Source organism: Eretmochelys imbricata, chromosome 1, assembly GCF_965152235.1.
Source record: "Eretmochelys imbricata isolate rEreImb1 chromosome 1, rEreImb1.hap1, whole genome shotgun sequence".
Lineage (NCBI taxonomy): Eukaryota > Metazoa > Chordata > Testudines > Cheloniidae > Eretmochelys > Eretmochelys imbricata.
This window is the reverse complement of record NC_135572.1, coordinates 215512764-215583876: the sequence shown is the minus strand read 5'-3', so window position 1 is coordinate 215583876 and position 71113 is coordinate 215512764. Positions and strand designations below refer to the sequence as shown.

At 45.4% G+C, this 71113-nt stretch overlaps 1 protein-coding gene across 18 annotated transcripts; it reads right to left on the bottom strand.

The window, feature by feature from the left end:
• Positions 1–12287: 12287 nt before the first annotated feature.
• Positions 12288–58843, bottom strand: KEL (Kell metallo-endopeptidase (Kell blood group)). Of its 18 annotated transcripts, none has more exons than XR_013346809.1 (20): positions 58583–58840; positions 49760–49949; positions 47921–48124; positions 46943–47067; positions 45859–46005; positions 43418–43483; positions 40818–41006; positions 40014–40159; positions 39443–39569; positions 38537–38647; positions 35853–35951; positions 35235–35312; positions 34631–34734; positions 33870–33980; positions 31686–31753; positions 31144–31310; positions 29911–30006; positions 28415–28587; positions 14117–14408; positions 12504–12642 (listed from the first exon to the last, which is right to left on the bottom strand). XR_013346809.1 is itself a non-coding variant. In XM_077823665.1 (19 exons), exons 1-19 carry the CDS (start codon positions 58607–58609, stop codon positions 12489–12491), a joined length of 2268 nt encoding a protein of 755 aa, XP_077679791.1. In that variant the 5' UTR covers positions 58610–58843; the 3' UTR covers positions 12288–12488. The 18 variants fall into 18 exon arrangements, 14 of the variants coding, with proteins under 14 accessions (XP_077679791.1, XP_077679755.1, XP_077679800.1 ...); XR_013346810.1 differs by having other exon boundaries at positions 12534–12637; XM_077823665.1 differs by lacking the exon at positions 14117–14408 and having other exon boundaries at positions 12288–12642; positions 40818–40892; positions 58583–58843.
• Positions 58844–71113: the final 12270 nt, after the last annotated feature.

Sequence of the window (71113 nt, the reverse complement as noted above, 5' to 3'; positions counted from 1 at the left end):
CAGGTTTCCTTGGCACCCAGAGCCTAACATTCTACTGCCCTCATTCATCCTACCCTAATTGCAGCCTGGAAGAAGATTGCAACAGTGATTCGCATGTTTTAGCAAATGAAAAGTTAAATCATGTGCTCTACTTTGGAACAGGGAAATGAAGACAGAATCCAGCAGAACTGCGCATTCATAAAGAAAACATGTCAAAAAAATGTCAGTGATTCTGTGCCCGGGGAGGAATGAACGCAGTGGCCTGCCAGTGCACTCAGTGACTCTGTGCAGCAGCTCTACGCCAACCTCCTACCATTGCTTTCGGTAAGCACATTCACTGAGGCATGGCACCCCAGACCCAAGGTAGCCCAAGTAGATAGCCTGCACTCCCTTTCCAGTGGCCCCCATATCAATAATAGTAATTACGACTGTTAGAAATAAGAACACCTAGCCCTGATGTGGTGCTTTTATCCATATATTTCAGAGCACGTTACAAAGGAGGAGAAGCAGCATTATGCCCACATCTCACAGAGGGTGAACCCAAGGTACATAGGGTAGCAGTGATATACACAGATTCCACAGCAAGACAGGTAGGTATAGAACCCTGGCCTTACTGCCCATGTCACGCCCCCCTCCCTGTTCCCCGCCATTGCAACAGACCCCAAATCAAGGCCTTGCATGCCTATTGCAATGAACTCACTGTGGCCCTGTAGCCTTGCTCCCAAACAGATGCTCTGGATGAAGGTCCTGCAATCCCAAGGACCCTCCATTAAGGTCTTGTGCTCATGGATTCCCTAATTGAAGCCCTGTGCTGCTGTTCTGGCCTCCATCCTGAGACCCTTAGCCCCTCTGCTTAGATGCTTGTGTTGGGTATGACATAAAATTGAAGTCCTCGGCACTCATATTCATTAAATTAAAGATCCCACAGAACTTTGTACAGCAATGAGGAAGTTACCCCAGGTTTCTTGGCCAAACACCAATTTGGGTAACTGTACTGTGCCTCCCTACATAGCTACATACTATACTGACCTATCATATAGGGAGATTGAACACTCAAATGGATAAAGAGATCTAGAAGTGAAAAGACTTATCATTAGTGGAATATGTCTGCTGGGTCCCACTGTGGAAATGGTTTTATTTCAGTGCTGCATGTGAGAGATCCTTAAATAGCTTGTATATTGGTTTGCAAAGTATTTCGGGATAGGTGAAGTGCAAGGTATTATCTAGACCCTCACTCTTTGTCTATAAATGTCTCACTTTAGGGCAGGAGTGTAAGAGTGTTTGGATGGGTCCCCAAACACAATTCAGAGAGCCCCACTGTCAGCAGTATGGCCAAATGAGCCAGTGAGGCTGCCTGATACACTGCCCTGCCTGATTGGCTGAGCAAGCCAGAACGCTGGTTCTTAAGCCCAGCAACAGCAGGAGCTTGCTGGTTGCTCAATGCCCATGCCTGCAGATTCTCTGCCTCCTGGTGCTCATCTTGCTTCTAGCCCTGATCCTCCCTAGATCATGACCTGCATACAACCTTGCTCCAGCCTAGACCCTGCCCTGCACCCAGCCTTGTTCCAGTCCTGTCCCAACCAGTTCCTGCCTCCTCTGGCTCCATGTACTTCTGACCCTCGGCTCTGATCCCTGGCTCTGACTCTGCCTTGTCTCTGGGCTCTTGCATTAAAACTCTGACCATAGTTCTGGCCCTCACTCTGCCAAACTCCTGCTCCATCCACTAGGCCAAACTGCCCATGACCCAATCTCCTGACACCCTCCCAACCCTACATAACCTGGAAGTTTACATGCTCATCATGTACTCCAGCATCCCCAATCCCTAATGGATCTTGATGTTGCCAGTTCTCATTATTTCATCTTAAATCTTGCCATTTGAGTACATTAGAATCTCAGCTTTTCTTTAAAAGAAAAAAGTATCAAATTTCTAGCCCTCCTGGTTGTGCAGACAAACATCTGAAAACGTGGACCCTAAGGCTGAAAAACAGAAGGCAAGCAAAACTAGCTCAACTTTTTTTAAAAAAAAAATCCCATTATTTTAAAGACAATCTCGTGATTTTTTGAGAGTCTTACAAATGATTTTTGAATGCTTGGGGTCTCTGCTCACCCCCTATTGTCTCATCTTACTTACCCCATCTTCTGGTACATGACATAAGTGCCACTACTGACTGTTACTTTCCTGGCTGCTTTCCCAAATTTATTTCTCCCTTTGGGTTGAGGGAGGGAGAGCTCAGTTGTTTGAGCATTGCCCTGCTAAACCCAAGGTTGTCAGCTCAATCCTTGAGGGGGCCATTTATGGATCTGGGCCAAAAATTGGGGATTGGTCCTGCTTTGAGCAGAGGGTTGGACTAGATGACCTCCTGAGGGCCCTTCCAACCCTGATATTCTATGACGTGGGAAGGAGTTGCAACAGACAGATTGTGTGAGCAGCTTCAGACAGAAGAGACTTTCCCCTGCTCCATGCAGTGGAGACAGAGTTAGCCGTATTCCCAGGAAAGTGGGCAAGTAGGGTTCTTTCCAATTTTTGGTTGAGTGACTCATCCAAGGAGGTCTGTGGCAGAGCCTGACAATGAGAGGCACAACTCAGAACTCACAGTTCAGGTGCACAGAGCTAAGGTGTCTTTAATCCACTTCAGTGCTTCTCACACTTTGGGCAGCCCTGGGGGACAGGAGGTCTCTAAGATATAGTAAATTTTCAGGCTGCCCTATGAGCAGTAGCACTGCTGGTAATGTCATAAAACTGTGCTATGGACATGCTCCTTTCTCCATCTCACTCTCAGCTCCCTCCACCCTTGGCATGCCCACTACCTGGGCTTGTGCAGTGTCCTTCAGAGAACTACCTTGGGTGCTTTATGCAGTACCTGTGATGAGGGAATTCTCTCTTTTTCCCTACCAGCTACAGAGTGTTACTTGGGTTTTAATGTTGGTACAGGGGCCGGGCCATGCTGGGCTGGGCTGGGGGAGAAGAATCCTTCCCTAGTTCTGTGCTTGAGCCACTCAGTCAAGTTGCCTCATGTTCAATAGAAAGAAGATACATTTTAGTGGAGATCTGAAAAGGGATGGCAAGCTAATGAGGTGGAAAATAGATAGAGGCTGTCTTCTGCAGAGGCTTCCACTCTGAGAGTAGCAATAATGTGTCAGGAGACAGAGGAGGGATTGTTACCAGACAAACAAAGGGAGCAAGGGAAGAGAGTAGAAAGAAACAAGAGATGTTGCCCAGTCTTGTGATTTTAGCATGCATTTCACACTATTTGGTGTTTTTCTTCACACTCCAGATCCTGGAGTCAAGTGATTACACAAAAATCTTTGCTTTCTTTTATTTTAAAAAATAAGTTGCTAGCCAGAGAAAAACCTGAACCAAGTGTACTCAGAAACCAGAACGACCCAGAATGTATTATTTAAAAAATCTCAGGCTTTTAAAGCCAGTGTCTTTATTTTCTGGGACCTGCCTCATAATTCTAATGTCAGTGAACTGGGAACCACAGGGGCCAGTTTTGTTCAACATCTTTATTAATGATGATGTGATTAGTTGCACCCTCAGCAAGTTCACAGATGACAATAAGCTGTGGGGAGTGGTAGATACGTTGAAGGGTAGAGATAGGGTCCAGAGTGACCTAGAGAAATTGGAGGTTTGGGCCAAAAGAAATCTGATGAAGTTCAGCATGGACAAGTGCAGAGCTTTGCACTTAGGAAGGAAGAATGCCATGCACCACTACAGACTGGGGGGCCGACTGGCTAAGCAGCAGCTCTGCAGAAAAGGCCCTGGGGATTTCAGTGGATGAGAAGCAGACGAGAAGTGGACGAGAACCTTTTTGCCAAGAAGGCCAATGGCATATTGGGCTGTATTAGTAGGAGCATTGCCAGGAGATCGAGGGAAGTGATTATTCCCCTCTATTCGGCACTGGTGAGGCCACACCTGGAGTATTGCATCCAGTTTTGGTCCCCCCACTACAGAAGGGATGTGGACAAATTGGAGAGAGTCCAGCAGAGGGCAATGAAAATTATTAGGGGGCTGGGGCACATGGCTTACGAGGAGAGGCTGAGGGAACTGGGTGAGAAGAGTCAGAAGAGTGAGTGGGGGTTTGATAGCAGCCTTCAATTACCAGAAGGGGGATTCCAAAGAGGATGGAGCTCGGCTGTTCTCAGTGGTGGCAGAAGACAGAACAAGAACCAATGGTCTCAAGTTGCAGTGGGGGAGATCTAGGTAGGATATTAGGAAACACTATTTCACTAGGAGTGTGGTGAAGCACTGGAATGGGTTACCTAGGGAGGTGGTGAAATCACCGTTCTTAGAGGTTTTTAAGGCCCGGCTTGACAAAGCCTTGGATGGGATGATTTAGTTGGTGTTGGTCCTGCTTTGAGCAGAGGGTTGGACTAGATGACCTCCTGAGGTCTCTTCCAACCCTAATCTTCTATGATTCTAAAGGAGCTGCAGTAATCACAGCTGCAACTTGAGACCTGGCCTCTCCCCTCATACCATACTGCCACAGTTATGATTCGCAGAGGCTGCCCCTCCATTTAAGAGATGGGGCTGGCAGTAGAGTGTTCTCTGTTAGAGGCCCTCTGCTCTGGCACAGACTTCCACCAATCCAAATTCATTTCCCTTCCACTGTAGGGGGCTCGGGCACTGGTGGGTCTTGGTCACTCCTATTTTCTGCTTCTGGCACATACTAGTGTAGTTTAGTCTACGGAAGAGAAGAATGAGGGGGGATTTGATAGCTGCTTTCAGCTACCTGAAAGGGGGTTCCAAAGAGGATGGCTCTAGACTGTTCTCAGTGGTAGCAGATGACAGAACAAGGAGTAATGGTCTCAAGTTGCAGTGGGGGAGATTTAGGTTGGATATTAGGAAAAACTTTTTCACTAGGAGGGTGGTGAAACACTGGAATGCATTACCTAGGGAGGTGGTAGAATCTCCTTCCTGAGAAGTTTTTAAGGTCAGGCTTGACAAAGCCCTGGCTGGGATGATTTAATTGGGGATCGGTCCTGCTTTGAGCAGGGGGTTGGACTAGATGACCTCCTGAGGTCCTTTCCAACCCTGATATTCTATGATTCTATGATTCTAGTCTCCTGGGGCTGTAATACTTTGGTCTCTTTTTGGTTGTTGGGTTAAGTGTGCAGATGTTGGTGGCCTGTGATGTACTGAAGGTCAGACTGAATGATCTGGTGGGCCCCTGTGGCCTTAAACAATATGACTTGATAACTTGGAACTCTGGAACTTAAGTTCCATTGACTTTCAATTAGATTAAGGTTCCTAAGTCCCTACGTCACTTTTAAAAATGGGACTTAGGCTCCTGTATCACTTAGGTGCTTTTGAAAATGTTACTGCTAGTCTCCTGATCCTCAGAGCATGCTGTAAGTCCCATCTATTCACATGGACTGCTGAGGAGGGCAGCCTTTGTGAGAAATCAGCTGTGTGAAGAGAGGGGAGTTTGGTGTTCTGTGGGGAATCTAGTTTTGTTTGGTAATTTATGGCAGGTAGCCCCTATAGGTTTTTTATTATATTTTAAAAACTGTTGTAATGCTAATTAAGGCAAGAGGAGAAGATGGAAGCCCGGATGAGAGAGGCAGAGGGCAAGGTAAGGAAGTGGCATTCATGCACAATGCTGAGGAGGAAGATAAGTTTGCAGAGGAAACATATGTCTGACACAGTCTGTGCAAAGCTTCTAAAATGACTTTCTTATAGCTCACAAATCACCATAACTTCCATCTTATTGCTACAGGCAGCTAAGGAGAGAGAAGCAAGCCATACACTGGGGTAACAGGGTCTCAGGCTTGTTATTTGTCAACTGCTGGCACCTGCAGTAAGAGAAGCAGCAGGATGTTTTCTCTGTGTCAGAGCTGGAAAGGGGTTATTTGCTGAACCCCCATGTCAGGTTTCTGTACTACTTTGCCCTTTCCCCCAAGTCCCCCTTACAGGCCATGAATGCTTCATGAGAAAACAAAGAGCTAAGAGGGCATGCCTAGAGGTGGAATGCATATGAGAAGCATGAAAAACAGATTCTGGCAGAACTGCTTAACACCCTTATAATAAGCAGGACAGAGAGCTGTAATGGATTATCTGTCCCAGGGGGAATGGCCACTCAGACCTTGCAGTGTACTCACTGACTCCCAGCACAGATACCATGCTGTTCCTATCACAGTCTGTAATCACTGTGCCAGTCTTACTGTGGGCTCTGGACTGAGGCACTTCATTGACAATTCCCCTGGAGCCTGGTACAAACTCCTTCACCTCCATCCCAATAGGTTTACATTCTGATCTGCAGCACCCACTTCTATTCCAGCCCTGGCCACTTTCCCCCACAGCTCTGCCAATGTCACTTAGTCCATACCAGTAACATTCCCTACTAGTCCAGTTGTGGGGCTTCCATAGAGCTTTCCTAATGTACCTGTCTCTGACCTGCAGCACCCCCTAGTACTCCTAGTGCAGTACTCCCAACACACCTGTGCCAATGCACTGCTTTGCTGACCTGCAGTTCAGTCTGCCTGACTTCCTGTCCCTGTGTAACTTCACAAATGCACCTCAATCCAAATTAAATGCACTCCTTGCTGATCCAGTCCTCCACCCCTTCCCTCCTTCCCCCACAGTCCTGCCCTGCAACCTCCATTCTATTCCAGCTCTGGGCCCCCATAGTCCCCTAGTTCTGCCAGTGTCCCAGCCTGCTGCACCTGGTGCTCACAGACAGGTTGTGGGAGTCTTTGTGTAATTTAACTCTCTCCTGTCCTTTGAGGAGCAGCACCTGGGGGGAGGATGCAGAAACCTCACTGATATGATCTCTTAATCCATTTCTTTTCTTCCCTCCACTGGCTGCTTTTTGCCTCGAGGCTTTCACTCCCACATCTTGGGAATGACTTTACAGCCTCTCCACCTCCCCCCTGCAAACGTATTGGAGTTCGGCCTCAAAAGAGGAGAGTCATCAGATGTGGAGAGTAATAATCCCCCTGGTGTGGCTGATGGCTCTGTGCTCCACTGGACCGTAGAGCTGCTTGACTGGATTTCATGTGCCAGCTCACTCACCTTGGCGGGGAAGAGGATACATTAACCCTTCTGTCCTAGCCCTCTCCCACTGCTGATCCATGTGCAGTGGCTGGACCTGCCTCTGTTGGAGAGTGGCTGGGAAATATGGCCTTTGTTTCTCCCTCCCTTTAGATCATGTCAGAGAGCACTTGCTAGGTAGAGCCCTGAAAGATGTAGTCACCTGCAAACCCCCTGAATGCCCTTGTCCTGGGCTTCCTCCTACTTCATTGCTACATTCCTACATTGCTACTTCATTGCTTCATTCCTCCTTTCTCTTCTAAGCAGCTTATCCCAGAATCCATTTAGGGGGCACAGGAATCCAGTTAGGGTTGCCAAATTTCTAATCACACAAAACTAAACTCCCCTTCCTCCCATCTTCCCCGCGGCCCCAATCCCACTTGCTCCATCCCCCATCCCCCCGTCGCTCGCTCTGTCCCACCCTCACTCACTTTCACTGGGCTGGGGCAGCGGGTTGGAATGTGGGGGGGATTCAGAGTGCGGGGTCCCAATGGTGCTTACTGCAGCTCCCAGGAAGCGGCTGCCAGGTCCCTGAAGTGCGGTCCCTAGGTGCATGGGCAGCCAGGGAGGCTCCGCACACTGCCCTCGCACCCACAGGCACCACCCCCGCAGCGCCCATTGGTCGTGGTTCCTGGCCAATGGGAGCTGCAGAGCCTTCCCAAGGGGTGGGGGCAGTGCACGGAGTCTCCATGGTTGCCCATACATTTAGGGGCTGCAGGGACCTGGAAGCTACTTCTGGGAGCTGTGTGGAACTAGGGCAGGCAGGGAGCCTGCCTTAGCCCCAGGCCCCTGCTGCATCGCCAACTGGACTTTTAATGGCCCAGTTGGTGGTACCAACGAGAGCCACAGGGTCCCTTTTCGACTGGATGTTCCGGTGGAAAACTGGATGACTGGCAACCCTAGATCCAGTCAGGCTATTCTCTCGCACCTGGGGCTGCCTTCTGCAAGGGCTATAGGAGCTGCACCTAGACTCCATTGCAAGGGGCACAGAAATTCAGTTGTTTCTGGCTTTGGATGGTGAAGAGCGGGGGTGGGCCGGGGTTGGTAGCTTGTAGGAGTCAGGGTTGATATTAGCAGAATGGGGGTATTGCCACAGCAGGAGGGGGAAGAGTGCGGTGAGGTTTCCAGGGGCACGGGGGAAGCCGACCTAGTTCAGAAATGGTAAGTGGTGTTTAATCTGCCTTGCAATCTGTAAGAGCACAGGCTGGGGGAGTCCAAGCGTGAGGAGATTCTGAGTACAAAGAACAATTAGCTCAGACAGGGAAGCCAGCAATGCAGAATGGCCATTCATACTGCAATGTCAGAGCCAGGGGGCTTTCACCCCCTCCCTCCCCACTCCAACACACACCTGCTAACCTCTCTCTCTTTACTTAAGAACATAAGAACGGCCATACTGGGGCAAATAAATGGTGCATCTAGCCCAGTATCCTGTCCTCTGAGTGTGGCCCATGCCAGATGCTTCAGAGGGAATGAACAGAACCGGGCAATTATTGAGTGATCCATCCTCTGTCATTCAGTCCCTGTTTCTGGCAGTCAAAGGGTTAGGAACACTCAGAGCATGGGGTTGCATCCCTGACCATCTTGGCTAATTGCCATTGATGGACCTGTTCTCCAGGAACTTATCTAATTCTTTTTTGAACCCAGTTTTACTTTTGTCCCTCACAACATCCCATGGCATCAAGTTCCACAGGTTGACTGTGTTGTGTGAATAAATACTTGCTTTTGTTCGGTTTAAACCTGCTCCCTATTAATTTCATTGGGTGATCCCTGGTTCTTGTGTTATGTGAAGGGGTAAATAACACTTCCGTATTCACTTTCTCCACATCTTGTCTCTCCTGCCCCCCACTCCTTTCTCTCCTGCCCCCCCCCCGATTCACACCCTCTCCCTGTCTCCTGGTCTCATTCTCTTAGGCCTGGACTACACTTAAAAGTGTTATTGGTATAATTAGTTTGATTAAAGGGGTGATTTTTTTAAACCAAACTAGTTGTATAAATAAAAGCCCCTAGTGTGGACACAGTTATTTCAGTAAGAAGGGGCCTTATACTGGTACAAGTTATTCCCCTAACTGAACCAGAATAAGGACAACTCTAGACTACAGACTTCTGCTGACTCAGCTCGGTTGCTCAGGGAGTGTGAAGAGGTGTGATCCCTGACCAACTGAGCTGTGCTGGCAAAAGTTATAGCAGCAGATCTGCACTTTTATAGGTATAGCTTATTTCACGTGGGAGGGGGGTGGGGGCGGGTGGTAGAAGCTATGTTAACAAATGTGCAGCTTTTCTGACATAAGCTGCGTCCCTACTAGGAACACTTGGCTAGTATAGTGCACTGGTATTCTTATACTGGTAAAGCCTTCCTAGTGCATACATGGTCTCAGCTATACTAGTATAAGCACCTTTAGACCAATATAACTATATCTATACTTAGGGGTGAGGTGGAGTGGATTTCATTATACTGGCACAGCTAAAGTGGTAAAACTTCCTAGTGTAGTCAAGCCCCCACTCTCACTCTTCCCTTTTCCCCTTTTTACTCTGGCTATGCCTACACTAGAGAGTTTACAGTGGCACAGCTGTACTGATGCAGCCGTGCTGCTTGGTGATCTCTCGTGTAGCCGTTCTATGCCAGTGGGAGACAGCTCTCCCATCGACATAATTAATCCATCCCCAACAAGCGTCAGTAGCTATGTCGGTGGGAAAAGCGCTCCCGCTGACATAGCGCTGTGCACACTGGTGCTTAGGCCAGCGTAACTTATGTCACTCGGGAAGGTGGAATATTCACACCCCTGAACAACATAAATTTTGCCAACTTAAGTGGTATTGTGTACATCGCTAAAGTCTCTCTGATACTTATTTTCATTAGGGTTTCATTCAGGACTACAAACCAAAATCCCACCTCTGAACAACCTGCTGTTCAATCCAGATCCCAACATCCCAGCTGACCCATATCCCTTTCACTGAAAAAAATATATATAAAAGTTTAAACATTCAGTTGGCCTGGTGCTATACACAGAAAAGTAGTGGAACCATCTACAGTGTGTTGTCTGTACAGGAGAAAATACAAGGTCAGAGTTAAAGTTGTGCATCTGAGCACATGGTTGGACCTGAACTATTGCTGCAGATCTCTGGAGGATGTTACAGGCGGGAGGGATAACTTAACCCTCCACAGCAGGGGGCTTGGCTGGTGAACTTGCTAAAGCCTTCCAGGCAGGGGCCCTATGATGAACCAAGGGAGATTTGCTAAAGGAGAATGCTGTTCATCACAGCATGTAGGAAAGACTATGAAGAATCATATTGCTAAGATTGACACCAGCATTTCCCAAACATGGGGGTGGGGATGGGCATGAATGACTAGCTGACCAGAGCAGAAGCTGGGCAGGCCTTTAGCAACAGACCATGATTGGGGTCATTTTCCTGAAGGGGGAGGTGGGGGAAGTCAGCTTTCAAAATGTGGGAAAACACTGGATTGCACCATACTAGTTGCTTGGGAGCCTTATGAAATTACCAGGCTCCTCCCCTGTGTGTATTGCCTCACTCATAATTTCGCTGTGCTGAGTGTTTTATTAGCTTGATGGCCTAGGCAAAAACATCCCACTGCCCCAATGCCTCCCAGTTCTTTACAGACCCTGAGCTTCCTCCGACGAGAGTACCTGCCTGTATCTGGGGATGGGAGCATAGAGTCAGAGCAATATACACTCAAGTGCTGGAAGGGTGGTGCCTGAGCACCTCTTTCTGATGCGGCTGCTAAGGCAACTTGCCTCTTCCTCACCAATCGGTGCCCCCCAGTTCCACCCTGCACAGAGTCTCTATTTTTAGGACTTTTACTTCCTGATTTTTTTGCTCAGTCAAGAACTGTTTTTAAGTAGTGCTGGCATTAGCCCAAAGTCCTATCACTCTCTACAGCACCTCTGTATGGGTTAGTGCTATCTCAGTTACGTGTCTGCTCTGCTGCCAGATTCATTTTTCTGTGGGTTAAGCGAAAGCAGAGTGGCCAGACCTTTGTGTAATCAGGGGAAGATAATACAATCATCCTGTTCCCGTTTCATGGGCTGTCAGGATTCCTTCCCCACTCTGAACTCTAGGGTACAGATGTGGGGACCCGCATGGAAGACCCCCTAAGCTTATTCTTACCAGCTTAGGTTAAAAACTTCCCCAAGGTATAAACTTTGCCTTGTCCTTGAACAGTATGCTGCCACCACCAAGCGTTTTAAACAAAGAATCAGGGAAAGAGACCACTTGGAGATGTCGTCCCCCAAAATATCCCCCCAAGCCCTACACACCCCCTTTCCTGGGGAGGCTTGAGAATAATATCCTAACCAATTGGTTACAAAATCATCAAAGACCCAAACCCCTGGATCTTGGAACAATGGAAAAATCAGTCAGGTTCTTAAAAGAAGGATTTTATTTAAAAAAAAAAAAGGTAAAAATCATCTCTGTAAAATCAGGATGGAAAATACTTTACAGGGTATTCAGATTCAAAACACAGAGGATCCTTCTCTGGGCAAAACCTTAAAGTTACAGAAAACAGGAATAAACCTCCCTCTTAACAAAGAGAAAATTCACATAAAACAAAAGATAAACTAATCCGCCTTGCCTGGCTTACCTTTACTGGTTGCAATATTAGAGACTTGGATTAGGATGGGTTGGAGAAGATGGATTTCTGTCTGACCTCTCTCAGTCACAAGAGAGAACAACCATGTAAACAAAGAGCACAAACAAAAGCCTTCCCCCCACCACCCCAAGATTTGAAAGTATCTTCTCCCCGTATTGGTTCTTTGGGTCAGGTGCCAGTCAAGTTAGCTGAGCTTCTTAACCCTTTACAGGTAACAGGATGTTGCCTCTGGCCTGGAGGGATTTTATAGCACTGTATACAGAAAGGTGGTTACCCTTCCCTTTACATTTATGACATGGGGCCATGAGTTTCTAACCTAGGACTCAGCTCCCTAGGTACTGCACCTCCTTTAAACAATAAATATGTCCCCATAGGGATACACCACTGGGATACACACTACACCATCCTTAAATTGGGAACAGGGTCCAGTTGGTCCCCTGGGGTCTCTGTAGGGAACATGCTCCTGGGAGTTACCTTTCCAGCGACTGCACCCATTTTAAACAGGGACAAGTTGATTGCAAGTAGTGATCAAGAAATGAAAAACTCCATAGCCCAATCTCATTCCCCTTGAGCCATCCGGTGTGCACTGCCTATATCTGGGGATCATATGGAACCTGTGGTGTCTTGTGTACTAGAGTATCCTTGAATCAAGGCACTGAGACTTGATAGTGGTATTCATAAACAGTGATCTTTATTGATCTCACCTGCACGGCAGGACATATATACAGCACTCACTAAAGGCCAGATATTCAAGGGAGCTCAGCACACTGCGGGTCCTATTGTGGCACTAATGGCCCTCACTGTGCTGAGCCTTTGTGAACATTTGGCCACAAACTCCTGAAGTCTTGTCCCAGCCAGCATGGCCTGGGCTCATGGTAGAAACAGGGAAAGATTACCTGGGGCAAGTCTCTTTTTGGATTGTTTCAAAGTCCCAGTCAGGAATCTGGAGATGGCCGCAGAACATCCCAGGATGTAGAAAGTCATATTCCATCCAGCCCATTCAGTCTTCTGATAAATTCCTAGGCTTGAAAGAAATGGTATCCTGAGCATAAGGCTAAAAATCCCAGGCACCCAGGAAAGAAGCAAATACCTGAGAGTAGAAGCAGCATCCCCGAAGAAAGAGTGTAAGATTACTTTGGGTTTGACACAGATAAGTTTGTTAACTGACTACTGCCCAACAGTTATATCCAGGAAAGAGTAAATAGCCCAGGAGCCTGTCCCATAGTAATAGATGAAAGGTAGAAAATGTGAAACAAATAGGAGGAATAAGAAAATGTGCAGGGGCGGGAGGGCAAAGGGCAGAGGAACAGCCTATAAATGATGGTGCAAAACTTTCTGCTTAAAATTCCACAAACTTTGTCAGCATCTCCTAACGGCAAATGGAGTTGTGGTTACACCGTGAGTTTGAAAATGATTAGAGAAAATTGCTTCCCAAGCCACACGCTGTAAACCCCATCACTTGAGACATATAACTGTGGTCCAGACAAAGACCTGAACGCTAAACTGTAGTGGACAATCCACTAGAGGCTGGGGGAAAGAGAAGTGACGGACAAGACATGACCTAAAATAACTTTTTCATCTATAATATAAAACTACTCAATAACAGCAGCTGTGTCTCTTCACTGATGATGCTAGAGCACCATCTGGAGGCTGTTTTAGGGCATATGATTCTATTTAAAGCATCTTGAAATCTAGTCATCTCTTTCTTAAGTAGAATGTAGTTTCAGATCCCACCTCTGCCCCGAGTCCCTTTCACATTTTTTATGGTTTTACAAGCACATTTTCCTATTTTTAAAAATGTGATTCTCTCCACTAAAAGAAAAGGAGTACTTGTGGCACCTTAGAGACTAACCAATTTATTTGAGCATAAGCTTTCCTGAGCTACAGCTTCACTTCAATGCAGCTCACGAAAGCTTATGCTCAAATAAATTGGTTAGTCTCTAAGGTGCCACAAGTCCTCCTTTTCTTTTTGCGAATACACACTAACACAGCTGTTACTCTGAATTCTCTCCACTGGCGCTGTGTGAAAGATCTGTACAAACAACAGGGATTCTAGCTAACTGGTAATACAGGGAAACTACTACACAATCCCTTCCCCCTGGCACAAAAACAGAGACAAATATGATTTGTGAAGTCTGTTTCTGTTATAATGTATGAAGTAAAACTTGTAACAATCATAGGTACAACATGTTCAGAGTGAAGTGTGATTTTCAGATCAGTGGTCTCCCTTTAATTATGGTCTTAGAGTTTACTAGCCCAATTTCCTTAGCCTCCCTTTTAGTTTTGTACAGTCTTTGCTGTAAGTAAATCATGATCCGACAGATTCCCAAAGTGCTTTCCCACTCTCTCCACATTCTAGGTTCTTGTTAGCAGTGAGTCCTTGCTCCATTCTGAAGGGGACTCTTCCTCCCCCCCCCCACCCCCAGTTCACAGGGCAGATGCACAACAGAGTATGACATCACAGTATGTCACAAGGGCCTAGTGATGTCATAGCCCACCCTGAGCTGGAGTCAGTCTGCCAGGAGGATCCTGAGTCCTTCATTAATTCAAGGGGCAATGAGTACAGGCATCTCCTGCTGGACGGGAGAGGTGGAGGAGGGGTGATCCAATCCTGATGGTTTCCCTGGGGTACACCATCCATCTGTTGGCCGCACTCCTGGCCACCCACTTCTTGGTGTTCTCTGATGCCTTCATACCATCAAAAAGCCAGACCATGCTCCATGGAGTCAAGGACAGGAAGCTTGAGGGAAGGAGCTCACCACCAGGTTAGAGAGGCTGTCTCTGGCTTTCCTATGTGGAGAGACAATGAGGAGAGAGGATGGACTGAGAAGATGGCAGAGTGGGAAGGAAGAAAGGATGTGGTGAAGGAGGGGTTACAGTGTGAGGATTTAAAAAAAAGGGAGGGTTCAAGGGGACAGCTAGAGATGGAGAAAGAGGGAGGGGAATGGATAGAAAAGCGGGAATGGGGTTGGCAAAGAGGAATGAGAGGGAAAAAGGAATGGGACGGGGAGGGAAGAAAGGTGATAAGAAGTGACAGCATAAGGGAAGGGTACATATAAAGAGAGGCGATTTCAGAGGAGCTTGTTTTTTAGTTATCTATAGGTGCAATGCCTCAACTCAATAAGGCCCTACTCTGGACCAGGGCCTCTGAGTGGTACTATGATATGTAAATGATGCATACCCAGTCTGGCACTCTGTCCTTCTCTAGGGATGGCTAGGCCAACTAGAAATTGGTAAGCCTGCTGCAACTGTTGCTGAAAATTCTGTCTTTTAGCTCAGGCAGCAGAGGCTCCTGCATTAAGATCCAGAGGTCTCAGGTTTGCTCCCTGCTGCTGATGACCCATCCAGGAGTGTCGGTGTTACAAACATAATTACTAAATGATACAGTCCTGCCATTTTCTCACTCATGCCAGCTGAAATGCCACTCATAGGCAGGGAGCAAGGTTTCCCCTTCATCCGCTCAGCTCCCCTTCCCAGCAGGGCTTGCTCTCAGAGCTTCTCTGAACAGGCATCCAAGGCTTCCTCCCCTTGCCCCACCCTCACTTGGCCCCACTGCTTTCTACCTCACTTGGGGAGAGAGAAGTGAGCAGGCTGTGAGCTTGTGCACATTCCACCTCCAGCAGCCTTCTGTGCAATGAGGGAGATGGGACCAGAGTTCACAAGTTCAGGGAGAGCAAAGGCTCTGGGAGAGGGGCACTGGATCCCTGTGGGAAGAGGGAAGGCAGAAAAGGGGAGGTGAAAGGGATGGGAGAGACCAAAGAGAGAGAGAGGGCCAACCATGAAGAAATAAAGGTAGGAGGGACTAGATGAGAGATTGTTGTTGAGAAAGGGAAAGGGAGGAGGGAAAATGCTGTAGGGTCATGTGGCTCATGCACAGGCCTGGAACTCCTGAGTTCCATTGCCAGATCTGCCACTGACTTGCGGTAGGACCTTGGGCAAGTCTCATCCCTCTTCTTTGCCTCGGTTTCCCCATCTATAATGATCTTGGGTCACAGGTGGGTGAGAGCACCTTCATAGCCTCGGATGACAGTGTAGCATTCATTTACTAGCATTAGCTTTCATTTATTAGCATTAGATGATTTTGCTGGTGTAGAAAAAGTTCATTCACTTCACACAAATCCATAAGCATGTCACACAAGGAGCTACATAGAATTTGGCAGCTATGACAACAATATGGTGAGGGATGGGCTAAGGGGACATGTCTAGGGAGAGGAAGGATAGTGAGGGGAGGGAGTTCGGAAGAGAGAAAAGGGAACAGGAGGGGAAGCAGTTAGGGAGCTGGAGGGGACTGAGTACAGAAGGGAGTGAAGGAGTGAGAGCATGGAGATGGGGTGAGGAGGAATTGAGGGAGAGAATGGAGAAAGGAGTGGGAGGAGAGGAGAGACAGACATAGAAGCAGTAAGAGACCAAAAAGAATGAGAGAACAGACAGGATGGACAGTGAAAGAGGCAGAGAGGACTGAGAGAGGCAGAGAGGAGAGCTTATTCCCCCTCTCGGGTTGCAGGCTGGGAGCAAATGGAAGAAACCTTTGTGGCCTCGTCAACAGGGGAAGGCATGGAGGTGATTGACATGGTGCAGAACGAGGATGCACAAAGACTGAGGAACGCAGTGGTGAAGGATTTGCTGTTGGATCTGGCCATCTCCTTGAACACAGGCAGCATCATGCTCTTTTTTTTATGCGTGACATAGAACCAGAAATCATTGCCATGCTCATGGATGAAGACAACCTGAATGTCTACCTGCGTTTCATGATTGCCTACTAGGCAGCAGTGCTTTTCCACACTACCCACACCCCAGGGAACCTGTGAGACCAAGTGACAACAACAGGCACCTTCCCCATCACCCAGACCTGGCTCATCTCCCAACTCCCTTGAGAACAGCAATAAACCCTCAATCCAAAGCTTGTGGAATCTCTTATAAACCAGACTTCCCCATCTCAGGATCTCCATCCTCTGTCTCCCATCTGCTTTTTATGGCAGAGCAGAGCACTCCTCAGTGAGCTGGGCCAGGGGGCTCTAAAGGGGCTTATGCGCTGCATTGCTATGTTGGTGACCTACCTATGGGTCACAGTCTTAATTCCTTTCTCACCTGGTGCTGCTAAGGTGACAGAGACCCAGTTTCTACAGTGTGGCAGCCAAAATACCTAACGGTCCACCAGCGCAGTGACTCACCCTGTAGGTACTTAATGGTTAATAGTTAAACCAATGACATGGATTGTTCACATGAGAATGAGTGAAAGGAACTTGCTACACAAAGGGCAGCAGCTGGTCCCTCTGGTCTGGTATTCTGTCTCCAACAGGGGCCATTACCAGATGCTTCACATGAAGCTGCAAAGTCCACCATAACTATACAAACATGTGCTTACAGGGGAAGGTATTTCTTAATGCAAGCAGTTAGTGTTTGTTTGATCCATAAACTAGTAGGTCTGATATTCTTTATAAGAGCTGATCCTATCCAATGTCCCTGCAGATATTTTCTTACTCAGATACATCTCAGCCTGCTTTGAATCCCACTTTACTCTGCATCTCCATAATATGTTGAGACAATGAGTTCCACAGGCCAACTATGCCCTGTGTAATAAAGTCAGACACTGTAATGGCCAAAAATGTCCCATATTTAAAGATGTTTCTGTCTTTGAAAGAGCAGCAGTGTAGAGGGCTTACACAATTATGTTACATACATTGCTGGAAAAGAAACTACTGAATGACAAACATTTTTCTCAACTACATTCCAGAGAAAATGTTTTTTTCTTGATTAACAAGGAGTAAAAAAGTCAAAACAGAGCCCAATGTAGATTACTGTAAGAATCAGTTTAAATAATAAAGAATAGGTTTGTTGGAGACATAACACAATCTTTTTTTGATGATGGAAATTATGAGTAAAATAACTAAATACACTTTGAGATACCAATTATAAAAAAAATCACCAAAATAGCCAATAGAAAGCATATGAGAAATATTAAAATTGACCTGCAAAGGATTTTTAAAAATTGGGCTTGTGCCAACTTTTGCTGGCCTGGGAAGGATTTATTAATTTATTTTCCTTCTTTTTTTTTTTTATATTTGAAATTCAGGTCTTGTCCATCCTAAAAGACTTTACAGAAATTGGATAAGTAGGGAAAAGATGACATTACTAGAGTCAACAGAGACTGAAGTCTGAGCAATTGTGATGGGAAAGGTTTATAGATAGTTCAGAACTCTTTGTTTTTATTAAAATCCAATGAATCAACAGTTTGGACAAAGGATGTCTACCCCTTCAGCTGAGCTATGGAAGCTCACAATACAGGTATTCGCAAAAAGAAAAGGAGTTCTTGTGGCACCTTAGAGACTAACCAATTTATTTGAGCATGAGCTTTCGTGAGCTACAGCTCACTTCATCGGATGCATACCGTGTGCTGGAAATGGCCCACCTTGATTATCATACACATTTTAAAGAGAGTGGTCACTTTGGATGGGCTGTTACCAGCAGGAGAGTGAGTTTGTGTGTGTGGGGGGGGGGGAGGGAGGGTGAGAAAACCTGGATTTGTGCTGGAAATGGCCCAACTTGATGATCACTTTAGATAAGCTATTACCAGCAGGACAGTGGGGTGGGAGGAGGTATTGTTTCATATTCTCTGTGTGTATATAAAGTCTGCTGCAGTTTCCACGGTATGCATCCGATGAAGTGAGCTGTAGCTCACGAAAGCTCATGCTCAAATAAATTGGTTAGTCTCTAAGGTGCCACAAGTCCTCCTTTTCTTTTTGCGAATACAGACTAACACGGCTGTTACTCTGAATACAGGTATTATGACACCCCACAAGAAGTCCTCTGGAAAAACCATGAAAGATCAGGCTGATCTTTCTAAAGCAAACACCAACCAGAAAAGAAAGCCTTCTTTTTTGTAAAGGTTTTCTTTATAAAGCCTTCTTGTAAAGAAGCAAAGGAGGAGACATGCAACCCAAGTACAATGGAGTGAGTCAAAATGAGCTGAATCATTCTCAGTATATATTGCTCATAATTCATTAGGTCAGGCTGTAGTATCTGAAGGAAATAAATGCAAAGGAAAGAGGAGTATTTTTCAGGGAGTCTTGCTTGAGGTGACTGAACTAGGAATTAGTGGAACAAAATTGAACACAGAGGAAAAGTTCCGGTGTGGGAATCAGTAAACACTTTAAGAGTGATCTGCAAAGGATAGCAACATTTGGCTTGTGCTCTTCTTTGTGAGGGACAAAAAAGGCCTAACAGGATTTGTTAAGGTGGCACCCCAGTCATGAACCTGGACTCTATTGCTAGGCACTGTACAGATACAGAACAAAAAGGGAGCCCTACCTAAAGAGTTTACAATCCAAGTAAGGGTGTGTCAACACATGGAGTTATTCAATAATAGCTGTCCCTGAATAACTCCATGAGTAGTTAAGCTGTAAGGTATTCACCACCTTCTTTTTTTTTTTAACCTTAGAAATAAAAGGAAAATAAATCTTGTTTTTCCTGTTTTGCTAGAGGTCTTTCTTGGAAGACATGGATATGTAGATTCTCAGATCTCACAGCCCATACTGGAAGGGCAAGGTATGCCCTATTTACAAGAGCTTTGCTTCACACTGATTATTCAGGTATTTGAATTTGTTAAACAGATGTTTAAAAAACAAAAGCATCACCACCAACAACCAAACAAATGGTTTTAAACAGTTAGAGTAGAAAAAAATCTCTTTCCATCTCAATGAATCAGGTTTCATTTGCATGATTTCTCTGATGTCATAAAGATCCTAGCTCTCTGGTAGTCCAAGAGGCTTCCAAGAACAGCATGGCTCACAAGACCTGAATTTCCAATGTAAAAAAAAAAGAAAAAATATTGGCGGAGGGGGGGAATGCCAACACATTCAGGAAGCAAACAAATAAAAGAAAAGAAAAACCCTAGAAATCCACATTTGTTTCTCATTGGAAGTAATCTTAAATATGTAATATTAGGTTGGTTTTTTTAAAGGGAGTCAGTGTGATTCAGTGGATAATGCATAGGGGTAAGAGTTGGAAGGCCTGGGGTGAAATCCAGCCGTATTAATATCATAAGGGAGTTTTGTCACTGACTTCAAGGTAGCCAGGATTTCACCTATGGTTTATTCTCTCATCTCTGTCACTGACCTGCTGTGCGATAATGGTTAAGTCATTAGTGTCTCTGTGCCTCAGTTTCCCTATCTGTAAAATAAAGATAATGATATCTAACCCTCTTTGTATAGTGCTTTGAGATCTATGTATGAAAATCACCAGCATATGTGCTATTACTTATATCAAACTGTGAGTTTGATATACACCATTTTCTCAAGACTAGTAGAAATGTTTCTATGATTTTCTTTGTTCACTCCAAGGAATACAGATTTTTGTTTGGATTTAAAAATTCTCCTGCAGCATTTGTAACTCTGATATTACAGCAATGACCTAGTGCTTGAGAGCTGGAAAATAAAACTGACAGAAAAAAAGTGAAATTCAGCAGTCTATTTTCATTCTCTCATACTGAGTGAAATTCAAAAATGAATCAATCAGCATTAATAGTAAATAGTACATTTAATATTTTAAAATTATTTCAATTATAATTTTTCAGTCAAAAGTGTTACTAATAACAACACAGGTAAGGAACCTTTTATTCATGTACATTCTCTTTGGCTTTAATCAGTGAGAACAGAACAGTGGAATAGTCTTTCAAAAGAAGTGCTGCTGAAGAATATACTGTGTTGGCCTACGCTGGCTGGCACTGGATTCATAGATTCCAAGGCCAGAAGGGATGATAGTGGTAATCTAGTCTGACCTCCTGTATAAACAGGCCATAGAACTTCCCCCAATAATTCCTGTTTTTTTAGAAAGAAAAGGAGTACTTGTGGCACCTTAGAGACTAACCAATTTATTTGAGCATGAGCTTTTGTGAGCTACAGCTCACTTCATCAGATGCATACCGTGGAAACTGCAGCAGACTTTATATATACACAGAGAATATGAAACAATACCTCCTCCCACCCCACTGTCCTGCTGGTAATAGCTTATCTAAAGTAATCGTCAGGTTAGGCCATTTCCAGCACAAATCCAGGTTTTCTCACCCTCCACCCCCCCACACAAATTCACTCTCCTGCTGATGATAGCCCATCCAAAGTGACAACTCTTTACACAATGTGCATGATAATGAAGTTAGGCCATTTCCTGCACAAATCCAGGTTCTCTCACTCCCTCACCCCCCTCCAAAAACCCACCCCCATACACACACAGACTCACTCTCCTGCTGGTAATAGCTCGTCCAAACTGACCACTCTCCAAGTTTAAATCCAAGTTAAACCAGAACATCTGGGGGGGGGGGAGTGTAGGAAAAAACAAGAGGAAATAGGCTACCTTGCATAATGACTTAGCCACTCCCAGTCTCTATTTAAGCCTAAATTAATAGTATCCAATTTGCAAATGAATTCCAATTCAGCAGTTTCTCGCTGGAGTCTGGATTTGAAGTTTTTTTGTTTTAAGATAGCGACCTTCATGTCTGTGATTGCGTGACCAGAGAGATTGAAGTGTTCTCCGACTGGTTTATGAATGTTATAATTCTTGACATCTGATTTGTGTCCATTTATTCTTTTACGTAGAGACTGTCCAGTTTGACCGATGTACATGGCAGAGGGGCATTGCTGGCACATGATGCATAAATCACATTGGTGGATGCGCAGGTGAACGAGCCTCTGATAGTGTGGCTGATGTTATTAGGCCCTGTGATGGTGTCCCCTGAATAGATATGTGGGCACAATTGGCAACGGGCTTTGTTGCAAGGATAAGCTCACGAAAGCTCATGCTCAAATAAATTGGTTAGTCTCTAAGGTGCCACAAGTACTCCTTTTCTTTTTGCGAATACAGACTAACACAGCTGTTACTCTGAAACCTGTCATTATGCAAGGCACTGCATTTAGCCGTATGGAGTGGAAATCTATCAACTGCATGAAAAAACTTGCACAGATACAGACAGACATCATCTTCCTTTCCAAATGCAAACAGATGGACATCGTACCAAAAGGACTGAAGGTAAAAAATCCATTACAATCTACATACCACACAGACTATGCTGACAGCTTGTGCCACACGCTCTCAAAGAAACTGCGGAATCACCTGATCAACATCCTCTACAGCAAACAGGGAAAGATTAAGAATGAGCTCTCAAAAATGGATACTCTCATAAAAAACCAACCTTCCACACAAACTTCCTCGTGGCTGGATTTTACTAAAACTAGACAAGCCATTTACAACGCACACTTTGCTTCTCTACAAAAGAAAAAGGACACTAAACTTTCTAAACTACTACATGCTACAAGGGGCCACAGCAATGGTTCCCTCAACCCACCTAGCAATATTGTTAACCTATCCAACTATACTCTCAGCCCAGCAGAAGCAGCTGTTCTATCTCGGGGCCTCTCCTTCTGCCCCTCCACCCCCATGAACATGATACAGTTCTGTGGTGACCTAGAATCCTATTTTCGACGTCTCCGACTCAAGGAATATTTCCAAAATACCTCTGAACAACATACTAATCCACAGAGGTCTCCCTACCAACACTACAGAAAGAAGGATTCTAGGTGGACTCCTCCTGAAGGTCGAAACAGCAGACTGGACTTCTACATAGAGTGCTTCCGCCGACGTGCACGGGCTGAAATTGTGGAAAAGCAGCATCACTTGCCCCATAACCTCAGCCATGCGGAACGCAATGCCATCCACAGCCTCAGAAACAACTCTGACATCATAATCAAAAAGGCTGACAAAGGAGGTGCTGTTGTCATCATGAATAGGTCGGAATATGAACAAGAGGCTGCTCGGCAGCTCTCCATCACGAGTTTCTACAAGCCATTACCCTATGATCCCACTGAGAGTTACCAAAAGCAACTACAGCATATGCTCAAGAAACTTCCTGAAAAAGCACAAGATCAAATCCGCACAGACACACCCCTGGAACCCCGACCTGGGATATTCTATCTACTACCCAAGATCCATAAACCTGGAACTCCTGGGCGCCCCATCATTTCAGGCATTGGCACCCTGACAGCAGGATTGTCTGGCTATGTAGACTCCCTCCTCAGGCCCTACGCTACCAGCACTCCCAGCTACCTTCGAGACACCACTGACTTCCTGAGGAAACTTCAATCCATCGGTGATCTTCCTGATAACACCATCCTGGCCACTATGGATGTAGAAGCCCTCTACACCAACATTCCACACAAAGATGGACTACAAGCCGTCAGGAACACTATCCCCGATAATGTCACGGCTAACCTGGTGGCTGAACTTTGTGACTTTGTCCTTACCCATAAATATTTCACATTTGGGGACAATGTATACCTTCAGATCAGCGGCACTGCTATGGGTACCCGCATGGGCCCCACAGTATGCCAACGTTTTTATGGCTGATTTAGAACAACGCTTCCTCAGCTCTCGTCCCCTAAAGCCCCTACTCTACTTGCGCTATATTGATGACATCTTCATCATCTGGACCCATGGAAAAGAAGCCCTTGAGGAATTCCACCATGATTTCAACAATTTCCATCCCACCATCAACCTCAGCCTGGTCCAGTCCACACAAGAGATCCACTTCCTGGACACTACAGTGCTAATAAACAATGGTCACATAAACACCACCCTATACCGGAAACCTACGGACCGCTATTCCTACCTGCATGCCTCCAGCTTTCACCCTGACCACACCACACGATCCATCGTCTACAGCCAAGCTCTGCGATACAACCGCATTTGCTCCAACCCCTCAGACAGAGACAAACACCTACAAGATCTCTGTCAAGCTTTCTTACAACTACAATACCCACCTGCGGAAGTAAAGAAACAGATTGATAGAGCCAGAAGAGTTCCCAGAAGTTACCTACTACAGGACAGGCCTAACAAAGAAAATAACAGAACGCCACTAGCCGTCACCTTCAGCCCCCAACTAAAACCCCTCCAACGCATTATTAAGGATCTACAACCTATCCTAAAGGATGACCCAACACTCTCACAAATCTTGGGAGACAGGCCAGTCCTTGCCTACAGACAGCCCCGCAACCTGAAGCAAATACTCACCAACAACCACATACCACACAACAGAACCACTAACCCAGGAACTTATCCTTGCAACAAAGCCCGTTGCCAATTGTGCCCACATATCTATTCAGGGGACACCATCACAGGGCCTAATAACATCAGCCACACTATCAGAGGCTCGTTCACCTGCGCATCCACCAATGTGATTTATGCCATCATGTGCCAGCAATGCCCCTCTGCCATGTACATCGGTCAAACTGGACAGTCTCTACGTAAAAGAATAAATGGACACAAATCAGATGTCAAGAATTATAACATTCATAAACCAGTCGGAGAACACTTCAATCTCTCTGGTCACGCAATCACAGACATGAAGGTAGCTATCTTAAAACAAAAAAACTTCAAATCCAGACTCCAGCGAGAAACTGCTGAATTGGAATTCATTTGCAAATTGGATACTATTAATTTAGGCTTAAATAGAGACTGGGAGTGGCTAAGTCATTATGCAAGGTAGCCTATTTCCTCTTGTTTTTTCCTACCCCCCCCCCCCCCCAGATGTTCTGGTTTAACTTGGATTTAAACTTGGAGAGTGGTCAGTTTGGACGAGCTATTACCAGCAGGAGAGTGAGTCTGTGTGTGTATGGGGGTGGGTTTTTGGAGGGGGGTGAGGGAGTGAGAGAACCTGGATTTGTGCAGGAAATGGCCTAACTTCATTATCATGCACATTGTGTAAAGAGTTGTCACTTTGGATGGGCTATCACCAGCAGGAGAGTGAATTTGTGTGGGGGGGTGGAGGGTGAGAAAACCTGGATTTGTGCTGGAAATGGCCTAACCTGACGATTACTTTAGATAAGCTATTACCAGCAGGACAGTGGGGTGGGAGGAGGTATTGTTTCATATTCTCTGTGTATATATAAAGTCTGCTGCAGTTTCCACGGTATGCATCTGATGAAGTGAGCTGTAGCTCACGAAAGCTCATGCTCAAATAAATTGGTTAGTCTCTAAGGTGCCACAACTACTCCTTTTCTTTTTGCGAATACAGACTAACACGGCTGTTACTCTGAAACCTGTTTTTTTAGAGCAACATCCAGTCTTAATTTAAAAATTGCCAAAGATTGAGAATCCTCCACAACCCTTGCTAATTGTCACAGTCATAAGACAATTAATAGGTCTTTTCCAGCTTTAATTTTGATGCTCATTCCCAATACCAGTATCTACTCCCAAAGAATCACCACACTGGTAATACAGTAAGTCCTCACTTAATGTCCTCCCGCTTAATGTTGTTTCGAAGTTACGTCACTGCTCCATTAGGGAACATGCTTGTTTAAAGTTGTGCAATGTTTTCTTATAACAGGTTTGGCTGCCTGCTCTGTCCACTGCTTGTAAGGTTCTGTGGAAGAGCAGCAACTTTAGAAGGAAGCATTGCACAAGTTCCTCTTCTCTGCCTCCTCCCCCTCCCTCTCAGCGCTTTCTCTGCCACCAAACAGCTGTTCCTCACTGAACAGAATCCTCTTCTCCGCTCCTCCCCCTACCTCGCAGAAAGTCCTAAGCACTGCCAAACAGCTGTTAGGACTTTCTGGGAGGGGGGAAGGAGCAGGGATGTGGTGTGCTCCAGAGAGGAGGTGGATTGTGGGTGGGAAGAGGTGGGCCTGGAGTGGAGCGGGGATGGGAAGAGGCGGGCCTGGAGCATTCCCCGGCAAAGTCAGAGCCTGTTCTTCAGGGGGAAAGTTTCTGCTGCTGCTGCGAAGGTGCTTCCTAGTGTCCTTGCCTGCAGCGGGCTCTGCCTGTGTGGAGTAAGCCAGGGGCACTTTCCAACCACAGTACAGTACAGTACCGTACAGTATATAATGCCTTTTGTCTGCCCCCAGAAAATTTCCTTGGAATCTAACCCCCCGCATTTACATTAAATCTTATGGGAAAATTGGATTAGTTTAACATCATTTCACTTAAAGTTGCATTTTTCAGGAACATAACTACAACATTAAGTGAAGAGTTACTGTATAATGGTCAGAATAAAACAGCTCCCACCATTTAAAAAATTTCCCAGAGATAGCTTTAAAAAGAAACCAGACATCCGTGAGCTGCAGGAGGGGTGTGTTCACCAATTCTAGTGAATTTTAGGTTTTTTTGTTTTTTTAAATATAGGTCTAATTATCAGGGCCTCCAAATTGATAGTTTTCAGGCTGTTCTTAGTAACACACAAACATTCTTAAATGCCAGTTTTCTTGCTGCTCCTGAAATCCACTATATCTTCACTCTTTGCCTCCCCTACACTGCATTGCTACAGGACATTTGGTTACAACGGTACTAGGTCACAAAAACATAACAGCAGCAAAACTCCCCTATCTGGATAGCAAAAATTCCTGAAAAGCAGTTTGGTATTTGGAGAAGCATTCTAAAATCTGGATGGTTAGTCTGACTCTGGAGGCTCCCATAAACCCTGGAAACCATCCCCTACCATCCCAACCTTACTAGCCCAGGCCCTAGCTAAGTTGATGTAGGGTGATGATATTTTCCCAAAGGGAAAATGGGACACTATATGGGGCCAGCCCAAGGCACCATAGAATATCAGGGTTGGAAGGGACCTCAGGAGAACATCTAGTCCAACCCCCTCAAAGCAGGACCAATCCCCAATTTTTGCCCCAGATCCCTAAACGGCCCCCTCAAGGATTGAACTCACAACCCTGGGTTTAGCAGGCCAATGCTCAAACCATTGAGCTATTCCACCCCTGCCTGCCTTCCTGTGTGGAGCCAGCCCAAGACTCCCTGCCACCCACCTGTGGAGGGCTGGCCCAGCTCGAGCCGCTCTCCCAAGCCCTCTTCCTGCAAAGGGCTGGCATTGCTGCTCGCCCCCACACACATGTTCCTCCATGCCCCGCTAAGGTTTGCACTCAACCTTTTTGGAAAAACTGAGCATGTGTACAGTTTCCTCTTGCTAACTGATCAGTTGACAGGAGCAATGGGACAAATGCCCAGTTTTGCCAAAAAAAAAAAAAAAAAAAAAAAAAGTCGGGACAGCCAGGACAGAGCTTAAAAAAAGAGACTGTCCCGGCCAAAATGGGATATATGGTCACCCTAACCCGATGCCTTTTTGTGAGAGGGAACAAGACTTGTCTGTTATCTTCATATGGAGTGACTGGGGGCAACGAGTAGGAATCTCTAACACCCTCCCAGACCCCATTTCCTCCTGACTGTACACGACGAGGCCCTGGTGCAGGACTAGGTTAGGGGCTCCCTTCCAAAATCTAAAATGTTGCTTATGCCCAGCATTGGGCCCACATCCTACCCCACCACCTCCCACATCTTCAGTTGTCTGCCACAACTCCCCCCACCTCTCCCACTTGCCCCATAGTACACCAACACCTCACACCCTCAACCCCTCATTCACCAGCCCCCAGGACTTTCCAGGCCACTCACCAGTGCCCAACTCAGCACTCCGCTCCCATCCCAGGCTAGGGACGCAACTCCTAATCTTGGCTGGCGGCTACCCTTCAGTTCCTCTCACCCCATTGTCCACCCCACATCACACAGCAGACCAAATCTGAGTGATGAGTGGTGTCACCTGGGTCACAATGCCGCTCAAATCTGGCCTGGGCCCCAGTGGGGTAAGGGCAAAGTTGTTTGAGCGACATTGCCACCCTATGGACCAAGTGATGTGCCAGAACGCCATTCCATCTGGAAGTCCCCCATAACCTCATAACTCAATGGTTCTGGTGGAACTTCATTACTTGCAACATTGTATCTACATCACTGACTCCTGAGATTCCACTCCTTGTCCTGTCCATGAATTGCTTCCCCACTTCCTCTTCTCCACAGAAGGGGTTCCACCGTTCCAGCCTTTCTTCTCCCTCAGCCAGTGCATGCTCTTCCCCTTCTTCTGAGTGTGAAAAAGCTTGAGCATAGCTGCTACTGCTGCTGCTATTCCTTCTCGGCAGAAGTCAGCAGGGGGAGCAATCAGAAAAGAGAGGCAGCTGCTGCATTGGAGGAGTGGTATCTAGGGTCTGATCCAAAGTCCAATGAAGTTAATGGAACTGAGCTTTCCATTCAAGCTGGCACTGGGCCAGGCCCCTAGTGGTCAGAGGTAAGAGGAACAGGGGAAAAAAACAATCCCAAAGAGCTAGGCAGGTCAGATCCAGGACACTAGGCTAAGTAGCAGAAAATAAGATAAAATCCCAGGACCATCCCGCTCATATTGGGGGTGCTAAGACAGGTGTGCCATAACATATCTAGCTGGGGTTTTTAGCAATGTACATTAATTAAATGTCTCATCTTCCCATCTGGAAGCAGTAACCAGCATGTCTCTCCCTCCCCCCCACCCCAATGTGCTTTCAGAGTGAGAGAACCAGGTTCTTCTATCCCTGGTGGTCCAGGGTGGGCGGCATGGGTGGGAGGTGTGCATGGGGACTTGTGAGGTTCCCCCCGAGTTGTTAATGATTGCAGCTTGTCTATTGACCTTGCAAGCCTGTGTCCCCACACTCTGAAGAGCAAGTTTGGCCTAACTGGGGCAGGGCATGCGGAGCAGTTGGGGAATAGCACACACTGTACTGGCTGCTATGTTTAGCCTGTCTTCCCTCCTGCTACCCAGACTGGAACCTTTTGCCACCACGACCTGTTGGCGGGGAAAAAGGATGAGAAAGAAGGGATGGGGAGGAATTGGTTAGGTTCCAGCTCTCTGCGTGAGGGCAGGCCATTCTTCAGCAGGGAAAAGTTCTACAAAGCTCCAGTCTCCATACATCTGCCTGTCTCTCTTTCTCCCCCTCCTTCTCCATGTAGATTACCAGATGTGGCACTTGAAGGCTGGATTCATTGGTGTTGTGCTGGAGCAGTGGAAATGCCTGGCAAAGTCCTGGCTGTTGCTGAGGGGTCCGCGGACACGGAGTGGTGGGGGGCTGTGCGGGTCCCTGTGCAGGAAGGCTCGCAGTTTCTCGGGGCTCTGGTGCCCACACATCCCCTGGAGGGAAACAAAACAATCATGTCAGCATCTAAGAATGATCCCAAAGGCTTACTTGCCCACGAGCCCTCACATAGGTTCTGCAGGGTTCCAGCTTGTCATCCTTCCTGAGCAACATGAGCATGACAGGAGAGATATGCTGGACAACCGTGCCAGGAGAGAGGATGACACTCAGATCAACACTGGATACTGCCATTTCCTAGTACATAGTAGAGGGGTAGATTTCCATGTATCCATATCTATCTGTCCTAAACTTGTCACTATTTTATTTCAGTGTGTTGATTTAGTCACAGCCCTGACAAAGCAAAAATTATGCTGGCTGGAAGGGGAAGCACCTATAGGACAGGCAGTGCTGTGAATATGTCATTCTTTGGAGGGGAGTGTCCAGCCTTTATTCAGGTGGTTTGCAGTGTCTGGGTCATACTGGACTCATCATTGTTGCTGGAAGCCCAGTTGATCACTCTGGTTAATCCTGCCTGCATTCACTGACAGCTGGTCCTAGAGCTGCCACATCCCTTCTCTAATGCAGACCTTACCAGAGTGACCCAATCCTTTGTAGCCTCAGGACTGGATCACCTTCTTCTGCACTCTTCTCAGGGCTACCATCAATAAGCACCCTGAAGCTCCAGCTAGTGTCAAATACAATGGCTGATCTCTATGTTCCCTGAACCTCTATGAGAGCATAACACCAGTGATCTATGAAGTGCACTTCACTTGCAGCTCAAGGGTTTGGTTATGTATAAGCCCTAAACTTGCTAAGAGGAAGGTAACTGAAAAATCTCACTCCATCCATCCATCTATGTGCTTGACCCCCATCACTAATATACTTGATCAGCTCTCTCCCTAAAGCCATCATAGTGGCGGTGCAGGTTCACTCTTGCTGTCTTTTCCTTCCTGCAAACCTAAATTTCTTCTTGTCCACTCTTCCCCGGTAAGTAAATTATCTTTTGACAGGGAAGTTAAATATAATTTGTTTTTTTTATTTCATTATCATCAGTCATCATAACCAAGGGTTCTTAGATATTCCAGTGACTGCTGCCTTAGATAAACCTTAGATGATGGATAGTAGATAGATATTGTTGTGCTTGGTCCCTTTGACAGTCTGTTATCGCTTCAGAGCCCAGTGTAAGGTGTAGGTCTTCAGTGAGGCCTTTGATCAGCATCTAGGGAGCAGTCCAGTGCTGCGAAGTTGGGGGAGAGACTCAGACCAGGAGGGAGGGAGATGGCGATAATCAGACACACAGACCAGAAAGTATGAGAGGAAGATACATTAAAAGAGGCCAGATGGGCTGGGACAGACAAGATCAGCAGGATGTTCTTTACATTGGCAAAGCTGATGTAGAAGAGCTGATGGTGTGAGAGTCCACTCCTGGGTAAATTCCTCTCCTGTTTGTGCTTTTTCAGCCAGTTCTTATAGGCCTGTGGGGAAAGAGGAACAGATAAATTAAAATAAAAAACCTCAGATTGTGTCCCACAAATATCATTAAAGTTTAACGCACAAGGGAGAGCTGAAATCAGGAGCCTTCATCCTCCCAGTGTGAATGCTGGTGCTGCCTGCTGGTGCTGCCCTGGAGCTCTTACGCTGGGACATAGACATCCATCCACCCACTCACTGAGAAAGTGTAGCATCCTTTTCTCTCCCGTCCCATCTCCTTGCTCTCTGAGATGGCTTATCCCTGCCCTCTTCCCTATCAACCTAACTGTTGTGCTTCCCATTCCAGACAATACCACACAGTGGCAGCAGAAGGTCAGAAGATGATGCTGTTTGATGCACTATAATTGAATAAAAACTATTTCAACTTGAGTCACCCATGCTCAAAAAATTCTTGCCATGCTTTTCATATCACTGGTACCTTCTGTCTAAAGATCTGAAGGCATGTGACAGACATTATTTAATTAAACCTCATAACTTCCCCAGCAACAGAAAACTGAAGAGGAACTTCCTTCTACAGAGTACTTTCACCTCCATAGATATGGGTATTGATTCATCAAGGACCAAGACAAATGAATTGAAGGACATCAGTTTAGTTCCCAGGGGCCTGTATCAGCTTGAAATAATAGTCACCTATTTTCATACAAAGAACCGTCTTGGAATAAAAAAGACCAGGGACTGGAATAGCAGGGGGTCTGCAGTACAGGACTGAGGTTCACTGGCAGAGCTGTGTGGGAAACCCAGGGCTGGAATAGCAGGGGGGCTGCAGGCCAGGACTGAGGGCATTGCCAGAGTTGTGAGGGGAGCCCAGCACTGGAATAGCAGGGGGCTGAGGGGCATTGATAGGGCTGTGTGGGGAGCCCAGCACTGGAATAGCAGGGGGCTGAGGGGCAGGACTGAGGGGCATTGGTAGAGCTGTGGGGGAAGGAGGGATGGGGTGGAGGACTGGATCAGCAAGGAGTGCAGTTAATTGGATTGAGGTGCATTTGTGGAGTTACATAGGGACAGGAAGTTGGGCAGACCAGGACCAGAATAGCAGGGCAGGGGGTTGCAGGGCAGGATTGAGGGGCACAGGCAGAGTTGTGTGAAACTAGAAGACTAGAACAGCAGGTAGTTTGTGATACCTGGTAAGCGATGGCGAGTCCTCCTGTGTCAGCTGCATTCTCCAGCAGGGTGAAAGTGCCATTGATTCTCAGGCCCTGCAGAGAGTAGCGTTCATACTGTTCCACCAGGCAGTCTGTACCCCGCACTAATGCATCCCTGTTGCATCTAGGACAGCTCTCAGGCACCACTGTGGAGAAGAGGGAAATCCAAGAAGGTAAATGCAATATCAGTATCCACTGGGATTCAGTCACTTCTCCCATCAGTAATGAGCATGGTCTGGGATTGAGTCTTTTGAATTTACCAAACCCACCTTTGCACTATACATTTAAATAGGGAGCAGGTCCTGGAGGAACTCCCCTGAGCTCTCCAGAGGGAACACACCCCTGAGGCCTGTGACAGTGAGCAGAGGGAACAGATTCTATTATAAATTACCAGCAATGGTTCGGGTCACTGGAACTATTTTTAAAGTCAGGGTGCTGAAAGTGGAAACCATGTATTTAGTTATTATTACTACTTCAAACCAGGGGATGTTGCTGCACCCTGAATGGGTCACAATACGCACCGTAATCATAGACGGCATGAAGCAGCTCGTGTGCCATGATGACTCCCATGGCTCCAAAGTTCACAGCACTGAAAAACACAGAACGTAAAGAGGATCAGCTGCTAAACCTGCAGGAGGCAGGGGAAGCACAGGTTTCTCTGTACAGCCCTGCTCCATCAAGTATGAGTCTACTCTGCCAAATGATGATGTAAAACCAGTATCAGGGGCTACACGCTTATCGTCTCTGTTATTCCATATCAACATGTTCAGTAAATGTATAATGTAAAGACAGTGGGATTGTACAAGTGAACAATTGCAACGGGATGTTTGTTAACAAGTCTGCTAAAGACGTGCAAGATAGTAATCTAATCAGGGGTTTCACTAGAAATAGTTGTGGTACTTCCACAAACTCCACCCACAAACCAAGCTCCACCCATTTGAAACACCAGAATGAGTCCACTCACAATCAAATTTCCACAGTATGATCATCCCTCTCCTTTCTTACATGTCTTGATCAATAATGAAAAAGCAAAGAACATTGCCATGTACGTAGTGATCATTACTAGATTTCAGAATCAATAGGTCACTGAAGTGAATAGGAGCAGCTCGCATCTCTCTAACAGCTGCTGCTTTAAGAGTTCTGCAGACTCAGTAGACATCACTGCACTGGTTACACTCAGTTCACATTTTAAAGGTTATCTGCAACTACAGCTGGATGTATAACTGATTTTTCAGTTTACTGGTCATTCTGAAAAATCAAAACTAACTTTTATTTCAGGATTGACGAGAATTTAATTTTTTTTCTGCAAACTGCTGAAAAAAAATTTGCTGAATGAAACATTCAGTTCCAACTGAAAAGAAATTTCATTTTCAGTTTTTAAAAAAGTTTCTTTAATAAAATTGAAGTAAATTTCAAAATGAAAAGTCATTTAGTATTGAAAAATCAAAACATTGCATTTAAAAAATGTCAAAACAAAATGTTTTGATTTTTTTGTTTTTATTTCAACTGAAACAACTTGGAGAATTCAAAATGAATTCGTGAAATGTTTTTGTCAACCTCAAACTGCATTTTTGGAAAAAAAACAAACCAACCCTGGATGTCTGACTCCTGAATCTAATGCTCTCTCTCTCTTAATGGTTGGCTCTGCTGGGCTAACAGTCGTAACAAACGCACTTCCGTCACGGCCAATTTAATCGGCAGATCAGACTGATACAGGGGCAGATCTGCTGATTCCGAAGTGACTCACTCATTAAGTGGAAGCACATAGCATTAGAAAAGTATATTTGTTTTGCTATTATTCATTTCAGCTGTGTCCCATTCTTAATCCTGTTATGAGTTTTATGAGTCATCAAGGGCACATGGGTGTTCTACAGATAGGGGGTGTAAGTTTCACTATAGACTGAAAAGAATTATTATATTGATCAGACCACCTGTTTCATTCCTTCCCATAGTGAGAGCCTATTTTTGTACAATAGGAATTTAATGAGTCTGGGATTATTCTCTCTGTGCAAACCTTTCTCCAGGGGGACAAAAAATTACATCAAACAATGTTTGATGTGTCTCAAATGACCACTCAATGACAACAACTGGTTGCTCAACAGAGGTGCTCTCATTATAATAGAGGAACAGAATTGTACTATTGGATGGTTCACAGGAAGGCACACAAACCTCATAATGCAATAAATAAATAAATGGTTGCTTAGTAGAGGTGGTCTTTTTATAAAGGGGAAGCAGAGTTGTCTTTGATCCATTTGAAGACATTTTGGACAGGAGATTGCCGAAAGGTTTCACAGGATTTATTCTTGGAATCTAGAAAATAATATATCCCCATCTTTGAGTGACTCAATATTGAGGTGGGCTCAGGAACTGTCTTCTTTGTAGCCTGTCTTGATAAGCCTCATGTCTTTTTTCCTTCTGCTCTAATATATTCTGCGTGCCTGTGAGGGCCAGGAAAACTGCCCGCCTGAGTCTCAGGGTAAGAGTCTGAGGTTACTCAGCGTCAGCGGCTTATCTCAGCCCCACATGGAAATCACTTAGGCTTTGATTTTGCTCTCACTGAAGCCAGTGGCCAAATTCCCACTGAGGTCAGTCAGAGCAGGACCCTCCCTCCTGCTTTTTGGCCTTTTGCAGTGAAACAGTATGCTGGAAACCCAGCATGCTGAAGGGGTGAGATTTATGTTGGTGGCTTTGCAGCCTCTTAGTACCTGGGGAACTCAGCGTGGAAGAAGGGGCTGCGGAACATTCCCGCAGGGAAGACCACGGTGTGGCGCCTCATTGAGTAGTAGGAATGGACAGACCAAGGGAAGACCTCCCAACTAGAAACAGAAAAAGAAAGGAGAGAGAACACCCACTCTTAATGGCTTGGGACCTTCTCCTGATCTCTCTCCCTACTGGACCTTTGTGGGAATGGTGGTGACATAGAGAAAGGACTCCCCAGTGCAATCCCATACAGAGAGGAGGCAGAGTTATAGGTTCACATTATTCAGAACCTCATGTGTTCAATACAAACACTGTATCTGCCTTTATTTATTTATTAGGCACTTATTACCATTGAAAACATTCATGGATGTACCCTCCCCACACCACTGTCAGGTAGGCCAGTGCTAGTAGCCTCATTTTACAGAGTGGTGAAGAGACTTGCTCGGGGTCATGCAGGCGGCATGTGGTAGAACAGGGAAATGAACCCAACTTGTCTGACTTTCTGCTCAGTTCATTAACCACAAGAGCAACTTTCCTCCCCACTGTCTTGGCCCATTCCTATACCATATCTCAAATCCTCTTTTCAGAGTAGCAGCCGTGTTAGTCTATATTCGCAAAAAGAAAAGGAGTACTTATCCTCTTGTTTTTGTTGTATCGTCTTCTGTATCTGATCAGCTGCTCCTATACCTCCTCTCCAATGCCTATATACCTCCTATAACCTGCCCCCTACCACACATCATCCCCACCACCTTTGGCTGAAACATACTTATCCTGCAGGTGGGGCTGAAGGAGCCTCAGGGAGAAATTTTCCCTCACAGCCTTCAGGCAGGCCACCACATTGAGCAAAAAGGTATTGTCATGTATCTCCAGCTGAGGAAAGAGAGAGGCAATGAGAGCGTATTTAAAAGGACACATAAGAGAGAGTAAGAGAGAGATGAGAATCAGAGAGAGGATGGCGCAAAAGAGACAACACCAAACAGGGCAGAAAATGGGGTTAATCAAAAATCAAATATTCTCTCTTTTCTCTCCCAACCCTCAAAATCTCCAACCTAAGATGTGGAAAAGGACTGCAGGAGATATTATCACAAGCAAAGCAGAGCACACCTTCTTTGGGGGATGAACTGTGCCACCCCCAACTTCTCCTTCCGCAACAGGAGGCAGAGTAGGCAAAGACACAAGAGCACTGGCTGGATCTCCCAGCTTCTCCAGACCCAACCTCTTTCAAAACAAGACATTGGAGGGAAAGGAGAAGGTATGCTAGTTGTATGGAGTATGCTCTGCTCCCTTCCCCTCCAGCAGAAGGTGCCCTTGGGTATGGAACAGGTATATTACCAGTAACAAGACAGGTATGTTTGCATTGTATAACTCACATCCTGGAATTCCTGGTCCATTTCAGCAGTTTGGAGGATGCTGTCTGGATAGCCAATTTCCACCTGAAGCCTAGAAACCTTAAATCGTTAAAATAAAATAAAATTAAATAATTTACATAACCAAGAGGATTCCTTACATTTTGAATGTCCGTATAATGTGTTTCAGGGCAGGGTAAGTAGGACTTATAAATTAGCTCTGTAAAAATAAGAGCTGTCCTATTTGATTTCTCCAGGGAACACATCTCCCCTTGCTCTTCTCCTTTCCCAAGTCAGTGCCCTAAGGCCAAATGCAGCCCTGATATAAAGAGCAGCTGCTCTCATGAAGCCCATGGAATTGTTTTTTATCTCCCTCCATGTGTAAGCTTGTTGGTGCTCATATATGTTGGCACGTATGCAGCTGTGGGTCCGCATGGATAAACACTGAGCTTCTCCATATATACATGTCAGTGTATGACCATGTGCATATGATGGTATATGTGTATCCACCTAAAAGTGTTGAGTGTAGGATCATGTACATGAGCATGCATGTCAAAGTATGTGCAGGTGCAGACACCCATCCATTCTCCAGGGGCTTCTGGGACATTAAAGACCCCAGTGACCTGTGTCTTCCACACATGCCTTGTCCTTGGCCTCTTGTCGGGTCTGCTCATCCATCCACTCCACCTGATCCAGCCGACTTTGGAGGGCATCTCGGACCAGAGAGAACATCTTCTCAGCCTGCCAAGGGGAAAGAGAGATACACTCAGGGCTACAGAAAAGCAGCTGCTCCTTAGAAAATGCCATATCTGGGTCTGAGAGGAGAGGGGAGCAACTGGGGCCCATGTTTATTCAGTCCTGGGCTACTGTCTCTCCATGCTCCACAAATTGAGCTACAGCCCAGCCCTGGTAAGGATCCCTCTTTCCAGGAAGTGAGAAAGAAATTCATTCTTTACATCGGTTTCAGAGTAACAGCCGTGTTAGTCTGTATTCGCAAAAAGAAAAGGAGGACTTGTGGCACCTTAGAGACTAACCAATTTATTTGAGCATAAGCTTGTGAGCTACAGCTCACTTCATCGGATGCATACTGTGGAAATTACAGAAGACATTATATCCTTTCAGCCATGGGCTTGTCCCTATACACTGCTCCCTTAACCCCGCCCTGTTCTTCTCATCTCCCCCTTGCCTCTGCTTAGGTGAGAGGAAAACACAATCCCTTGTTCATTCAGTTCTAGACTTCTCCTCTCCTAACATGGGATGGGATCTATTCTAGACTACTTTCCCTTTGCTTGAATTAAAGGAAAATTCAGAATGCATTTAGTTCCAATTCCCTCTATTACACAATCTGACCCTCTTCTTTGCTGGGGGTGTCGGAGGGGGATTCAATCGGTCCGTTCAGGGCTTCGTTACAAGCATGTACACACACACATACACTTCTCCCACAGTGGAACCTATATTCTGCCCTGGAGGAAGCCCAGCAAATTCACTTCACTGCTGCCCTTACAAGGTGCTGAGTGCTGTAGTTTGACATGCTCTCCTGTGTCCTTCTTCCCTCTTTCTCTTCTCTGCTTCTTCATTGCTCTTTCCTCTTAAGGTCTCAGTCTCTCATTGTTCCATGTCCCTGGGTTATTTTTTCATGGCATTTTCCATACATTGCAAACCCTTTATAAATTCAGTGCTTGTGCCAATAACTTTGGTGTAGTGGGGTGGCCACCTGCTACTGCCCTGAAGGGCTTGAAATCATCCCTGGGAGAAGGCTGAGGTGGCCGAGAGGTCTGCTGCTAGGAAAAGCAGCAAGCCTCAGCTGATTGGGGAACCAGCCACAGACACAGCCATGCCCCAATCAGGGCCGAGCTGGCCCTTATAAGAGGGCAGTGGGCCAGGAGCAAACACTCACTCTCTCTCTAGATGTGGAGAGGGATGGGCTTGGCTGCTAGGAGCTAAGCAGTGTACCAGGGCTGGGGGAAGGCCAAAGGAGCTGGGGAGCTTTGGCCTGGAAACCCCCCAGGCTGCAGGCCTTGTTAAAGGCTAAAGAAAGGTACTGGGGTTGCAGAGGGCAGCCCAAGGGTAGGCAGAGGCAGCAGGTCCAAACCCCCCTTGCTGATGATGAGTGGCACTTACACTGCAGTCTGCCCCAGGGAATGGGGGCTAGTTGATGACTGGCAGTGGCCATAGACTGAGGTGAGGTGGGGATAGAGGGTGGGGGTTCCTTGGGGAGGGGAGACCCAGATCTGTGGGGATACTGCCAGGGGGCAGTACCCTGGCCTGAAAGGGGCACCAGGGTTGAGGAGGGATTTGGGCCCAGTGGCAAGCGGGACACCAGCCTGCAGAAGGTGCTCTGGAGGCTGGAAATGCTAATTCCCTGGATGACCAGCAGGAGGTGCTGCAGGGGTGAGTCCTGCCCCATTACACTTGGAAATGGAAATCTGATCCCTTAGCAAAAAGGTTCCCCTTCCCCAGGGTATGCAGACTTGTTTGTTATTACTGAACCATTCAGAAGCCCTGGCATTTTGGTTTGTTAATATAAGATTGCTCACAAGCACTGGGTAATCTATGCTAGTTTGTTATCATGAGATGGCTGGAACTGCACTTACTGTTCTAGGGTTGTTCATAAATGATGTTCATACTGGTTGTCATTGTATGGTTACTCATGAACATTAGAAATGTATGCACTGGTTTGTTATTGTAGGATCACATGAAAGCACTGAGAGGTTTCAGAGTAGCAGCCGTGTTCGTCTGTATCCGCAAAAAGAGCAGGCGGACTTGTGGCACCTTAGAGACTGACCCATTTGTTTGAGCATGAGCTTCCGTGAGCTACATGCACTGGTTTGTTATTGTAGGGTCCTGTATGAGTGCTGGGGCTGCACACAGTGGTTTGTTATTGTAGGGTCCTGTATGAGTGCTGGGGCTGCACACACTGGTTTGTTATTGTAGGGTTACTCATGAACATTAGAGCTGAACTGGTTTGTTACTGTAGGTTGTGTATGAGTGCTGGGGCTGCATGCACTGGCCTGTTATTGTAGGGTCCTGTATGAGTGCTGGGGCTGCACACAGTGGTTTGTTAGTGTAGGATCACACATGAGTACTGGGGGCCCCACTCTCTGCTTTGTTACTGAAGGGATGAGGATAAGGACGGAGGTCCTAGTACTCACTATTTTAGCAATAAGTATATTGATCCCATAACCTACCTCACTCCCAAAGAATGATGGGACATTTGTAAGGAATAAGGAAGTGACAAGACCCTGACAGTGTATCAGCTAAGAATGGAAAGAGGAGAAGCAAATGAAGCTGAGTTTGTGTTTGGGTGGGGGAAGAAGAATACCTACGAGTTCCTTTGTCTCTTGAGGGAAAATCTCTTGCACAATCATCTCCGCAAGGACAGGCTCAAAGAAAGTGCTGGTGTCCCTCAGGCATTTCCTCCAGCGATGGGCCAGTACCTGGGGGGCAGGGAGAGACAGAGAGAGAGAGGAGGAAGGCAGAACAACACATAGAAAGAGAGGGACAGAGAAATGTGTACATGTGTAGTAATGATCATAGCAAATCAAGAATTTAATTTATTTTAATTAGATTTTTATCAACCCTAAAAGGCTTTGAGCACTTCAGAAAACATGACCATAAAACTCAAGGCTGGTTCACCCTCTTCACTTCCACAAGTGGAGGGGACTCATATCCTGGCTGGAAGGGACAGAAAAGGGAAACCTGCCCATCTATATGTTGTTCTCCAACCCCTGTCCTTGTGGAAGCCTCTTAATGTGGATTGGACTCCATGGGTGCGGTAGGTACAGGGCTGGCTTCCTTGATGGCATCATCACTAGGGGAAAGTGCTGGGAAATAGGAAGTAATGCTGCTATCACGGTCAGCATGTCCTTCCACTCTGTCCCTCCAACATGAGAAACTCTACTTCGTTTAGGTTGGATATTAGGAAAAACTTTTTCACTAGGAGGACGGTGAAACACTGGAATGCGTTACCTAGGGAGGTGATGGAATCTCCTTCCTTAGAGGTTTTTAAGGTCAGACTTGACAAAGCCCTTGCTGGGGTGATTTAGTTGGGGATTGGTCCTGCTTTGAGCCGGGGGTTGGACCAGATGACCTCCTGAGGCCCCTTCCAACCCTAATATTCTATGATTCTATGACTAGAGATCGGGGGCAGCAGCCAGTGGGGGTGGCCATGGGAGCAGAGCATCTATAGAGCTCCCTTGGGGGTTGGGGGAACTGAAGGGAAGCTGACTCACCATCCCAGATTCCCCTGTCTTTCCATGCAGCTTTTCAAACAGCTCCCTGCGTGCATCTTGGAACCGGCTGTCAAGGGCTGGGGAGAGATTTCCAACCAGGCAGAGGATCATATAGATCTGTAGGACCCTGGGGGAAAAGACACAAAGCAGCACATTTATAGGGATTAATATATAAGGAACACTTCAGCCAGCACCAAATGCACTCATATCTTGGGTAAACTGTGGCAGCTGTTTAACTGCAAATAGCAATACCATTTAACAGCGAAGACAAGGAATGATTAACAATACCTCTGCCTGGAACTGCAGGAAGAATTTAGTTTGGCAGAATATAATTGCCTGAGCTGGAACTGGGCCAGGAAACAGGTCAAAGTTTGCAGAAAGTGCCATAGGATCTTTAATGACTACAAGTGGGAACAGCCCCTGCTGGGTCATCCTCCTGCAGTGCCTTAGTGTTTCCTTGGCCATCTCCCATCTGAACACTGACTAAGTCCATTCATGGTTAGTTTAACACCTGAAGCTATCACCACCTCCTCAAGGCACAATGGCTACGGTATCAGACTTCAGCTCCTACCTCCCCTTCTGCCATTTTTCAATCAGCCGTGACATGCCTTTCAAATAATCCATGTCGTGCACTGCGATTGGCTGGGAGATGTTCAGCCGCACAGGATGGAAGGCTGCCTGGAGGCATGACAGCCAATCGATTGTGGGTGCCTTTTCCTAAAGGTAAAGCCAAACAGAAATGCTGAAATGTGACTTCCCTGCCTATCCCCAGGACTGAATGGGGAAAATAGGAATGTGTGTCTGCCCCCTTGTGGTACCAATCTCACCAGAGTGAGATTCAGGGGCGGTGACAGTGCAGGGAGAGGAGTTACCAGGACTGAAAGGGTGAAGAATGGAAGTCTCACCCTGGAACCACCAAAGAACAACCTCAGCAGATTGGGGATGCACTGATAGCTCAAACAACGAAGAGTCCTTGTGGCACCTTAAAGACTAACAAATTTATTTGGGCATAAGCTTTTGTGGGTTAGAACCCACTTCATCAGATGCATGGAGTGAGAAATACAGTAGGCAGGTATAAAGATACAGCACATGAAAAGATGGATCTTTATACCTGCCTACTGTATTTCTCACTCCATGCATTTGGTGAAGTGAGTTCTAGCCCACAAAAGCTTATGCCCAAATAAATTTGTTAGTCTCTAAGGTGCCACAAGGACTCCCCATTGTTTTTACTGATTCAGAGTGGTAGCCGTGTTAGTCTGTAACTGACAGTTCAGTGACAGAGGAGACTCTAGGAGGCAGGAGAGTGGCAATTTTTGCCAGGCTCCTTCAAGGGGTTCCACACATTCTCTCTCACCTGGAAGTTCAAGACACACACCTGCAGCTCCCTGATAGTGGTGTGATAGAAGAGCATCCTTCTCTCCTGCCGTTCCTGCAGTGGGGTGACCTCCTTCTGGAGGTTGGAGATGAAGGACAAGGCGAAGGAGATGACGGTGGAGGTAACATTCTGTGGCCCTCCCAACAATGTCCCCAGCTTCATCAGGTATGAGAAATACACACGGACAACCTGTGATTTAAAACCCATCACCAGTAGAAGAGCTATGAATTGGGATCTGAGCCATCCCACCCAACCCTCAATCTTTCAGGGGTTGCTCCCCACCATCTCATCACCACAAACCACCCCTTTCATCCCAATGTTCCTGTGTATCTGCCTGGAGCAAGGTTTGCTGAGTAGGGCTGTTAGACCTGTGAACAAAACTGAATTATCAGTGAGAAATAATAGCTTATAGTTCCCTTACACTTTATAAATGGTTTAAATATAGGGATCATTTTAGCACTGAAATGCAGCTACTTTTGGGTGAGAGGAGGCAGCTGTTTAATTGCATGAAGCAGAAGTGAACAACAGTGAACAGCGTGGTACTGTTTTCTTTGGTGCCAGCTCAGGACGGGGCTGTAGCTAATTCATCCATATGCTAATAGAAATCAAAGGAGTGTCATAGAATATCAGGGTTAGAAGGGACCTCAGGAGGTCATCTAGTCCAACCCCCTGCTCAAAGCAGGACCAATCCCCAACTTTTGCCCCAGATCCCTAAATGGCCCCCTCAAGGATTGAACTCACAACCCTGGGTTTAGCAGGCTAATGCTCAAACCACCGAGCTATCCTTCCTCTCCAAAGGTATTGGAGTGTAATCAGGCCAATTCATTTGTGAACACACAAAAGAACTGTTACTGGTATTGTCTTTGCTTATCTATAACCTGTTGATTGCTATCACATTACATTATGTATATCCCTGTAACTAGATAACCCTAGATCAAAGGTGTTTGTGTTAAAATGAGGGTGTACTTGATGTGTAAACTTCATGAAAACTAATGAAGGATTGTTTGCTATTACATTACCTCTTACATTGTATATATCCCTGTAACTAAATTACCCATTAAAAGTGATTGGAGCCTTGGAAATCTAAATGAAGGACAGGTTTCAGAGTAACAGCCGTGTTAGTCTGTATTCGCAAAAAGAAAAGGAGTACTTGTGGCACCTTAGAGACTAACCAATTTATTTGAGCATGAGCTTTCGTGAGCTACAGCTCACTTCATCAAGTGAGCTGTAGCTCACGAAAGCTCATGCTCAAATAAATTGGTTAGTCTCTAAGGTGCCACAAGTACTCCTTTTCTTTAAATGAAGAAGAGTGCTAACTTCAAAGCAAGGGCCATTGTATTTGACAATGGAAATTTACTGGCCCATGTGGTTGAAGACTCTCTTCAGATTGTCTTCTGTGAGCAGAAACTATAAATACTGATTCAAAGGAATAATCGTCACCTCTGACTGTTCATGTTTGGTATCTTCCCTGTAAAAGTCAAATGTGGAGATCCCCAGAAACATCTGTGTTCCCTGAAAAGACTTTTGGGCAACTAGAAGTTTATTATATCAGCTGCTATCATTTTGGACTTACAAACTTTGACTCACCTATTAATGTATTTTGCCTGCTTTAACCTCTCATTAATTCTCATTTCTTTTCTTATCTAATAAATCTTTAGTTAGTTTACTAGAGAATTGGCTGCCAGCATTGTCTTTGATGTGAGATCCAGAGTTGATCTGGGGTAAGTGATTGATCCTTTGGGATTGGGAGTAACCTAATGTGATGTGATTATTGGATTATACAACCTTTTATCATAAAGTCCAGTTTGTCTGGGTGGCAAGATAGGCTGGAGAGGCTATGACTCCATGGTAAGGCTGATGTAGCGATCCAGGAGTGCACATTTGTTACTGGCTTGGTGAAATCTAATTATAGAATACACCACCAGTTTGGGATGTCTGCCCTGTTTTCTGACGGTCTGCCCTGAGACTGGCACTCACAGTTGTTAGCCACTCCAGACAGTGAGTCAAACAGAATGGAAATTTTGGACAGAGATAGCAGACCAGACTCCTGTTTCTACTTGGATTATCAGGGGATCTTAAATATCCACAGTGGGAAGACAGAACTTTGGTATTTAAGATCTCTGAAAGACCCACACTCAGTAAATTGCAGTCAATTCAGCTGATCCAGTTCAGGAAGATGAAGAAGATGAAATGACTAAACGGAATTGGATTTTCTGGACTGAATTCAAAGGTGATTGATTCCAAGGGCTCTCATCCCCGCTAGGATGAAATGCGTTACATTTTAGCTAACAGATTATAAAGTCCTAGTATAATCAGGACAAGTTTTTTGTAAGCCATGTTCCCCTTGACAAGCTAACACATTAAAAAACTTCAACATGCCCTTCCTACACCACAACTTAAAAACCTGTTAGCTAAAAATGTTCCAAAACACCCCCATCCTGTCCTAGTGTTGACAAGCCCTAGAATAGCCCCATGATCTCATCCGACACTGAGCCCATGTGATCACCACTCACAAACCATTCCAAATCAGGGGACATTTCAAAGTAGATCCCTTAACCCAGTAGGCATTTTTTGCCTTGCCCCAGCCTCTGATATGGTACCTCGGGATAATTTGCTTTTTCATTGTAGTCACTCTCTGGTGGCATCTCAAACTCCGGATGGTCAATCTGAGGAATGAAATGAAGGAAAAACACTTAGTTAATACCAGAAACACTAGAGATAATGTATTCAATGACTTTTGTTTCTTTATCTGTTCAAGAAATTTGTCTGCAAGCAGCTTACGATTGTCATAAACTGATTTTATTGAGACAAATATTTGCACTGTAAAAATGATAAATAAAAGAAATAGTATTTTTAAGTTCACCTTATACAAGTACTGTAGTGCAATCTCTTTATTGTGAAAGCGCATCTTACAAATGTAATTTTTTTTGTTACATAACTGCAATCAAAAACAAAACAATGTAAAACTTTAGAGCCTAAAAATCTATTCAGTACTACTTCTTCAGCCAATCGCTAAGAGAAATAAGTTTGTTTACATTTACAGGAGATAATGCTGCCCGCTTCCTATTTACAATGTCACCTAAAAGTGGGAACAGATGTTTGCATGGCACTCTTGTAGCCAGCATTCCATGGTAGTTACATGCCAGATATGCTAAACATTTGTATGCCCCTTCATGCTTTGGCCACCTTTCCAAACAACATGCTTCCATGCTGATGATGCTCATTAAAAAAATGTGTTAATTAAATTTGTGACTGAACTGCTTGTGGGAGAATTGTACGTCTCCTGCTCTGTGTTTTTTTTTACCAGCATTCTGTCATATAGTTCATGTTAGAGCAGTTTCGGATGATAACTTAGCATGTTTTTCGTTTTTAAGAACATTTTCACTGCAGATTTGACAAAATGCAAAGAAGGTACCAATGTGAGATTTCTAAAGATGGCTACAGCACTCGACCCAAGGTTTAAGAATCTGAAGTGCCTTCCAAAAATCGGAGAGGGATTAAGTGTGGAGCATGCTTTCAAAAGTCTTAAGAGCAACACTTCGATGCAAAAACGACAGAACCCAAACCACCAAAAAAGAAAATCAACCTTCTGCTGGTAGCATCTGACTCAGCTAATGAAAACGAACATCCGTTAGTCTGCACTGCGTTGGATTGTTATTGAGCAGAACTCATCAGCATGGACGCATGTCTTCTGGAATAGTGTGGTTGAAGCTAAAGTATGAAGGGACATATGAATCTTTAGCACATCTGGCACATAAATATCTTGCAACACTGGCTACATTAGTGCCCTTCAAACCTCTGCTCTCACTTTCAGGTGACATTGTAAACAAGAATTATCCCCTGCAAATGTAAACAAACTTGTTTGTCTGAGTGATTGGCTGAACAAGAAGTAGAACTAAGTGGGCTTGTAGGCTCTAAAGTTTTACATTGTTGTTTCTTATTTTTGAATGCAGTTATTTTTGTACATCAAATTCTACATTTGTAAGTTTAACTTTCATGATAGAGATTGCACTACAGTACTTGTATTAAGTGAATTGAAACTTACTGTTTTTACAGTGCAAATATTTATAATAAAAAATATAAAGTGAGCAGTGTACACCTTGTATTCTGTGTTGTAATTGAAATCAATATATTTGAAAATGTGGAAAATATCCAAAAATATTTATATAAATAGTATTCTATTGTTTAACAGTGAAATTAATTGTGCAATTAATGCAATTAATCATGACTTTTTTTCATCACTTGACAGCCCTAATTATTATTACATATAATAAATAAAAATTCATAACTTGTTTATATAAGTGACGCCAAGAGACCCATCTGAGACCAGGGCCCCATTGTGCTATGCACATAACAAGAGCCAGTCCCTTCTAAGACAGCTTACTATATAACTAGACAAGGGCAGATAAAGGGTGGGAGAAAGGGAAATAACTTTATCTGCATGTGCTCACCCTAACCCACTCCCCATATGCTCAATTTTCAGAAATGAATGATAAAGGTTGTTGTTTTTAAAAAAGTAACTACAAAATTAAGAAATTAGTGGAAAATGTAAGAAAATGAACTGGTACAAAATAGTATCTGGTCTCCAGTCTCTGACAGACAAAGGCTTTAAAATATCCACAGCATACCTTATTATGTAATATTATACAACTGGAGCAAGGAGGACTCCTTGGCCTCCCAGCTCATGAGGATTGATGACCAAAACAATTTGTCCCTTACATAGTGTTACTGCTGGTGTTGGTTCAGTTCATGAAAGTGCCTAATCCTCTTCTAGTCTCAATGATCTAGTAGCATCAATGATATCCTGCAGCAGTGAGTTCCACGGCTTAATTACACTCTGCATGGCAAAACAGTTCTTCTTGTTTGTTTTAATTGCATAGATTTGCAGAGATCTTTTTATGGAGCTAATGTGTTTATAATACTCATAAGATATGTCCAGTTTCCACTCGCAGTAGCTTAAGCAGTTGTTTGATCCTAAAGGCCAATAGGTACTGCTCTGACTCTGTCCTTTCCGACTGCCATCTCCTGCTGATCCTCTCACCTGGATAATATTGGTGCTGGGGTCAGAAGAGCTGGGTCCCACATATACTCTGAAGAAGGGGAAAGTGTTGTATTTGCCCATGAGTGTTTGCAGGGTCTGGTTAAAATCGGTTTGTTTCCCGGGGCCTGTGAAGTCCCAGCCACCAACCTGAGGAAAGAGTGACAAACAGAGAACTTACTGATCACCATTGGTGGAAAGAGAAGCAAGAACAGCTGCTGGATACTGATTTCCAAATTCCACCCCATGGAACATGATGAATGTGACAGCCAAGGTTCAGGATCAGTATAAATAATGAAGAAGAATGGGAAGAACCCATGAAAATCTTCACACTCACTGTGTGACCCTAAAGTGACCCTGTCACTTTATCTTTATGGAATGACATAAAATTGCCATACAGGGCAGGGGAGGGCAAGAGGATGAGAGAAAGCCACATGATGGCCACAGGTGACTTAAGAAGGTAGAGGGGGATGAAAGGAAAGTGTCTACACTTCACTGTGACCCTCAAGCAGGGCAGTTAGGGCTCATTTTTCATACTTGGGGATTTAGGTGCTTAAATCAGATCGTACATTCATTGGGCCCCAAAATTCCATCTGTTTTTTGCAGGGAGTTTCCTATCCTGCAGGCTGGATCTTATTGAATTACACTGAGTTTCTGTTAAGAAAAATATCCCTGCCTTCAGGATGGGAGGAATTCTGAAACTGCAAGGCTGCACTAGCCTGAACGGACATTAAGGTAATAAATACATAGTCAGGGCCTGAAATCAGGCAGCCAAGTATGAGCGTTGGGCCCATCATATCTATTAGGGAAATGCTGTTTGTGCCATGGAGTCTCGTCAGTTATAAATTAGGCTATGACTCCTCATTTACAAATTATACTCATTCTATGGGCAGAAGCCACCAACTTGCCATCACTGACACCTTAGTCGCCAATGACCTGGTGCTAGCAAGTGCAATAATGAAGGAGCAAATAATGAAGCAGATTACCTTTCCCCCTATTGTTTTCTATCCTTTTCCTGGTAGAACTCTTTTCTGAAGCGTAAGGGTATACGTATGCTCAGAAATAATATAGTGTGAACAATGATCACCTGATTTATGAGCTCCTTCAAGGGCTGAGCCCCTTCTGCTTCTATCTGTTGGGTATCCATGCATGAGTGGTAGAACTGGATGGCTTTTCCCTTGGCTGAGCCTTCAACCCTGAGCTGTGGAACCTCTGAGAAAAGGAAAGCACACAACGCTAACAAGCCAAAAATTAAAGAGCGAGAAGCAGCATCAGGTGAGGAGGTGGGGTTGGTAAGAGGTAATGTGCATCCTGAAGCAGGAACTACAGCTTGCTTGATAATCCATGACAAAATATAGCATACTGGAGCTGCATAGATAAACGCCATGGTCACCAGTGCAGATCAAATTTGGATTTTCCACACTAAAAAGTACAACTCACAATCACCTAAACCAAAGCAGTAGCTTTAGCTGTAAGCAAGGAGGTTTCTGCTATAGTTTCTAGGGGCCAAGAGAGTAATGAGAGACATGATCACATCCGAACTCTAAGAGACAGAGGGATACAGTCACAAGTCAGCACTGGAGAATCCCAAGAGAGCTTTATGTTCCCATCTAGGATGGTTATAGCTCTGGTGGCAATGACAGGGAGATAACATGGGGGTGGTTGTGTGTCAATGCACAGTTGGTTGTATTGCTGCCTGATTGGCATGGCTACTTCAACAGTGGTGGTGTGAGATGTCAGGAAAATCATTTGGACTTTAAGGGGCTGAAGTGAGAGACCATGTGGTTGTCACTGTGTCTACGGTGACTGAAATTGTTTGATCATTTTCTGGGGAAGGTTGTAGTGATGCATGTTGGTGGTTGTGGTGACGGGGATGGTGTTATTCCCAGCGGTGCGGTCCCATACTGGTGCATGCTGGGGCTCATGCTTGCGGTTGCAGTGACAGAGAGGTGACGGGTTGGGTTTGGTCCCTGTTGGGAATGGCTGCACTGTTGTATGTCAGTAATCACATCTCTGACTGAAGAGGATGCTGGCAGTACATACACCATCCATCTCCCCTCCCTACCTAAGAGCCTCTTCAGGATCAGCTGGTTTTCTTCCAGCAGGACATCAAACACATTTGATGACTCCATAGTCTCCGAGCGCAAGTGGTTGGCTTCCCAGTTGCCACAGGCATAGCCATAAAAATCCTCACAGGGGTCTATGGTGGCATTTCTCACCTCCAGGAGTCTGGCCAGGAGCATGAGACATTCCTCCGTGTCACAAAGTTCTGGGCAAGAAGCAAAGACAGGAGCCATCATTAGCAGGGTGAAGGAAATTCAGGACAACTGTATGAAAATATAGGAAAAAGGTTATTTTGAAGTTTTATTTGTGGTAAAAATCCTATGCTTTTGGCACAGTGTTGGATTCTTTGAAAAACGATTGCTGAACAGAGGATAAAGTGTTATCCTATGTCTGACTTTGTGGATGGATGACAATAAGTACCAATTAAGGGAAGCCATTAAAATAAAGGCTGTAGGGTCACCCCAGGGAGGAGGTCCCATCTTGGCACAACCCAAGCAGCCACAAAGTTGATTATCAGCGAACTTCTCCTATTTCCATCTTCTTACCACATTCACTGTGTCAGTGGGTGTTTGGCCAAGTAATGACCCCAAGGGAACATGATAACCACTACAAGGTTAGGAAGGGTGTAAACACCAGAGAGGAAGAGAAGGGCATAGCTAGGGGAAAAGAGAGAAACCTGAACAATGATATATCAGGAAGCATTTCCCAAAAGTGAAATCTGTCACACCTTTTCTACAGAGGAAAGTTGTACCAGTCCAACTTATGTTGATTTAAAAACTGATTTAATTAAGCCTGTGTAAACTCCTGGGTAGACACTCTTATTTTGTTTTAAGAGTGGTTTATGTTGGTTTCCAGTTAAGTCAGTTCTTCGCTGAAATAAGCTACTCTTCAGTCAAAATAATAATACATCTTTAGTTAAACCCTTGGATGTTTGTGTCTAGACAAGGCCATAGGCTGCAGCATAATGTCTCAAGGTGAAGGGTGGAAGGGCCATTGTCTGAGACATAGGAAACTGGCCTAAACAAATTCCTGTATAATATACAAGTAGGGCTCAGACCTTCACTGGTTGGTATGATGTACGTGGGAAAAGGTGGGAGATTTGAAATAATGCGGCCTTCTAGGGGTCTATAGTGAGGGTATCCCCAGCCCTCACAAATGGGGAAAGGATAGGATAGGAGTTAAAAGGAAATGCCAGCTAAGGGGAAAATAAGTAAACTGGGGAACAGGATATGTATGACTTGGCCTCTTCATATTTATAGATCCTTTATAGCAGAGATCTGTCTAGTGGTTAGAAAAGTGGACTGCTTGTGGATCTGGATTCCTGGGCTCTATTTCCAGCTCTGCCACTGACAGGAACTCTCTAATTGTCTTATTAGTACAAGGATTCCACTGGTTGGATCTGTGAAAACTAAGACGGGCCTATGAATTCAGGGATGAAAAGGAGGGGCAATTCCAAGCCCCAGCCCCAAATTCCAGACTTATCCCTATTTCTGCTGGGTCACCTACAGACAGACCAATACTGCTCAGGGATACAGAAGCTGTGGGTAAGAGAGAGGGGATGAGAGTACTGTAATACAATAGCTTTTAGAAGGTGCAGTGCTGCTCTTCATGGAAGCTGGGCCAGGCCACACTAGGTTGGGAAGTGTGGGAGCTTGGAAGTGAGGAGGCCTTCACATGGCAGGGAGGGCTTGGAGAGGGGTAGGGCAATATCTCTTTATTACAATTTATTTACTTCACACTTTTGTTTTCCTAAGATTTAGGAATCATCCAGGGCCTGGACCTAGCATAGATGCTCAGCCCAAAAGGCAATGAAGGGAGAGGAGAGAGGAAGGGGTCTCACTGGTGGGTCGGGTGTGAGGGAAAGGAGAAGGACTGTCATGTCTTGTACCCAGGCCACCGGTCAGGATGGTGTAGGCAAGAAGCAATGCAAACCCAAGGACAGTGCTGAGCATGAGAGCACACAGGAGCAGGCTCTTCCCCCGGAGCCATCTTCCTTTCTTTGAAGCCTCTCTCGGATCCTCCTCACAGGCCTGAAAAGGGGGAGTGAGGAAAAGAGAGGAGATGAAGAGAGAAACATTCCTATTAAAGTCACACCAGGTCACATGCCCTCCTAGCTCCACCTGTTCAACTAGTATTGACACAGGAGGGGTGGTAACCAGAGACATTACTAATTGTACCAGTTCCCCAGTTGCTTCTATCCATGCCTTGCAGAACCCTCAACAGCGGTTTCTGCACCTCTTCCTCACCAACTGCAGCGATCCTTCCCTTTCTTTCCATTTAGCTGACTCCCCAAATCCTCCCCCAAAATCATGGCACTAACATGCTGCCATCCCATTGTTCATTCTGCTTGTGTTTTACCCCCTTGCCCCAACCCTGTGTCTCTCTGGTCTGTTCAGACTGTAAGCTCTTTTGGGCTGGGACCAGCAACTGCTTTGTGTTTGTATCTAGGCCTTGGGCACTACTGCCATAAACATGATTAATAATAAACAATAATCATAATAAAAGCAGAGAAAAGATAACAGAAAACCCAGGTGGGGGAGGAGGAATGTGGAGATGGTATAGAAACAGAAGGGAGAGGGATAGCTCAGTGGTCTGAGCATTGGCCTGCTCAAACCCAGGGTTGTGAGTTCAATCCTTGAGGGGGCCATTTAGGGATCTGGGGCAAAAATTGGGGATTGGTCCTACTTCGAGCAGGGGGTTGGATTAGATGACCTCCTGAGGTCCCTTCCAACCCTGATATTCTATGATTCTATAAGGTCATTGGTGCAGGAGACAGAGCTTTCTCAGGGGCTGATCTGAGAGCGTGGAATGGACTCCTCCAGAAACTAAGGATGGTAAATACCTTACAGGGTAATCAGATTCAAAACATAGAGAATCCCTCTAGGCAAAACCTTAAGTTACAAAAAGATACAAAAGCAGGAATATACATTCCATTCAGCACAGCTTATTTTGCCAGCCATTAAACAAAAGGAAATCGCATTTCTAGCTAGATTACTTACTAACTAACAGAAGTTCTGAAACTGCATTCCTGATCTGTTCCTGGCAAAAGCATCACACAGACAGACAGACCCTTTGTTCTCTTCCTCCCCTCCAGCTTTGAAAGTATCTTGTCATCTCATTGGTCATTTTGGTCAGGTGCCAGCGAGGTTATCTTAGCTTCTTAACCCTTTACAGGTAAAACGGTTTTGCCTCTGGTCAGGAGGGATTTTATAGCACTGTATACAGAAAGGTGGTTACCCTTCCCTTTATTTTTATGACACTCCTACACACTCTTCTCCCCATGTGAGAATATGAGAGAACTAACCAGACATGGCAGACGTTAGTCCCGCTGCTTAATGCAGTGCTGGAAAGTGCTCCTATCTCTGCTGGAAGCTGCTCACACACTATAGTGATGAGCATGATATAAGATCCTATACAGAGCTGAATAGAAGAAGAGCAAAAAGCAGGGTTCTAGCCCCAGATCCACAAAGGTATTGAGGCTTCTAACTTCCATTGATTTCAATGGAATTTAGGAACCTGCCTCAATATTTTTATGGATCTGGGGCCATAATGCTTAGCACATCTAGTATTTTACATCCTTGAAAGGCAGCACAATCATTAATGTGGGATTTTCAAAGGCAGACATTCCAGTTAGGTGCCCAGTTCCCATTGGCCTTCAATGGGTGCATAACTGTGCCTTTGAAAATCTGCCCCCAACTAATTAAGGCAGGATTTGGAATAGGAGAAAGGAAATCAAATACACAGGAGCTGGGCCTACACATATAGGGTAGAAAACATAGAAAGTGACCAGACCAAACACAAAAAAAGAAGAAAAATGGTTTTCTTCCACCTCACTGTGACGGTAACACACACTGGGTTTTACTCTAAAAGTGAAGACAGTCTCAGGGAAGGGGTGGAAAGGGAGGGAGAATTTGCATGGCTTAAGAACAGAGAGGAGTGGGTACCCTTTTCTTCTGTGTGCAACTCCTTCACTCCCTCCAAAACTATCCCTTGTGCCCCCTCCTTGCCCCTGCAATACGTTTCTCTGTTTTTCAGGTTGGCAGCCTGATTACAAGGTGTTCAAAATCCTGGAGTACTGTGGTCTTGTGGTCTTTGAAGGGTACTTATATCTCCTCCTCAAATGCTGAAAGTTGTGGTATAAGAAGACAGGAAGCAGCAAGATACGACTTTTCATTCGCTGTGTAATCTATCATTCACAGTAGACCCTACATAAAGTGTATTAATATGTTCCTTATTAAATAATGCCCCTGTTTAAAGAACAGTGATTAAAACAAAGAAGCAAGCAAGCAAGCAAACAAACCGGATATTTACAGTGCTCCCTCCAAACCCACAATTCTGAATAATGCGAAGAAGCTGAGATTTTAGGGTCTGTGCTGTGAAGATCATGACAAGAACTAATGTTCCTAAAACATTTCATATTTCCTAAATAATAGCGTTTGGATTTAGCTTATCTGTATTTTATGTTGAGTTTGAAGGAATGACATTCAACTTTTGAAATAACAATGTCCTGGGTCTGCTCAGAAGGACACTGATCTCCTCCCTTAGTGCTGTGGGAAGAAGATACAGAATGGGGGAATGCCTCCTCTGCCTCTCATGGCTAGATACACATGGCCCAACACAAACTAACTACCCTTGACCTTAGGTCCAAAGGGGATAAAATGTCTCTGGGAAACTGTAGGGGGCAAGGGGTGCCACTGATCTACAGAATTTTTCAAATAGTCTCTGGCTTCAGTCTGGTCTCAGCTCAGGTAGGTCTGGATACTCAAAGGGTTTTGGCAATGGGATATGGAAGCTTTTACATCTTCCAATCTGGCCTGAAGTTGTGGGGTGCAAGACAGTTGGATAGCTTACAGGGGACTGAGGAATGGGATATGGAGCCTATCATGTGCAGGTTGCCCCTTCCAGGTAAGAAAGGAGTGAGTGGGTAAACTGGCTGTCTGGTTGGAGGAGACTGAGGAAGAGGATAGAGAGCCTTTCACCTCCAAGCCATCACTAGCTTCAATTCATGAAGGAGTGTGGAGTCTGAATGGTTTACAGGAGACTGAGGAGTGGGTCACATTTCCAGTGCTGCTCCATGTTGTGGGGACTGGATATTCCAGGGTGGGGGATGGGCATGGGCAAATGGGGTATGGACCCTGTCATTTATAGGTTACATATGTTAATAAAGATAGGATTGCCAGACATCCAGTTTTCGACCAGAACACCTGGTCGAAAAGGGACCCTGGTGGCTCTGGTCAGCACCGCTGACCAGGCCGTTAAAAGTCCATTCGCCAGTGCAGCAGGGCTAAGGTAAGCTCCAATGTCAATAAAAGCAGATCTCCCAAAAGCTCTGCTTACTTCATGAGCTCCTCACAGAATAAATGGCCAAATTCAAATTTTCTGTTTCAGTCTTTAAGGTTAGACACAGAATCAAGCCAAGCCAAGTAATCACCTGGGCAGATACACTTGTGTGTGTGTGTGTGTGTGTGTGTGTGTGTGACTCCAAAAATAGGGTTTAATTAATTTTTTTTGGTGAATAAATATATAAAAAATATATTATTGTTGATGACTTGTTTGTTTAGAAAAATTTCTAAACACAAATGTTAAAATATCCAAAACTTTTAAACGTTTGAATTTTTCATTTCAAAATAGTTGGAAATTTCCCAGTTTCTCTCAATTTTACTTACTTCCTAACTTCCTTCCCCTGAAAAAGGGGGATAGGAAAGGTAAAGAAGTTAGAGAAATACGTGGAAAAACCCGACTATCTCTATTTAAATGATTCACTACAGGAAATGTATGAAAATGTGTATATATAGTGAGAGAAAATCACTCCCCTCCCCCGCATTTTTACACCCCCTTGCCTTTTTAAAAAATGGGCAGAAGTAAAAACTGATATGGGGGGCGGGGAATCCAGAAATTCAAAACACATTTTTTCAAAAGTAATTTTCTTTTCCCTTTTTTTTTCAAAAATTGAAAACAATGTGAAAAATTTTGAACAAAACAAAACTGTTCAATTTACTTTTTAATTTTTTTGCTGAATCTTTGGCCCATAATTTCAACTAGTGCAGTGCTAGAAAAGATCTTTGTCCATCTCCATAGATGTCTAATAAGGAACTATGAAAATGTTAGTCTGGAGAATTAATCATGGGAGAGGAGAAGGCAGAGCTTTTTCAGCAGTTGTCTCAAGCGGATAGAATTCACTTCCCATGAAAAATAAGCTCAGAGCTCACAGCTCTTAGCACAAAGTATAAAACTTGTTTCTTCAGCTGATCTTTCCCCATATCTGCAATAATGGGGATGATAGAGGAGGAGAGGAAATCGCTGAAGAAAAACAACCCAGAGTGTCTAAGGAAGAAGCTTTTGTCTTGTGGTAATGATAATTTTGTAAAGTGCTCAGATACTGAAGTGCTGAATGTGGGAGAAATTCTTGGTGGTTGGAGGGAGAGGAAAGAGAAAGAATCGGCATTTAAAGCAAAGATATATCTAGAGGTGAACAAAGCAAGGAAACAATTTTCTAAGAATATTAGTCTGAAGGGGAAGGTGTACTTTGACTCAGCCATGTTCACAATCCTATTTGCTTCCCATGAAAATTCAGGCACTCAAGTTTTACTAACACCAACTCTTGCCAAATTTGCCATGTCAGCCCAAATGCTTGAATAGTCACTGGAAGCTAATTTCTAACTGATTATTTAAGAGTAAAATACACAATTTGGAATTTACAGTGCGTAGGTTAATTACATAAGTCATCTACTCAGTTTTGCTGCCTTATTTTAGAGTTCGGGATGAACTTTCTTTGTTTGATGGCTGTGTGCTACGAGGTACACACTGGCTCCTTGTGCCAGAAGAATTACAGTCAAAACTCATACACCTGGCACAAGATACACATCAGGGAATTGTCTGAACCAAACAATGACTACAGGATCTGTATTGGTGGCCACAGATGGACTCTCAAACTGAAGCACTCATAAAATCCTGTGTCACTTGCCAAATGCATGATAAGACAGCAGTGATATGTACCCCTCCATTACAGCCTGTTCCTCTTCCTGAATCTGCATGGGAAAAAGTGGCAATTGACATTGTAGGACCCTTTGATACTGCTCCAACTGACTGCCATTATGCCATGACTTTAATAGACTATTTCAGTAAATGGCCTGAGTAAACAGTAAACATTTGTGTTTACATCGCAAATCTATTCTGATACAGTAATTAAGTTCCTCTCTTCAGTTTTTAGCAGGGAATGTAACCCCAAAGAACTGGTTTCAGATAATGGTAGTCAATTTACTTCCCTGGAGTTTGAAATTTTTCTAGCACAGAGGAACATTTTACACAGAAGGTCATCCCTATATTACCCTCAAGCCAATGGGGAAATCGAACCGTTTAACAGAAGTTTGAAAGAGAGTTTGCAAATGGCTATACTGGAAGGACGATTGTGGATACCCTTCACTACTGATTTCTTGCAAGCTTACCAGGCTACAAGATATGCCACAACACAAAGATCACCCGCAGAGTTACTGCGTGGAAAACAGATGAAAACTAAACTGAACATTGCTGGATTGTTAAAGGCAAGACCTGATGCCCCAAACAAGGACGATGTGAGAAAAACAGCTGAACAGAGCCAAGCAAAGTATAAGGCTTTCACAGACAAGCCGTGAGATGCTAAGGAACCAAAGTTTGAGTGTAGTTCCTTTGTTAGAATACGAAAACCAGGAATTTTATGCAAAGGGGACCATAAATTCACAGCTCCTCTTAAAATCATGGAGAAGAAAGGACCTTACACCGATTGACTTTCTGATGGGTGGGTATGGAATGCTTATTATCTTGCACCTGCCTATGCACCAAGAGGAAATTATGCCAACACCCAGTCTGCAGTGGATGACTTCACCGTAATACCAACACCACAAGACATTACACTGGAACCAGGGCTTGAGAGACGGCCTGTCAGACCCAGACGACCTCCTGTCTGGACTAGAGACGATTTATGTAGCATCTACAGTGTTTTCAGTGTAATATTTTTGCCAACAATATAGTGTCGTGTTTCATATTTGTTCCTGTGGTTAGAACAACAATGTTTATTTTAATTGAGAGAGTTTCTTAAGAAAGGAGGAAATGTGGTGTTTAGATGTTGTTTGTAATTATTAGAATTGGGAGCATGGGCTGTTGGGAGTCTGAAAGGACAGGAAACAGGAAGGAGGGGGGAGGAGTTGAGAGGCTGGGAGAGAGCTAGAGAGGGTGCAAAAGCAGCTTGGTATAAAGGTTTCCACTTTGAAAATAAAGTCCTCTTGAAGCTTGTTAGTACCTTGTCTGGTTGATACAACAACCATGTGATTTATAAACTAAGAGGACATGAACTGAGACTGTTACAGTTAAAGCTAGTAGAATTATTTGTTGCAAATAAATTCTCCAAATAATTTAGCCCTTTTTCTGTTTGTGACAGATTTCTGCCTATGCATTCACTGGGCCTGGTTCTCCCTTGTCATTAACATTTATACTTGTGCAAAATGAGCACAAAGCAGGTGTAAAACACTACCAAAGCAGAATGGTAGCATTTTACATCTAATTTGCACTCAGTTAGTATGGGTGTAAATGATGAAACAAAAGGTGCAAGGCAGTGGTGAATCAGAGCTATTATTTGTAAGTATTCTCTAAATAACTTGAATGAATTATTTTCAGCCATTGGGTTGTTCACAAACTGTTCACTTTGACCATTTGCTATTCAGTGGGCCTGCATGTGATTACTGGGCATGATTTGCCACAGTAATCACATGCAGGGGTGGATGTAGTCTCCCGATTCAATGGGAGGCACAATGCCTCCTCCTCCTTGCCCTGCTGCGGGAGCACTGGCCACAAGCAGCAGCACCCTCCGCCTCAGCACTACAATCCTAATACTGTCCCATGGCAGATGGGAGGTCCCAGGGAGCGGTGGGTGAAGTGGGTGGGTTGGAGAACGAGCCTGCCTCACACTCACCACCCGGGCAGCGGTTTCTGTCCTACGGGGCTCTGTCCGGCTCCCTGCTCCAGGCATTGTGACCTGGCACCAAGGGTCACACTACCACTCAGATTTGGCCCAGCGCCCTCCTCCATCATGACAGAGGACTGGCTGATCCAAACCTGAGTGGTGCTGCAACCTGGTGCAGAGGGTCCCAACACCCCTCCATCATAGTGGAGGGGCAACTGGGCAAAACCTGATATGGGGGGCCCTGTGCAAGTGCACCCAGTGCACATTGGTTAATCTGGGCCTGATTTCTGTGGATGCACTTGCACCAAAGACCTTATCCTCTCAGATTTGGAGCCCCAATCCAGCAAAACACTTTAACACATGCTTAAATCCATCTCTGTTTAGCAAGGCACTTAAGCACGTGCATAAATCCCTGGAAAATGTGGGATTGAAGCACACATTGAAAGTGAAGCATATACTAAAGTGCTTTGCTGAACAGAGATGGTTTGCTGAACCCTGGCCTGGAAGACTGAAAAGTGTGAAGCATAAAAACAGCCAATAAAAAATTGAAATAATGAATGACAACTACTCTTGTTCTCATGAGAATATGGGTATTTGTATGTAAAACAGCCATTCCCCAAATATACATGCCAACAAAACCCCATTTTGTCTGAACAGAAAATAAAAATGGGTATGAACACGAACAAATGGAACAGCAATTTAGAATACAAACAAAGGCTTATGAACTCTGCTTTTTGCTGAATTCAACAGCTTTAATTATAACCTAATAGACATTTTGAAATTAATGTTATGTTGATTAGTTACATAACTCATATGGTATTGTTTCTGTTCCATTTGGATCTTATATATTTAACCAAATTAGCACTGCTTGGCAAATGTACATTTGATTATAAATGTGCAGTTATGTTGATTAATTACATAAGACATCTAGTCAGGAAAGAGAAACAAAACCACATGACATATAATTAGCCAATACAATGTGATTTTCAATTTGCAAATATTTCCAACTGAAGAATGAGCTCACACTAAAAAAAAAATGTTGAAAAAAATTGCAAATAATTCTGAATAAAGAGTATATCTGGAATTCTGCAATTTGTGTGTGGACAAATTGTGGATACTATAAAAAAAACCTCATCAGATACATTATTTGTTGCAAATTGTTCATTTAAGTCTCAGTATAACCACAAAATGGCCACCAGTGGGAACCAGTTTTCTAAAATCTTTAACTGTGGACAGCAACTCCAAGACAAAACTGTCCACTCGGATGACTCTGAATTGTAGCTGGTGGTTCTAGCAGCAGTTACCAACTGGAATCGTGCAAAATGAGCCTCCCCTGCAAATTCACTCACTCTGATACAGAGATATGGAGACAAATGTGGGCAAAGCAGGGGATACAGATAAATATAGAGACAGAAAACTCTGATATCTTGTCTCACCGGCAGCAGGGAGGGCGGGGCAGGAGTTATCTATGTGTAAATTAGGCAAATCCAAAACAAAGTTGAAACTCAAACTTTGTAGATCCCCATGCTGGAACCTGAACCCCTAGTGCTGGGCCCTGTGCAAGTTCTTTTGTACCCCAACTCTCAAGTGCGATTGAGTCCAGCTGTTCAACCCCCCTTAGGGCACAGAGCAGGATAAGAGAGAAAGAGAGACATAGAAAGGAAGGAAAAGAGAGGGAGCACAAGTGTGTTAAATGATATGAATAGGGGACTAGAGCTCTTTCCCTACCTGCTGAGGCGTCCTTATGCCATTCATTGTGGAGACTCTCCTGCTCCCTGTATGGTTACTGCTGCTGCTGCTAGGTTGTTTATGCCCTACTCCTCCCCAAGAGCTGGTAAAGAACACAGTTCAGATCACAGACAGTCTCTCTTTCCCACCTTGGCTGAGTGCTCGGAGGAGGAGGAGATGAGAAAAAGGGCTTTGAAAAACACCCTTAAAGAAAACAGGAGGCCGAGAGAGAGAGATATGGATACATTTCTGCAACTCCCCGCCCACCTTCTCCTGCTGATACCCGTTCCTCCCCCGTCAGTGCATTTTCGCTTTCTCCTTCCCTTTGGGGGAACAAGGTTCCACCACAGCCTATCTGTCTGAGTTACCCTGTGGACCTGCCCCCTCTCCGCCATGCCAGGAACCCATATTGGTCACAATTTTTCCCCCCTGCCAACTCACCGCTTCTTCTTTCCTACCCCAGCTGCCCTGCTGTTCCCTCCACTCCACATGCCTGCTCTGATATTCTAACTGCCTGTCTGAACCTGCTGTTTTGGGCCCTGAGGCCTCTGCTAACCTCCAAGATAATGACACTTATAATGAGGAGCACATTCTGGTGCTCCTCCACCCACAGAAGGTGCAAAAATCCAGATGTGCATCTCCTGCTGCTTCTACAAAAGCACCAGTATCTATTTCCAGCAGGAGAAGAAATGGAATTCTGATTCTCTTCCTTCTGCACCCAGTATACATTCCAGGGTGGCAGGTGCACCCTGTGTGCATTCCAGCTTGGTACAAAATAGCAGCAGCCCACTTCCCTGAAGACCGTTCCTGGGAGGATTTAAGAGGCATGGTTCCTCTGCTTAGAGAAACCAGCTGGTGGTCCCTTGAAGGTTTCATGAGTGGAGTGGGAGTCTAGGTTACTTCCCTCAAGACCCCTAAAGCTCAGTGACAGGGAAAGACAGTTACAGAGGGGTGGCTGGGCCCTATTTGGGGGGCTGAGAGTTTACAGAAAGGTTAGACCTGAGCAGAGGTCCAGGGGCAGGGTCCTCCCTCAGCACTCCACTCTGACAGACTCTCCAGATGAATGTGCTATTGTCTTCCCACACTGCCTTTGGGATGTACAAATAGGCTTGGATTCCAGTTCAGGCATTCAGAAATTTCCCAAATATTAGCGCCCCCCCCAAAAAAAAGATCTTACAGTGAGGTTATTTGTGTATCCGTGAAGTGCACATGCAGATTCATAGTTTTATAATTATGAGATAAGGATATTGATCCCTTATGAAGCTGAAGTCAATTATTTATCCCCAGTTCCTTATACTTCTGTGTCACCCCAAGTCATACATCTCCATATCCATCTGATGATTCTGAATAGCCTGGAACATGGAGGTCCCTGTAGAAGTTTTCTTTTTGTGCAGTGTTTTATCCTGTGTCACCCCCAGCTCAGCCTCCATTTTACAAATGCTCCTCAAATTTGCATCTAGCTGTGTATGAGAAAATAGCTCTTGGGTCACCCCAAATCAAGTCTCTGAGACTGAGGGCATCATGTCTCAGAATGTTCAGAACCATTTGACAGACACAGGGACACATGACTTGGTATGACCTGAGAGATGTTATGTCAAACCACCAGTTATTTATTTAAATTAGGAGCCCCTGAACAATGAACCAGGATCCTGAATAGGGTGGGAATAGGTAACCCACTTCAGCCTCGTGGTTCCTTTATTTAGCACAGCCTCTGTCATCCCCTGAGCAACATAAACTATTGTCCCCAACCAGGGTAGGGAGAATAACTGTGAAGTGACAGAGTGATTTATATCATGTGACTGAGGTACTCAATCTGTCCTCAGACTGGTTGATAAAGCTCTCCTGACAGGTGGCCTGGACCCTCATGCCCATGTCTTCACTTTGGTATGTGTTCTCTCAGACAACTGGCAAGATGAATTACAGCAGTATTTATATTCATATTCAAGCTCTTTGTCTTTGCCTTCAAGGCCCTGCACAATTTAACTTCTACCTACTGCTCAGCTCATGATTACTTTTGCTCCCTGACCCTTCCAAGCTGTGTCTAGCTGATCCTTTCATGTCCCTCTGCCACACTTGTCTCTGTGCCTTCACTCTGGGGCTCACACTCCTGTACTCTTCATCCATAGGTCCCCCATTCCATCCTCTCCTCCTTCATATCCCTTCTCAAAACATAAATCTTCCATGACACCTATAAGCATCTGTGAATAAACTGGCCAAATTTCTTCACTTCTATCTGCTCTCTGACTCTGTCCCTCTGTCACCCTTGGTCCGAGAGGTGCTGGAACTAGGGGTCCTGAGGGTGCTGCCACACGCACGGGCTTGAAGTGGTTTCCATTATATACAGTTTAGAGTTTGGCTAAATGGCTTTCAGCACCCCCACTATACAAATTGTTCTAGCACCCCTGCTTACACCTGGTGGTGCTGGCAGCAACAAGGGCCAGGTTCTATATCTAGAGATTCCTGTTAATATTGCAAAACAGGAATGCCTCAAGCCCCCTGTTAGGGGCTTATTCCTTTACCCGCTTACTTCCCTGATCCTTCTCGCATGAATAGAGAGCAATAATACCCAAAGTCCAAAGGTGCAAACAATTCAGTGTTTATTAGGGTGAACTTCCAGCAAGCATGATTCCAGTTTCCTTCCTCAGTGTCCCCCTTCCCAGCTCTGACACCAGAGAGCCTTACCTGTGTCCCGGTTCCCATTCCCCCCCTTAGCAAAACATGATTCCAACTTCCCCACCCCCATTCCCTCTTCCCATTCCCCCCTTTACTTCCTCATTGACTGCAGACTATATAGTAAAACTTGAGTTCTGCTTAGCTATACCTTAACCAATCATTTTACTGAAATTTAACTAACCAATCCTAACATATTGTAACATGATTAGCCAACCAATTATATCCCACTACCTTAATTAGTTTACACCCAGGAAAATTAATTATACAGCAGACAGAAACAATCACAGAACCAGACAGAGACCATGCAAATAAACAATAGCAAAGTGGGAAGTATAATGACAAAACAATACAGAAGTGAGGATTTCACAACTACATCTATAAAAACATAAGGGTTTCCCAGCTGCGTCGATTGATAAGTGAGTTCTTACCAAACAGGATGCTATCAAACTAAGTTTCCTTTTATGTCTTCTAGGCACTTCCCTTTCTCTGGAGGCGATAGGCATTATCAGGACAGGACAGTATTCCTAACAGCCCAATAGCACTTTATTTCAGTGTGACTAGTTTGGAATGTGAGGATGTGACCGTTCGCTTCCCAGCTTATGGCTGCCTCTGCTGCTTAGCCAAAGGCCTAAGAACAGGGCCTCAGACTGTCACAGTCAGAGAAGGCCCTTACACCAGCAGACAGTGATTTTGATTCTTTCTTTTATATCTCTGTAACTATCTAAGTGATAAGAATACACCTAAATTCTTAGAGTATAGGCCTTTACAGACAGGCCTGAATATCTATATCCTAACATCCCCACACAAAAAGCTGGGAGAACTAAATACCATCCCGGGCACCTCTAAGAGGCAATACTTCCCCTCTTGCAAACAGGAGTCTGTGAATAACAAAAGAAAACTTTTATTGCAAGGGAAAGGAAATGCAGCATTAATTTGGGAAAACACCACAATAATGATTCAAAAATATGCAAACTACAAGTGAACACCTTCCCACAATATCTTGGGCAGTGTCCTTTGCCTCAATTTCTCACCTGGTGGAGTGAAAGCCTGACAGACAAATGTCCCTTTAACATGCTGCACCTCACTCACAGTCAGTTGTCCAAAGTCAGCAAAGTTCCAGAAGTCAGGGGTGCTTTCACGTGGTTCAGCTCCCACCCCTGAGGGGGGCATTGAGCAATGCCCCTTCTGCTGCTCACTGCTACCGCTGTTGTCTATGCTGTTGCCTGCCACCTCTGCATCTAGCTGTGATGATTCCACTACCTAGTCCAGTTCTTAGTGATTTCATTGGGTAGTGATTCTTAGTGATTTCATTGGGAACCTTACTGCTGCTGTATCCTTTGTGTTGTATTTCAGTGCAATACTGTCTCTACGCAAGGTCTAAGGTTCAACCCCCTAGACCAGCGGTTCTCAAACTTTAGCAACCTGAGGACCCCCATTTTGATTTTAAAATTTTCATGGATCCCCAAACCTCCCGATCAGCCCCAGGCCCCATCACCCATTGCACCTCTTCCCATCCCCGCTCCACCTCTGCTACTCCTCTTCCCTGACTCTTTCCACACCCTCCCCCAAGTGCACCCCGTCCCCATTCCTCCCGCTCCCTACCAGCGCCTCCTGCACGCCACTGAACAGCTGTTCTCCAGTTCGCAGGAGACGCTGGGAGGGAGGGGGAGGAGTTGATCAGTGGGGCCCACAAGCCCCCTGAAGTACCCTTGCAGACCCCCAGGGGTCCACAGGCCCCAGTTTGAGAAGTGCTGCCCTAGACCTTGCCATCAGTGATTTCACCTCTAGTGAGTAATTAGTGAGCAGAAACAAGGACTCTCCTTTGAGTCTGATCAGCTCTGTCTTTAGACACTGGAGGGGAGTATCAACTGGTACAGGCTCTTTAAGTAACACCACATCACCCAGTAGGAACACCCATTCCAATCCTCTCTGACTTTCCCTTGGATTTGGCATCACTACTCCCTGCTTAATGAGCGAGGTAAGAGAGTGAGGTTAAAGTGAGGGTAACCCCCTCAATTAGGACACATTAAGTTCTGCTGCCCTTTCATCATACAATCAGGATAATAACATTTCATTATCCCCAGGTCCAAGATTAAAGTGCATATTAACCCAAAACAGCCAAAATTGATTACTTTCGCAAAGCAGGTCTCTCTGCTAATCAGGTGTGTCTATGCAAATACAGTCTGCTCCTAAAGTCTCTTCCCCCGGTTCATCAATAGAGGATAGAAGAAAACTTATTCTAACTGTTTACATATCTAGCTAGCTACTTAAATGCTGCCTGTAACTGAGGTACCTGAGAGCCTCCTAAAATTAAGGAATGTACTCATAAAGTAGTATTTATCTCTCTTCTCTCCAGTTAGTAGGGGCTGGGCTTTGTATGCTCTTTGAGACGCAGACCTTATTTCCGTTTTTGTATGTAAAGTGCCTAGAATGCTTTGGGCATGATACAATTTAAAATAATTTGGTTTGCTAAATAGGATCAATTTTCCTGCTATTCAGCAAACTAGATTCAGCTTTCCTGACCCAGAAATTTTGATGCTTGTTTAGGCCCTAACTATCTTTTAAATAACATTTTATCTCCTTTCCTTGAAGTTCACCCACACCCTTGAAAAACAAAATTTTGATTAGTACATTGAAAGCTCAGATGGAGGAATAGCTGCCAACAAAAACCATCTAAAAACACACACAGAGTAAAGGAAGTAGGGGTCAAGCTTTCGGAGTTGCTGAACATTTACAACTTTGCAGGGCTTAAATTCAGCCAGAGGTGTCCAGAGTAGAGCTTCGGTAAAAATTTTTAAACTCATGAGGCAGAAGGCCCGAGCCAGAGCGCCCTGCCATAGGGCTAAAGCCCCAAGCCCAGTGTCTCTCATAGGGCTGAGGTCCTGAGACCCAGTGCTACCCCCTATGGGGCTAAAGCCCTGAGACACCCTGCCCTGCAGCTGAAGCCCAGAACCCCACTGAACCTCAGGGCAGAAACCCTTAGCCCCACCACTCTGTCACAGGGCAGAAGCCCTGACTCCCCACAAGCCTGCTGGTGAAGCCAAGGGCCCTGACCATGCCCCATCCCTGATGGGCCTTGGAGTTTTTATCGTATGTGTGTGTGTGGGGGGGGGGTGGCCCTGATAAATAATCTATAAGAATTTAAGCCTTGCGATTTTGATGGAAGTCCTTGGGAGCTGTTGCAGCTCAGGCCCTCTGAAAATGAGGCCCCAAACATATTTGGTTTTAAAATTACTATGAAACGTGAATTGGCCAACAATCAACATTGGAAAACATCAATGAGAGAATGAGACTGGAGTTAACTTGTTTAAGTTAATCTTTTAAACAGATGCTAGGCACTGATAGGCTTTTTTTAACGTATGCCCCACCAGTGGGAGAAATGTAATTCCTATTATTATGACCCTGCTATGTATTCTCCGTGGTACAGTATCTAGACCATTTTGGATGATTGTGAGCTGTTTCAGATCTCACAAGCTAAACAGGGCTGAACTTCAACAGTTCTTGGATAGGAGACCTCCATGGAGATCTAGGGTGCTTCAGGAAGTAGTGCCATTTCTTCAACAGAGACCACTCAGCCCTCTGTCAGTGCTCACTGCAATGACTAAGCATGGCACTAGAGGGTGCTGTGTTGCAGCAGTATGGGTGGCTCAGTTTGGGGTGCTCTCCCCTCTGAGTCAGCACTGACCCGAATGCCCCAGAATGAAGTTAGTGGGCACTGCCAAGGGTGACTCAGTAGGGGTGTGTGCCCTAGCATAGTACTGGATTGCAGGGAGAGTGATTAGTAATTCAATAAGAAGGTGCTGTGAGTCATCTAAATGTGATATAAAGCGGCCCTTGGCCATTAAACATTCAATGGCATTTTTTCTCCAAGAGTAGGGGATGTTAAGCCCTGTGTCCTTGCCAAACTCCATGTATCTCTCTCAACTGTCCATATTTCCACTGGATATTGAACCCTTCTGCACTTCATGCCCTATACTGTTGTGTAGTGTGACTGTGATGGAGGAGTGATGCCTGTACTGTCTATATAGCCTGCAAATAGCTTGGGATCCTTCAGGAGGAAAGGTGCTGTGTACGTGAAGTTGTTTTTGCTGCTAACTCATGAATTTCTTCGAAGACACCTTATCAGCTACTGAAAGAGCAGACAAAATGCTTTTCCCTGGAAACTTTCTCATGGCCACTGATGGAGGCAGAGGTGTCAGAGCGGGGACGTCACAGGAACATTTATCAGCTTATCTGTGAGCTGCAGAGGACAGCTCTGAACCCTTGAGGCCCATGGTTGTGACAGGAGTTGTAGAAATGGCAATACTGGCTTTCTTCCTCTTCCATGTACAGAACTCTACTCTTAAGCAGGCTTTGCATTCCTTTCCTCTCCCATCCCTTCTCTGGGCCCCCAGGATGCAGTGCAGGGCTGTCCTGCAAGCAAAATAAACTGTGGCACATGTTGTGTGAATTGTGCTAATATAACACATCGTAGAATGTTCTCTGTTCTGTTATAATGCTGCAGCCTGTCCATGTCAGGGGAAAGGGTTGTGCCCATTGGCATGAGGGCCTGGGTAGCAGAAATACAACAGCAGTCTTCCCACCGATGAAGTGAGCTGTAGCTCACGAAAGCTTATGCTCAAATAAATTGGTTAGTCTCTAAGGTGCCGTAAGTACTCCTTTTCTTTTTGCAGATACAGACTAACACGGCTGCTACTCTGAAACAAAATTATGAATTTGCCATAAAAAACAGGAGGGTTTTTTGTTTGCTTGTTTGTTTTTAAATGTTGGTTTCTTTGTCTTCTGGTTCTGGAGCCTTTCAGGATCACTGGGTTCACATTTTCAAACTTTTCTCTGCAACCATGAGAGCTAGAAACTTCCTTCTATTTTTATATGAAAGCTGAGATTTTCCAGTAATTGCTCGAATCTAGGAGCTGAGACATAGCGCAAAACACCAAATACTGTTAGAGCTAGCAAGAGTGCTGACCATCCCATTGTCATCTGGAGAAGGGAGGAGTGGGGGGAGTGAGGAGAGTCAGGACACACAGACAGCATGAGGCTGTCAAACTGTGGAGGGTGGAAGGATGACCCTATGGGCAGGGTGAGTTCACCTCTTACCAATAGGCCAGGACTGAGGATGCCATTCAGGGTTTCCGCAAAAAGAAAAGGAGTACTTGTGGCACCTTAGAGACTAACCAATTTACTGTTACTCTGATTCAGGGTTTTGTCACTCCATTCTGACCAGCCAGTAGGTGGCAGAGCCCATCGGTGGCAGAGAGTGCTGATGGAGATTCAGTGACACACCCAGCTGGCAACCTGCTTAACCCCCTTATCCATACCTTCCCTCCCTCTTTATGTACACTATCTCTTCTACTTTCATTCCTCCACCTGCTTCTTCATCTCCAACCATGAATGAGGACAGAAAGCCTATGAGGCTCCCCACGCTCAAATGGCAGGGAAACTTAGCCAACCATGGCAAGGAAAAGGGGAAGGAAACTCTAGCATTCAAGTCAGGGAGGGATAGTGGGATAGTCTAACTCATAGCAGAGGAGGTGGCAGACAAGCTTACAATAGGACTAGGGCAGGGAGGATGGAATAGTGTCATGTCTGTGGGCCCTTTGGAGAGAAGGAAATGGCCAATCCAGCCTGGAGCCAGAGCACAGTTAGGCCAGGAAGCTGAGTTTGTATGAAAGAGGCAGAGGCTGGATCAGGGAGCCTGATATCCATGGAAAGGAGAGAAACCAGAAGTAAGGGTGAAAATGGAGAGGGGTGGGGGAGATCAGGGGAAGCCAGGAAAGAGGGGAAAGGACTGGAGGGCGGCAAGACTGGAGGGTTGGATGGGGTGGGGGGAGGGAAGGAGGCAGAAGGGGAGACAGGAGGAAAGGAAGAAGGAAGGTGATGCAGAGAGAAAAGAGCAGGAAATATGTGAGAGCCAGGAAGAGAGCAGGGGTGGATAATCATGGGGAGGGAGGAAAAATCAGGGTGTTCAGGGCCTCAGGGAAAGGAGGGCAGGAGATAGAGAGGATTGGAGCTGAAAGCCAAGAGGCAGGGAGGAGATCAAAGGTGCAGGTAATAGGAGAAGGTGTTAGATAGAAATTGTAAAGCACCTACCTCTTCCTATTATTGTCATTTTCCCTGGGCATAATTCTGCCTACTGAGAATGCCTTTCATCACTTTCTGAGTAACTTTAATGCCTGGTTTTACTGCTGAATTGGGAAAGGTTTCTAAGAGCGAATCTGTCTTAATTATAACATCACTTCAGGCTAGATCCACTGAGTTCTCGTTTGTGTATACATGAGTTCGCAAACGTGATACTGAGTTTAAGCTTTTCACACAAGACGTTATAAGGACTCAAGCTAATCATAATACTTAGAGCTTGTATAGTGCTATTTGTGTTCAGGTGCTAATTACGCGATGCAGCTCCAAAAAGGCTAATACAGCAGTTCCCAACCTTTTGAGGGTTGCATCCCCTTAAACCTGTCTGTGCCCTCCCCCCCTCCCCCGCCCTCCCCAAAGCTGGGGCTGAGAGCAGGGCTGTGGCTCTGGGGCAGGTGGGATGCGGCCAGGGATAAGGGAACTAAGGCTGGGGCTGCAGCTGGGGATGGGGATGGGGCTTGGAGCTTGGCTGCGGCCAGGGGTCGAGGCTAGGGGCAGGAGGGCAGCTGCAGTTGGGCTGCAGTGGGGGCCGGTAGCCAGTCCTGCGGCCAGGTGCGGCTCCGCTTCCAGCCTCTCCCCCAGCTTCGGCCATGGGCTGGGAACAGAGCCACAGCCAACAGCCACGGTTGGGGGCTAGTGCAGGGCCAGGAGCAGAACCACGCCTAGATTGGGGAAAGGGCCAGGTGCAGGGCCAGAAGCCAGGGGCGCAGCTGTGGGCAGGACCGGAGCAGAGCTGGGGCAGGGATGGGCTGCGTGGCACTCTCTCCCCACCTCCTGTGGGGGCTGGCACAGTCGCCACCGATCCTCCCTGGATGTTCCTCCACGCCCCCCCTAGGGAGGCACATCCCACAGTTTGGGGACCTCTGGGCTAATAGTCTGGGGTGAATTAACAGGAGTATCATAGGTACGACACAGGGGTTGATTGTCCCGCTCTACCCACTGGTGAGGCCTCAGCTGGAATTCTGCATCCAGTTCTGGGTGCCACACTTTAGGAAGAATGTAGATAAATTGGAGAGAGTCCAGAGGAGAACAACAAAAATGATAGAAGATTTAGAAAACCTGGTCTATGGGGAAAGGTTAAAAAACTGGCCATGTTCAGTCTTAGAAAAGAAGACTGACGGGGGACCTGATAACAGTCTTCAACTATCTTAAGGGCTAGTATAAAGAGGATAATGATCAGTTGTTCCCTATGTCCACTGAAGGTTGGACAAGAAGTACTGGGCTTAATCTGCAGCAAGGGAGATTTAGGTTAGTGTAGCGGGGTGGTCACCCTGCTCCGGCCCTGAAGGGGTTAAAAGCAGCTCTGGAGAGGGCTGCGGCTGGGAAAAGCTGAGTGAGTAGCTGACCACAGGTGTAGCCAGCTCAATCAGGGCCCAGCTGGCCCTTATAAGAAGGCTGGGGGCCAGGCTCTGAAGGAGGCTTATTCTAGGCCAGAGCCAGGGCAACCTGCAGGCCTTGGTGAAGACCTACCTACTGGGGCTGCAGACAGGCAACCTGGGAATAGGCAGAGGCAGCTGGTCCTAACCCCTTGCCAATGATGAGTGGCCATTACACTGCAGTCTGCCCCAGTGAGCGGGGGCTAGATGATGACTAGCAGTAGTCACTGAGGCAAGGTGGGTTTAGAGGGTTGGGGGTTCCCCAGGGAGGGGACACCCAGAATGTTGGGGCAGAACCACAGGGTAAAGATCACTGGGGTCTGGGAGGGACATGGGGCCAGTGGGAGGCAAGACACTGGCCTGCAGAGGGTGCTCCGAAGGCTGGAAAGAGCTAATTCCTGGACCAGCAGCAGGAGATGCTGCACTGGTGAGGCATTGCATTACTACAATTACTACAGTTAGATATTAGGAAAAAACTTCTTAACTATAAGGGTAGTTAAACTCTGGAACAGGCTTCCAAAGAAGATTGTAGAATCCCCATCACTGGAGGTTTTTAAGAACAGTTGGACAGACACCTGTCAGAGATGCTCTAGGTTTACTTGACCCTGCCTCAGAGCATGGGGCTGGACTTGATGACCTCTTGAGGTCCCTTTCAGCCCTACATTTCTATGATAGCTGTGATTCTATAAAATTCTGCCAACACTCCTCTGGGGTGCTGCTTTCCTATTCAAAAAAGCAAACCTTGAACGACTTTTATTTTAGATTATGGGAAAACAAAACACGATAGAACAAAAATAAGATCCCTGCAAAGGAAAGCACAGTGTATGTATCTCCCTTATAATAGGCTGGAATCACTCATACAACAACATCCATTTTGTATTCTAATGCACAGATTTCACCAATTTAAAGGTGCATTACACAGAAACGAAAGGCATCATGATTTCAAGATACACACACATACTTGTGATGTATGCAAGTAAGAATAATTATCCTCATTTTACAGACAGGGAAACTGAGGCAGAGAAGTGAATGACATGCCCAAGGCCAGCAAGTCAGTCATAAGACCTGCATTAGAACTCAGGAATCCTTCCTTGCAACCGCATACTTAGTCCTCCAGAGTACACCACCTACCCAAATATGTGCTAGAAACTGAGCTACCCACAGTCCTAAAAGGTAGTGTCTACTCTCCAGTTATTTTTTTTACAATTACAGTTGCATCTGGCCAGAGAAAATATCACATGATATATGATCTGAAGTGCAGTTTTACTGTGAAAAGTGACTAGGTAAAAATGTTCCCTTCCTACCCAACACACCTGCTCCTTTGGGGTATTCAGAGTAAAATCTGCTGAATTTAATAACAAGGCAGATATTTACTGCTTTTTACTCATGTTTGCCTGCAGAGCCAGCACAGCTCAATGAGAGGAAACTGGAGTCTATTCCTTCTTGTGCACCATCAACAGCATGGGGAGGAGGTAACCAGCCCTCTGTGAAGAAAGAAATGGTTCGGGACTATTTAGAAAAGCTGGACGTGCACAAGTCCATGGAGCCGGATGCGTTGCATCCGAAACTGCTAAAGGAGTTGGCGGATGTGATTGCAGAGCCATTGGCCATGCTGATCGGGGGAAGTCCCAGACAACTGGAAAAAGGCTAATGTAGTGCCCATCTTTAAAAAAGGGAAGAAGGAGGATCCTGGGAACTACAGGCCAGTCAGCCTCACCTCAGTCCCTGGAAAAATCGTGGAGCAGGTCCTCAAGGAATCAATTCTGAAGCACTTAGAGGAGAGGAAAGTGATCAGGAACAGTCAGCATCATGGATTCACCAAGAGCAAGTCATGCTTGACTAATCTAATTGCCTTCTATGATGAGATAACTGGTTCTGTGGATGAAGGGAAAACAGTGGACATGTTGTTCCTTGACTTTAGCAAAGCTTTTGACACAGTCTCCCACAGTATTCTTGCCAGCAAGTTAAAGAAGTATGGGCTGGATGACTGGACTATAAGGTGGATAGAAAGCTGGCTAGATTGTCGGGCTCAACGGGTAGTGATCAATGGCTCCATGTCTAGTTGGCAGCCGGTATCAAATGGAATGCCCCAAGGGTCGGTCCTGGGGCCGGTTTTGTTCAATATCTTCATTAATGATCTGGAGGATGGTGTGGATTGCACCCTCAGCAAGTTTGCAGATGACACTAAACTGGGAGGAGAGGTAGATACGCTGGAGTGTAGGGATAGGATACAGAGGGCCCTAGACAAATTGGAGGATTGGGCCAAAAGAAATCTGATGAGGTTCAACAAGGACAAGTGCAGAGTCCTGCACTTAGGACGGAAGAATCCAAGGCACCGCTACAGACT

Coding starts and splice junctions, on each gene's coding strand:
- KEL (XM_077823629.1), bottom strand. CDS start 58,609: ATGAATGGCATAAGGACGCCTCAGCAG. Junction 39,570..40,013: donor GAAAAATGGCAGAAGGGGAG/GTAGGAGCTGAA, acceptor CTTTTCCCCCAG/GGTCCTACAGATCTATATGA. Junction 31,754..33,869: donor TTCCACGCTGAGTTCCCCAG/GTACTAAGAGGC, acceptor TGTGTTTTTCAG/TGCTGTGAACTTTGGAGCCA.